The sequence below is a fragment of the Xenopus laevis genome, chromosome 6S, assembly GCF_017654675.1.
Source record: "Xenopus laevis strain J_2021 chromosome 6S, Xenopus_laevis_v10.1, whole genome shotgun sequence".
In the NCBI taxonomy this organism is placed as follows: domain Eukaryota; kingdom Metazoa; phylum Chordata; class Amphibia; order Anura; family Pipidae; genus Xenopus; species Xenopus laevis.
The window spans coordinates 32,334,064-32,406,152 of record NC_054382.1 but is presented as its reverse complement, the minus strand read 5'-3'; the positions used below and the strand labels follow the sequence as shown (position 1 = coordinate 32,406,152).

The following is a 72,089-nucleotide window of genomic DNA, read 5'->3' as shown; positions in this document are numbered from 1 at the left end:
TCCTAGGGAAATTTAGGGGGTTGTTTACTAAACCCCAATTAAGGGAAAACCACAAATTCTTCATAGAAAAAATAGAATAGAATAGAATTTTTCATGCTCTATTAAACCCTGATGCTGCTAAAAGTCAGAATAAAAAGTACTCCATCTCAAACCTACCGAAGTCATGTAGAAGTCAGTGGCAGATGTCCCTTTTACAACTGGAAGATATCATGATCTGTTCTGGGTTTCATGCAATAATCTAATTAATTCATGGTTTCAGGCGGTAATCCGAAAAAAATCTGAGTTTACGGTTGTCAAATTTTATGGAGTCTTTTCCTGCACCAGGCTTTTGCATGTAAATTTATTGATAAATATGGTAAAAATATGCACTCAGGCCCAGATTTGTGGAGAGGCCACCAAGGCCCGGGCCTAGGGTGGCAGGATTTTGGGGGGCGGCATGCTGCCCAACCACACCCACATTGGTTCAGAAACACTGGGGATGCACATGAGATACAATAGTTTTTCAAATTTCCTGTGTGCCAATCCCCATTGCTCTGGTGAATATGATGAATGGTGATGAAGGATGAAAATTTAAGCGAATAAAAGAAAGGGGACTGGGGCAACGAACAACAGCGGGCCCAGGGGCCTGCTATGTAAATCCGGCCCTGTATGCACTGGAGTTTGGTCAAAGTGGTTATAAGAAATAAGTGAGAAATTTTAGGATTTTATTAAATTAACCCCTTTGAGGCTCAATTACTAATTTTTAAGATCGAGAAAAAAAACAACTTTAGTGCCAAGAAAAAACTGCAACACAACTCTTTTCTCAAATGCTAGCTTTTTTAATAAAAAAAATGGCAGACTATTCTCACGCTTGTTTTTTTTCATTTAAAAGTCCCACTCCAGCGAAAATCACATTGATCCATTAATTTTCTTTTTTTTTGTAACTTGGATTTTTATTGGATAAATTCTCATTTACACCAATTGCACAAAAAAAAACATTGCATATTATGGGGGAATAGGCTGTCCCTTTCACAGTTTACAATTATGTTATTATCAAAATATTATGTTATCCATTTTTTGAATAAAAGCACATAACGTCTAATAAACAATGATTAAACAAAACCATCTGGTCTACCTTTATTTATTCTGTCAGTATGTTTATAAATTCGCCTTTGCCAATCTGGGGATTTTACTAGGGTGCTGGCCTAACCCTATCTCCATGTCTCTAGATGAGTCGTCACCTATTGCCCAATGCTAGGTCAGAAAGGCTACCTTATCATATTTATCAGTGTTTCACTAGTTTCTTCTTACAGGTCAGCCGGTTTCCCCAAAAGCTCATATGGGGCCCATATAGCCCGGAATTTGCGGGTCTTGTTTTGGATAAGGGCAATTGAACTCTCAAAGTGCAAATCTGAAATGAGCTTCCTGTGGAGTTCCGTGATAGAGGGAATAGTTGCTGATTTCCATTTAGCCGCTATTGCAGTACGGGCTGAAGTCAATATATGATTCACAAATTTTTGTGAAGTACTAGATATTTTCTATATGGTTTTTCCCAGTAAGTGGGTTACCAGATTTTTTTCTATATCTTTACAGATGACTTTAGTTACCAGTCTATGTGATGACCTTGTATTGGGGCATCCTCTCCAGCACTAGTCTGGAATAGTTGGATTGATTTTGTTTAGTTTTTTAGGGGTCATATACCATTGCATCATAAACTTATATACATTTTTCTTCTGTTTTACACAAGTCACTCCTGTTTTGGCATTCTGCCAGATAGCTCCTCAGTCCTCCAATTCTAAGTGACCATCTAATTCTTGTTCTCAATATGCCATGTATTTATGATTTGGGGGTTTGTTGGCTGGTAGAGAAATTAAAATCATATATATGTTTGACAAAAAAGCCTTTTGTGGCCAGCCGCCCCTCATAATATTCTCAAAGGGTGATAGAATTACATTACGCTTAAATGCAAGAAAGGGTAAATGTCGTACTTGGAGATATTCATGAAACCTTATTGGAATTTTAGGCATTTTAGCTTGTAGGTCTCTGAATCGGAGCATCTGGGAGGCATTGTTGGTAAGTACATCATGTATTTTAAACAGACCTTTCACATCCCAATTTCTGTAGAAAGAAACTTGTGTCCCTGGTTTAAACCTGGGGTTCTTGAGAAGTGGGGTCATTAGGGAGAAAGATGAGATTAAAGGATGAGATTAACTCCAGTTTATACTCTACTCGGTTCCAGATAGTGAGTATAGTAACATAGTAACATAGTAAGTAAGGTTGAAAAAAGACACATGTCCATCGAGTTCAACCTTTTTTTTTTTTTTTTTTTTTATTAACTACCTATCTGCCAGTTGATCCAGAGGAAGGCAAAAAAACTATGAGCTATTTCCCATAACCCTGTATTCCCTTACTTGCTAAAAAGCCATCCAACCCCTTCTTAAAGCTATCTAATGTATCAGCCAGTACAACTGATTCAGGGAGAGAATTCCACATCTTCACAGCTCTCACTGTAAAAAACCCCTTCCGAATATTTAGGCGGAACTTCTTTTCTTCTAATCGGAATGGGTGACCTCGTGTCAGCTGGAAAGACCTACTGGTAAATAAATCATTAGAGAGATTGTTATATGATCCCCTTATATATTTATACATAGTCATCATATCACCCCTTAAGCGCCTCTTCTCCAGCGTGAACATCCCCAATTTGGCCAGTCTTTCCTGATAGCTAAGATTTTCAATACCTTTTACCAGCTTAGTTGCCCTTCTCTGTACCCTCTCTAATACAATAATGTCCTGTTTGAGTGATGGAGACCAAAACTGTACGGCATTTTCTAGATGGGGCCTTACAAGTGCTCTATACAGTGGAAGAATGACCCCCTCCTCCCGTGACTCTATGCCCCTTTTAATACAGCTCAAGACCTTATTTGCCCTTGATGCTGCTGACTGGCATTGCTTGCTACAGCCAAGTTTATCATCTACAAGGACTCCAAGGTCCTTTTCCATAATGGATTTGCCTAGTGCAGTCCCATTAAGGGTATAAGTGGCTTGGATATTTTTACATCCCAGGTGCATGACTTTACATTTATCAACATTGAATCTCATTTGCCACTTAGCTGCCCAGATTGCCAGTTTGTCAAGATCCTGTTGCAAGGATGCCACATCCTGGATGGAATGAATTGGGCTGGATAATTTTGTGTCATCTGCAAACACTGATACATTACTTACAACACCCTCCCCTAAGTCATTAATGAACAAGTTAAATAAAAGTGGACCCAATACTGAGCCCTGGGGGACCCCACTAAGAACCTTACTCCAAGTAGAGAATGTCCCATTAACAACCACCCTCTGTACCCGATCCTGTAGCCAGTTTCCTATCCATGTGCAAACGACTTCATTAAGCCCAACAGACCTTAGTTTAGAAAGCAGTCGTTTGTGGGGCACAGTATCAAACGCTTTGGCAAAATCCAAATAGATCACATCTACTGCCCCCCCACTATCCAGAATCTTACTTACCACATCATAAAATGCAATCAAATTCGTCTGACATGACCTATCCTTCATAAAGCCATGCTGATTGTTGCTCATAATGCCATTCATTAGGACAAAATTTTGAATGTGATCCCTTAACAAGCCTTCAAATAATTTGCCCACCACAGATGTCAAGCTTACTGGCCTATAATTGCCAGGCTGAGATCGTAATCCCTTTTTAAATATTGGAATAACATCAGCTTTTCTCCAATCCATAGGCACCATACCAGATGACAGTGAATCTGAGAAAATCAGAAATAAGGGCTGGTCTAAAACTGAACTAAGCTCTCTTAGAACCCGGGGGTGTATGCCATCAGGCCCTGGAGCCTTGTTTACATTAATTTGTATTAAAGCTTTTTGAATCATATCCTGAGTCAGCCACTGACTAGATTGAGCTGAACCATTCGTGCAGTTATTAAGTGAGCCTGTGAACCCAGACTCCTCTATTGTATACACTGAAGAAAAGAACTGATTTAACACATTTGCCTTATCTGTATCTGCTACAACCATACTGGTACCATTATTTAATGGAGCAACACTCTCAACCTGCATCTTTTTACTATTAATATATTTAAAAAACTTTTTAGGGTTAGTTTTCACCTCCACCGCAATTAACTCTTCATTTCTTTTCTTAGCCTTCCGGATTGCTGATTTACAACATTTATTACAGTGTTTATATTCATTAAATGCAGCTTCTGTCCCTACAGATTTGTAGTTTTTAAATGCCTTTCTCTTCTTTCCCATTAACATCTTTACCTCTGTATTAAGCCACACAGGATGATTCTTAGAGCTTCTACGTTTAGTCCTTAAGGGAATAAATTGAGAACAGTAATGATTTAATATCATTTTAAAGGACAACCATTTCTGTTCTGTGTTTTTAGCTGAAAACCTAATGCCCCAATCAATGCTCTGTAGGGCAGCCCTCAAGGCACTAAAATTAGCTTTGGCAAAATTCATGGTTTTTGTTGCCCCAGTATATTTTTGTTTTTTGCACCAGACATTAAAGGATATAACATTATGGTCACTATTACCCAGGGGTTCAATGACTTGCACATTTGCTATAAGTTCTGGGTCATTTGAGATCACTAAATCAAGAATAGCATTTTTTCTGGTAGGCTCCTGAACAACCTGTGCTAAAAAATTGTCGTGCAATAAGTTTATAAACTTGTTCCCATTAACTGATCTAGCAGTACCGTTGCTCCAGTCAATATCTGGGCAATTAAAATCCCCCATTATCATTACTTTACCTAAACTAGCAGCCTTTTCTATTTGCATTAGGAGCTTTGTCTCTTCCTCCTCACTTACATTAGGGGGTCTATAGCATACTCCTACAATTAATTTGCTGGATTCTTTACAATTGGTGAAGAACTCCACCCATACGACTTCTGGCCCCTCATTTTCTAACACAACCTCCTCCTTTATATGAGCTTTTAAATACTGCCTAACATACAGACATACCCCTCCTCCTTTTCTATTGCCTCTGTCCCTCCGAAACAAAGTATAGCCACTGATATTTACTGCCCAGTCATGCGACTCATTCAGCCATGTTTCGGCCACACCAATCACATCATATTTTCCTTCCATCACCAGCAGCTCCAGCTCTCCCATTTTACCAGTCAGACTTCTTGCATTTGTAAACATACATTTAATACTGGTAGTTTCCAGTATGGTTTTAGGGGGAGTTAGGTGAGGGTCAGAGTTCCAAATAAGGGCTCCCATATGCATTGGGGCTATAAAGGAGTTTTCGATTTTTGCCCATAGTGGTAGGGTATCAAACTGAGACCAGGCTACCATTGATCGCAATGTGCTGCATTGTGATATTTATGTATTGACTGAGCTCCAAGGCCAAAAGTATAGTTTTGGAGAGCCTATGACTCTTGTTGCCCCAAATGAATTTATGAAAGGTTTGTTGAATATTTAACAATATTTTGGAAGGGACCAGTATCGGGAGGGTTTCAAACAGGTATAGGAATTTGGATAAAATGCCCATCTTCAGTGCCACTATACGGCCAAACCATGAAAGTGGATAGTCCGTAAATTTGTGTAATAACTGTTTTGTTGGATAAGTGGTTGAAAGTTCCGTTTGAACAGGATCCATTCATTTTCAATGAGGCTAAAAAACTCAAACGTTTGAATGACCCAGAAAAATAAATATATATAGTTCAAGCTGTTAAAGACAATTCCCTTTGACTCCTATTGAACCTTGTCAGTTTTTACGTGCTGTTTTTTTGGGTGACTTTTCGTGGTTTTATGCTTTAATAAATGGTGACTATTCAATGTTCCAAAGAATATACTCGAGGATATACATGCTCACTATTTTTAACTGCATTTTTTTCTCGAATCGTGAATAAAACTAAAATTCGACTTTTCATAAATCGCTCCTTTAAAGTCAACTTTTGTGAAATCAGCCCCTTAGTCACGGGCTTAGAGGCTTGGTCATGGACACGAAACATGCCAATTTGTTATCTGTCGCATACTGCAACATTGTTAACCAGAAATCCAATGTAAAGTTTAGATTAAAACAAATTCTACCAAACACTGCTGGTGCTAAAATATGTGCTGGGTAATAAATTACATGTAAACGTGCAAAATTGCCTCTACAAGTTAAGGGATGTAGGCATGCTATTGTGAGTTAACGGGAGCAATATCAATCACCTATAGGCACAACACAAAATAAGCCCTGTACTTACTGCCTTTATAAGGTAGGTGTTAGGTAGCACCTATCTATCTATCATAGAAACATTTAGCAAATTGATGAAAAATGCAAATACAGATTATTTTAAGCAGCAGAAAAACATGCTTCCACGATAAAACATTACTAGAATATGCTATATTTGGAAACAATAAGAAACATAAAAATGAATAGTTCAGTCTGTCTTCTCTGTATACATCAAAAATGGTGCTCAGTATAAGAGGATACTGCAACCTCCAGAACAATGGCTAGAAAAAAGATACCAGTGCACGAGGCATATAGTTTTTTTTTTAAAAAAAAGTTTTATTTGTTAATAGTGCATGGTTCCATAAACAATGTTCTACATTTGTTTTGCAATAATAAAATCAATTTGTACAGAAACCCATTGCTCTAGTGATTTTTTTCCTTTTCAATCCTGGGAAAACAGTTACAAGACGGGAACAGTGGCGTAACTACCGGGGGAGCAGGGGGTGCGATTGGGCCAGGGCCCGCACCCCTTCAGGGCCCCCCGGCAGCTCACGCGCCACTGACACTGGTGGAATTCGGAGCGGTTCCGGGTGTACGGAGGGGGGCCCAGCTGCACGTCCCGCGCCAGAGCCCGCCCCCTCTAGTTACGTTACTGGACGGGAAGATAGGTAAGAAAAGGTAGAGAAAAGAGAAGGAAGAGAAGATTTTTAAGAGGAAGAACTGGCACGTAAGGCATACATTCATTGCATCGAAATATAAATAAGTTCTTTAATGCAATTGCATCTGTAACGATAGCCAAAGATGTTGGATGTTTCCCCTTGGCTGTGCGACTTTAAGACCACGCACTTATGCCCTGATGTGTGTTACAAATGCCCATTTTTAATCCGACCCAGTCAGCCAATCAAGCAAGGGTTGAGATGCGTCCTGCTTACAAGGCATATAGTTGCAGGAAAGTCACTTGCTTTTTAATTATGCGGAAGTGCAACATTTCGGGCCACGCCCTTAAAAAGGGGCATGGCCCCGAAATGTTGCACTTCTTGCATTATTAAAAAGCTGGGTCTTCCCTGCAACTATAAGCTTCGTGTGCCGTTATCTTTTTTCTAGTGGTCTAAGAACATCCACACCATGCCTATGTGACACTCAATAATGATGCAGATACAATTTGTCTGAGATATTCCGGTGCAAACATTGTGCCTATTTTTGCAGTCCATTGTACCTAGTGATAGTAGCAAATTCAGCTGCATTAAAATACTGTAACAATGCTGAATTGTTGTGCATATATGGCAAATTGCAACAAAGTGGCTGCTCTTTTTTTTAGCTTACTTGATTTTTTCTTGTATTTTGAGGGAACTGGGAAATAGTTTCACTTAATTTGGTGACATCCTTTTGTTGTACTACATAAGTGTCAGACAGAAAGCATTTGCAAGTATCGCTTCACTAACTTTCACCGATGAATTAGGGCACAGTCATTGGATGACCAGTGTGTTGAGTCAGGATATTTTTTCCACTAATTAATTCTACGTAATCCAAATCTTGAATTACACAATTTTCCATTTCATGTTTAGAACTCTTACATTGCATTTGAATGAAACCTATAACTTCCTTTTTCTTAAAGTGATTCTTATAGGCATCTTTAGTGAAAGCAAATGTGACTTTAAGGGACCCATGGAATCTCCAAAGCAGTGATATAAGTAGAAGCTATTGGGCCCTACAACAAAATAATTTTTTGGCTCCATAAACATTGACATTTTTCATAAATATACACTGAAACTGCCCCATTCATAAATATATATTGCATTTAAGACTTAAGTTATGAGGGTAGACTGTCAAGGTTGGGGTTGTTTTCTCTGGAAAAAAGGCGCTTGCGAGGGGACATGATTACACTTTACAAGTAAATTAGAGGACATTATAGACAAATAGCAGGGGACCTTTTTACCCATAAAGTGGATCACCATACCAGAGGCCTCCCCTTTAGACTAGAAGAAAAGAACTTTCATTTGAAGCAACGTAGGGGATTCTTCACAGTCAGGACAGTGAGGTTGTGGAATGCACTGCCGGGTGATTTTGTGATGCTGATTCAGTTAATGCCTTTAAAGGAGAAGGAAAGCTACGGAGGCATTTTATTGCCAATAGATTAGCTGCAATAGTACAAGCTAGAATGCTATATTTATTCTGTAGAATGTTTTACCATACCTGAGTAAAAAGCTCTAGAAACTCTCTGTTTGTTTAGAATAGGAGCTGCAGTATTAATGTGGTGTGACATCACTTCCTGCCTGAGTCTCTCCCTGCTCTGGGCTCAGATTACAGTAGAGAAGGGAGGGGTGGGGGGAGAGGAGCAAACTGAGCATGCTCTTGCCCAGGGCAATGAGGTTTAAGCTGAAGGCAGGAAGTCTGATACAGAAGCCCATGAGTACACAATAGAAGGAAAGAAATGCAGTGTTTCTTTTGACAGGGGACTCAGAGCAACATTACTTTGGGGGTTTACTGGTATATTTAGATGGACCTTTCTGATAAGGCTTACTTAGTTTTAACCTTTCCTTCTCCTTTAAGAATGGCTTGGATGATTTTTTGGACAGACATAATATCAAAGGCTATTGTGATACTAAGCTCTATAGTTAGTATAGGTATGGGTATATAGAACTTAATTAAAAGTAGAGAGGGGTGTGTGTATGGATGCTGGGTTTTCATTTGGAGGGGTTGAACTTGATGGACTTTGTCTTTTTTCAACCAAATTTAACTATGTAACTATACTATGTAACTATTTGCCCCAGTGCCCTCTGAACCCCTTCTACAATCACATCTTCCTGTGTAGTTACACCATCTGCTCTAAAATAGCTTGTTTGTCTGCAGCCCCCCCCCCCCCAACTCTAGTTATGCCACTGCTCAGAGATCACCTGACAGGAATTAATATACCAGGAAGAAGTGTGGGAATAAAAGACGGGATTCTGTACATCAGATGTACAATGTGTTGTATCATGAACTGCACTCTTGGGGACAAATTCCCTTACCGCCGAAAATTTGACGTTTGACATTTGACAATGTGACGGCTTTGCAGCCTTCGCAACACTTCAAAAGGCGTAAATTCTCTAGGACAACGCTAATTCACTAAAGTGCGAAAGAGCCCACTGTATAGTTTATGTTCCATATGTTAGAAAATGTATGGGGGAACCCAGTTACCCCAAAAAAAATGTACAGACTCAAAAAAAAGGAAAAGACTCCAGCGTTTTTGGGACTTAGAAAAATTTAGCACTAAAAATTGAGGAAGTCCTATGCACTCCATTGCACTTCGCCTGGTCTGAGCTGGTGAAGGCAAGTCTGACGAATGAGGTAATGTTCAGTAAAATCTGCATCTTAGTGAATTTGCAGAGTTACGTCTGTTCGCCAGAGCGAAAATTCGCCTGGCGTTAGAGTGCGAAGCAACGTTAGCATCTATCCCCTTCACTGTGACGCCTGCGCCCGTTAGGAAATTGGCGAAGTTCCGAAATGACGTCACGCTCGGGAATTTTCGCTAGCGGTAAGCTGGCCTTAGACGCAAAGATCCGATCATACGAATCATCGTACAATCAGACTTTCCCATCTACCGACCTGCCACTAACCATTACGATCAAATAAAGTATAAAAGAACAGATCAGCCGATGTTCTGCCCCTGACAGCAATCGTGCGAAAGTTATGAGCTAGTCTCCCTCTGAAAATGGTACGATCGGCAATACATGCAGAGATATTATTGGCAGCCGACAGAAATGTTTTAACCTGTTCAATTGACCAAATGAACCAATCTCCGCCGGACGAAAAATGTCAAGACTCTCCACACATGTATACTGTGAATGTGTGAGATTGCTTAAATATTACTATGACAATTTTCTGTTTCGGAAGAGAGCCATTCGAAGGCATTTTGTGAATCTGTGAGATTGCTTAAATATTACTATGACAATTTTCTGTTTCGGAAGAGAGCCGTTCGTAAGCATTTTATGAATGTGTGAGATTGCTTAAATATTACTATGACAATTTTCTGTTTCGGAAGAGAGCCATTCGTAAGCTTTCCTGTGGAATTTTCTGTATCTGTGAAAAAGCAATAATTTTACATTTTGTAATCTTGGTTGTGTCTTCTTGCAGGCGCTAAATGCACAGAAAGTTGAATATGTTAAAAGACAATTTATGAATGAGTGCTGCCAATCCAAACTGCATTGAACATCCCTATAATCCCCATACTTGAACACACCACACATTGCAGTTATTGTTTTAAACTTTATAGTAATGCATAATGAGAATGTAATATTAACCATTCCTAGATGAAAACTGTGTTTTAGTTTGATGTAAAGCAATACAGGATCACATACTGGACCGCCATCATATTCAAATTAAAAATGCCTGATGTGCTTCATACATCCATACGTATTCATAGGCAATAAAACAATTCATAAGTCACCTCTCATTTATAATACTTGACAACAAATTACACAAAGAACAAAATTCAAGAGAGAGAAAGAGAGAGAGAGAGAGAGAGAGAGAGAGAGAGAGAGAGAGATAAACTTGCTGCCCAGTGGGGAAGGCAGTTGACAAACAATAACAAGTTGAGAGGCAGGCAAAAGGGCAGGGGTAGCCTCAGACAAAAGGAGTCAAAAGGCAGGAACATAGTCAAGCCAGGAAGCTTATTGATAATGGTACAGTATGCGTAACTAATACGTTTGCTGCACTAAGTGGATCCATGTCTGGATTCAGGTCAGATTAGAAAGGATATTTGCCCAAGGCTTCCAGTTTTACAAAGGGACCACAGGGCAGCCCATAGTCTTGGGCAAAGTACAATTATGTTATGGATGTCAAACTTGCAGTGCACCAGCTGTTGCTGAATAAACCTCAGCAAAATATTACCCTTCTCCTGTTTCCTTTATATACTGCACTACTGTAGATGAAGGGGCAATTAAAGCCTTACAGTTGATTGGGCTAGAAATGAAGTGCCAGCCAGGAGGTATATAAGCACTCAGACAGCACTACTTCCAAATTTGTTTCCAGAATCTCAATGTACCCATGAATTCTATGTCTATCACAGACAAGTACAGTTTGCTGATTGGCACTTTAACAGTAGCCCAAAGAGCACTGAGCATATTCAGAGCCACTGACCTGGTGAGGGACAACATCATATATGTAAAGGTAGCCAAGATAGTTAAGAGGATAGGAGAGGATAGTTAAGAGTAACATGATTCATTTAGCAACAGTGTATAGAGGATAGTTCCCTTTTACAATATCAACTGAATAGGTCTTTTGTTTGATATGGCTCCTCTTCTGTGTGCTGGAACTGTAGACTAGCTGTGACTGTACATGAAGCTTTATCAATTTTGAACCTTTATTTGCCTTTGAAAAAACACTAGTGAGGAATTTTCCAGTGGCAGATTTTACAGTTGTTGCACCACAGGTCCCATCAACTCATTAGTAATTTATAAGACCTTGGTCATTTTTTAACCTTAACAAACAAATTACTGTCAAAAGTATTTTTATTTAAGCTTAGTTTTTTTTTCTAGTATTCTATATACTAGTGTTACATTACACTGAATGAGCTGAAGATGCAGGGTGACAGATAGCAGTGCTGCCATCTATTGTTTTCAGTACAAATTACTCAGTAAGCATTTTTGCTTTAAATGACAAAAGTTCATTTGCATGACCCACACTACCACTGACCAGGATACAGAGCTTGTGGTTTTTGTAGTGAATTAATGTTTGTTGCTTTTATGCAGCAGTTTCGTTGCTCTGACACACACATGAATGACGTCAATTGGGAACAGCATTGTAAGAAAAGTAGGCAGGCTGACTTAATAGGGGATTCCATTAGCAGTTTAGTGAAAGCTGTCTGTGCCCTATTAAGAGCCTCTTGGGTCTAAGGGCTCTTACTCACTGGCGTTTTGACCTGCGCTCCCCTGCGTTCCGTTTTTTGGCGTTCAGCCGCAGGGGAGCGCAGGAATAGACGCAAGTCATTATGTCAAATGGGGCTGTACTCACTCAGGCGCGTGTAGGCGCCGAACGCAGGTTCGGACGCAACATGCTGCATTTTTCCTGCGTTCGGCGCCTACACGCGCCTGAGTGAGTACAGCCCCATTTGAAATAATGACTTGCATCTATTCCTGCGCTCCCCTGCGGCTGAACGCCAAAAAACGGAACGCAGGGGAGCGCAGGTCAAAACGCCAGTGAGTAAGAGCCCTAAACCTAAAATTTGCAATGCGTTAATTTGAAAATGAGAAGGGGCACTTACAATTGACTGTGTAGTTTCCAAAATGGAATGCAAAAAACACTGAAAACAATTCTTGTGATGCCCCTGGAAATAGTTTTACTTCTATATGGAATTTATCTGATGCAATTTGCGGGTCATGTGAACCGTAACATATATAGATAACGATTCATTCTCACATAATAATGTGCTGTTATGCCAAATCCAGATTCAATTTTGAAGCTTTAAATGAAATAACGCTTAAACTCCCCATGCACATATGGTTAATTTTAGGGATGCACCGAATCCAGGATTCGGCCAGGATTCGGCCTTTTTCAGCAGGATTCGGATTCGGCCAAATCCTTCTGCCCGGCCTAACCGAATCCGAATCCAAATTTGCATATGCAAATTAGGGGCGTCGAGGGAAATTGCGTGACTTTTTGTCCGAAAACAAGAAAGTAAAAAATGTTTCCCCTTCCCACCACAAATTTGCATATGCAAATTAGGATTCAGATTCGGTTCGGTATTCGGCCGAATCTTTCACAAAGGATTCGGGGGTTCGGCTGCATCCCTAGTTGATTTGCACATAGAGAATAATAATGTTGGGTCTTAAAGCACAATAAAAAATCAATAGTAACCCAAAGCAATGTTCCATATATATCCTTACCTAAAGCCCATGCACAATCAGCCTAGAAACAAGGCAGAAATTACATTACAGTAATAAAGATGGTGGCCTCTGAATAGACTGAACTTTAGGATGCAAGCGCAGCATTGACAGCTCAAGTTTCCTTCATCGGATTCTACTTATCTAAGTTAGTTGCAGGACACCAACCTATCAACAAGTTCAGTCCAACTACCCAACTAATTTCATTCCATACCGTGCTAAATATTAGTTATAGTTTTCACACTGTCACGTTTAAAAAGAAACAAAACCACAAAAAAAGTATCAGATATATGTGATTTTAGGCAGTAGTTGCATCAGTGCAGTTTGCTGCCTTGTGTCAAGGTAACTTTCATCTATTGCACACCTTGATATGCTTTATCTGTGAAATGTTGTACTTTGCAGATTTATTGAATTAACCCTTAAAGTGGCAGCAGAATTTCACATTTAAATTGCACGCAGTGGCAGATGTTTTTCGAACATTTTGTGCTCGCTCATTTTAGGGGCATTTCCTTAGGGGGGATTTTTAGTTTACCTAGGAAACTATACATTGTTTTCAGAAGAACCTGAGCTTTCTAAATTTGTCTGAGTTTTTGCGTATTTTCACTTCTGGAACAAGATTTAGAGCTCTAAATACCCAAAATAAATAAATAAATAAAAAAGTTGCTATTTGTCATCATATAGGTATTTATACAAAAACTTGCATAAAAAGCTGATTTGGAAAGCCTCAAGTGTCTCAAATGCCAATTCCAGATATGTATAGTTTTACAGAAATTTCTGATGTCTATAGATCAAAAACTCCCAGCAGTAAATTGCTGAATTTTAAAGAACTACAGTAGAAAATGCCATACTTTAGATTCCAAAGCCAAAAAAATCATGGAACATTAGGTTTAGCCCATGAAACCATATGTTTTTGAAAAGTACACATTTTGTCAAATCCAAAATGGGTAACCATGTCTTTCTACTCCAAAGTACCAAACATCAAAGCTTTTCTGAACGTTCACTTTGCTAAATTGTATCTCCCACACAGCATTAGGTACCAAAAACATCCTAAATATGAATGCTAGGGATCCACTGAAAATGTTGATCTCCCTTGTGCAAATAAACATGAAAAAAACTTTTAAAGGTGATGTGCAGTCATGTATTAAATCAAACCGTTAAGGGAATGAAAAGGCAATGACATTCTAATGTATTAAGGGCAATGACACTTAGAATTGGAATGCCATAGAAATATCAATACATCCACCTCCAAAAATAGATTATAGTGTTTTTTTAAGGCTAGATTGCCACAATGTTTGTAATTTGTTGATCTGAAATCCATCTTTCTTCAGAAAAAGCACACAGCCTCCCACAATTGGGATGGGGGATACTTTCAATCACAATTCAATGTGAGAACCTAAATGACCCACCTCCATATAAAGTTTGGGGCTTGGCAATTTGTTTTTCTTTTGATAGAAGAATTATGTTGAGACCTGATCCTTAAAGTTTTTGTGTTGTCTCACCCATATAGAATAGCCCACAAAGGCATCGGAGGGCATAAACACCATATTTGATGCAACATGTATTGCAATCACTTATTTCAGCAAACTGCCAGTGGCGTAACTAGCTGAGATGGGGCCCAGGTCCAGAATGTGCACCTGCCAGCCCTCCAAACTTGCAGCCACCCTACTGCCCTCCATATGTTTATCACACATATGTTTAATTGCACCCCAAGCATCCTTGGTAGTTACTCCACTGTACCTATCTACATTTGTATGCAGAGCACTAAATTACAATGCATAATTACAATTTCCATTATACACACACACATATATATATATACAGTATACACACATAAATATGTACTTGATGAAAGCTATTATGAACACTTAATGGCAGCAGGCCCTAGGTTTATGTCAAAAATAGAAAATGTGGTTTCTCTGGGGGTGTATTTCCCTGGAGGATATTCCATTGTAGTCAACAGCCGACGGAACAGGCAATTTCAGGCATTTCCTCATGAAACTCATCTGACATTAGCCAACACATTTTTGATTATCTGAGCATGTCATTGTTCACAATAACCAAAGGGCTTTAAACCCCTGCCTTAGTTAAAGGACCAGTAACATCAAAAAATGAATTTGTTTTAAAGTAATAAAAATATAATGCAGTGTTGCCCTGCACTAGTAAAATTGATGTGTTTGCTTCAGAAACACAACTATTATTTATATAAATAAGATGCTGTATTGCAATGGGAGCAGCCATTCAAAGAAGAAAAGGCTCAAGTTACACAGCAGATAGCAGATAAGCTCTGAAGCAAACACGCCAGTTTTACCAGTGCAGGGCAACATTACACGATATTTTCATTACTTTAAAACACTTTACTTTTTTGGTGTTACTGTTCCTTTTAAAGGGGCTGTTCACTTTAAAACTAACTTTTAGTATTATGTAGACAATGATATTCAGAGACAATTTGCAATTTGTTTTTTATCATCTGTGGTTTTTGAGTTATTTAGCTTTTTATGCAGCAGTTCTCCAGTTTGCAATTTCAGCAATCTGGTTGCTAGGATCCAAATTACCCTAGCAACCATGTATTGGATTGAATATGAGACTAGAATATGAATAGAAGAGGGACTGAATAAAAGGACGAGTAATAAAAAGTAGTAATAACAATAAATGTGTAGCCTTACAGACTATTTGTGACCCTCATTTGAAAGTTGAAAACAGTCAGAAGAAAAGGCAAATCATTTGTAAACAATAAAAAAGACAAAATGAAGACCAGTTGAAATGTTGCTTAGAATTAGTAATTCTATATCTTACTAAAAGTATCAAAAGTGAAGCACTCCTTTAAGTGGGCTGGTCACAAAGATACAACTCTTCTACCAACAGTGTGAAATGGATTTACTCCTTACCATTTACTCATTGTAATTTATCTAATATGTAAATAAAAATGTACAAGTTCTCTATACATAGTAGAAGTTTTCGTTCATTTCATTCAGTTAGACAGCACAAACCAATTCCTGTAGACCTACTTCCTTCTGGGGCATACCAAACGTGACATCAACAGTTACAATGATTCCTAAAATAGCCAGACTGACAGTAAGAATGAAATCACTTCTCTTCTTCTTAAGAAAGAAATTAAAGAACTGATCTCTATTAGATTGCATAGTTAAGCAAAGAAAAAGAAATTCCCCCGCATTACATGTAGAATGTGCACGTTGGCATACAGATGTTTAACTTTCTCATTTGTCTTTGTGTTTGTCAACAACCACTTTGACCCGTAGAAATGAATAAAGTGCAATCCATCCCCGAATTTCTGTTAACATCTCGCAACTTTTTCGGACCTAAACTCAAATTCTACCTCTTTAAACTCTAGAACAGCTGCTTAAACTCACACACTCACTGCTGCAATATACAGCAAAAAAGAGCAAATTCTTATACAATAGCCGTAATGTTGTGTCAGTAGGGGGTGATTGTGTGTGTCTAAATGGTTTATAGGAAGGTGAAACACATTATCTGGTTTTGGCTATTTATGTATTTATATCATTTTTTAAAAAAAATTCTGGCCAAGCCAGAAGGAAGTTTAGGCATGTAACATGGGCATTACTATAGAGGAAGTTGTGAGGTCCTAGTTAATCAGCAATTTCAACATATATTCAGTAACGTAACTGGAGAGGGGGAGGGCCCTGCTGCGGGACGTGCAGCCGGGCCCCCACCCCCCTCCGTACCATATTATCTGCCCCGAAATCGGCCGATGTGGCCGGAAATCGTCAGTGCGGGCCCTGGCCCAATTACACCCCCTGCTCCCCCGGTAGTTCCGCCACTGCATATATTGGTAAAACAAAGAAACGTTGGGGCCCTAATATTAATTTGCTGTAGAGTACAGCAGAATCTTGTTATGCCACTGAGTTGTAGTACCTATCAATGTAGTCATGGAAATATTATTGTAATAACATGCCATTAAAACTCCATTATTCTATAGCAATTGAATGTTTTCGAACAGATTATTGCTGTTTAGTAAATCATCAAGGACATCTTCCCTTAAATTGCAAAACAGAAAGCTCTTAAAAGCACAACAAAAGCTGGTGAAGTGTAAACAGATGACAATAACACAGTCAAAAGCCATAACCCCTTATCAAAAAGGAGTGATGCTATTCTTATATTCTTTATTACTAATTTAATCTACAATTTTTGGGATAATATATTAGAAAGCATCACTCAACTTTACAGAGCTGGGTTAATTTATTAGAAAGCATCATATGGCTGGTTTAGGAAAAAATAACAAGAACAGGGCACACCAGTCTAAAAAAATAGCAAATATTTCAATACATTACTAGAAAAAACCCAAAGCGTTCCAAACCCTAAGGATGGGGTCTTCCACCGGGGCACTTGCAAAGAGAAAAAATTTGCCTGCAAATAATTTTTTCCTATTTGAATCCCTCTGGGATTTTTTAATTGGTGTGTTAAAAAAATTCTGTTTACAATATATACAGGGCTGGCTTGTGACACTTAACACGCAAAAGACTGAATAAGCACTCTGGAAACCCACAAGAGGGCGCCCTTAATACATAAATCTACACCACACCAACTTCTGTACAGAGAATGCAAAGCGTGTTATACAGACACTACTTTATATAAACAAAATAAGATTAAAATGTACATTTTTAGTTGTGAATATGTGTGTGTATACAGAAAGAGACATGAAATGATGTAACCCATCAAATAAGGTATTCAAATCCCAGAGGAAAATTTATATAGCAATAAATAATATTTAGTGCTTTTATATAGGGCACAAAACTCCAAGGTGAATTAGGGAAATGTTTATACTGGTGACAGGAATGCTATAATTTACATACAAAAATGTGCATGCATAATTGTGTGTGATAGGGGGAGGCGGAGGTGGCACACACTACATGCTAATACCTGTGCTTATTAGCCAGATGAGAGGTTGAGAACCACAATGGAATGGGCCACATGTTAATTGTATGCATGAATACCTGCGTGTACATTCCCTTACATTTATACTGCCCTGTACTTGCAGCTGGATGCATTTTTGTGTATTCAGTGATATGAAGGTGGTTAAGGTAGGCCTACAAGTTTTCATGTAAAGGAAGTGCACCTATGAAAATGACTGTAGTGTTACATTACAATGTAAATAACTGTAAATGGAATTAAAGCCAGAAACTTGTTTCTTCTATAAACTACACTTACTCTAGGAAATGCAGGTATTGGACCTAGGGTTGACACCTGTTTTTGGATCTCAGCCGGTTTTTGGAAGGGCTGTCCGGTTTAAAATTGAAGTTAATGACATGGCGATCCGCCAATCACTGATTGCTACGTCATCTGCCCCACCCCTGACATCATCGCCCCTCCCTCAATGTCGCCAGCCCCTTCCCACTTACATCCGCCCTACCCCCAATGTCATCCGCCCCACCACCTGTCCGTTTTGCCTGGAGGGAAAAGGTAGCAACCCTAACTGGACCATAGAAACCATGTGATTTGATGGATAGGGTAACATTGGGATCTCCCCAGATCTCCATTTGGGAATTTCAACAGCTATCTGGTTGCTAGTGTTAAATTTAGCCCAGCAACCAGGAAGTGGTTTGCATGAGAGACTGGAAGAAAAGTAATAAAATGTAATAGAAACAAGTAGGTTATCGTGCAGGAATCTGTGACCCCTACAACTTGATAGAATTTATAACTGAAATCTGGAAACAGGCATATAAGGAAGGCAAATATTTGATAAACTTTTAAGAAAGTAATTAAAAATGAAGACACACTTGAAAGTTGTGAAAAATGTTATAGAATAAATAAAAAATACAATGTGTGCTAATAGCTGTCTCCTGCAACTGAAGCCAATGAAAATAATCAAACGCAAAGACATAATGACTAAGAATGAACCTAAATACTGTTGGAAAAAATGAGTATGCCATACTTTTCCATCTGAATAATTTGCCTCTTACAGGCACCTCTCTTGCTGTATGCTAAATTAAAGTGATTCTGCCCTTAGGCTAACCAGAGTATCTCAGCCATCCTAGTTGCGAACAGGCCCTGGTAATCCTCAGAGTAACCAAGTAGGAGCTACATTTTTCTCTTTAATTTGTATCTGGATTTTTGTGAAAATAAGCAATGGATGCAAGGTTTTACCTGTTAACCACAAATAGATAGAATATATAACATGTTTTGACCCTCCTTATCATCTGGGATTAATGAGGGAAGTGGCATGAATGAGGTAAGAGAACAGGGAGCAACATTTTATAGCTTCTCTTTCCCCAATCCCATGTATCACCCCTGGAGCTGGTTTATACCCCCACTACTGTCCCACAGCTCCCTTTTTTATCAGCATCCAAAATTTCCCCACAGTTCAAATATCCTCCTATAGTGCCCTGCATTTGTTGCAAACTTTAAATGGTCCAATATGCATGATTGCCATGGTATATATGTTTTATGTTACTTAACGTGCTGCTCTGTGCTTCACAGTTTGCCTGGAATTTCTCTACTTCTCCCTACAAAATCACACAGTTTTCTGACATCTCCTGATGTCATCCTTTCATTTTCCTAGCCCACTGGCCCTCACTTATATAGGCTAGAACATCCCCATCTTTTTTTTTCTTAATGTATAGATGACATGCTGAACACATGGGCATTCTGCACACCTAGGGGGTTATTTATTCAAAACTCGTTTTTTTTAGTGAAAAAGCTAAAATTTTTAGAGGTAAAAAACTCGGATTTTGCAAGATTTATTATGCCCTGAAGCTGCTAAAAGTCTGATTTCGAAAATACTCCATCAAAAACCTGTCGAATTCATGGAAAAGTAATGGCAGCAGTCCCTGTAACCATCTGATGATGTTTCTAACCTTCAAGAATTTTGGGTGTTTTGGGGTGTTTGACGCTGATTTCCGTTTAAAAACTTTTTGACAATTAAATAAAGTCGTACTATTCTAATTTTTCAAGTTTTTTTTATAATAAAGGAAAAAAAATTCTAAATTCTAGTTTTTTTAATCCGATTTTTTTTACCTTAATTAATAGTAAAAAATTCGTTTGTTTTTGAGAAATTATGAAAGAAAAACTAATTTTAGTAAATAACCCCCCTAGTGCCCCTTTCTAATGCTTCTCACCAATAAAAAAACAAGCTTTGGTTTTCAAGGTCAATGCATTTACTTAATACATGGACATTGGGGAATAGTACTTAGGGACAGGGCCAGAACTAGGGGTAGAAAAAAGATGCAAGTGCAGGGCCAGATTTGCATTAGCAAAATCCGGATTTGGGTCCTAGCGCTGCGGTCCGCGCCACAAATCTGGGCCTGTGCAAGTGTCTAGAGCGCAGTGGAGGGGGCATATACCTCTTCTGCTTGCCTACCCCTAAGCCTGGCCTGTCTGTATGTCAAATACCTATTGGCCCAGCACTGCATGGGGGCAATGATGACTGAGGGAAGGAAGGTGGTGGCTGAAATATTGTTGGGAGGGACAAGTTTTCCACTGAGACTAGCAAAAGTAAGAATGTCGTAAACTTCTATAAAAAATGTTGTACCCTCCAGTCCGTTGGGGCCCCACTAAATTAAGAAAAGCCCCAAACCAGTCAGTAAGAGCCTCGTTTTTCCTTATCCTTTAGTTATGTGTAAATGTAATTGCTATTGAAAGAAATCACTTATTGTGTAGGATTTCTTAAAGCTCTCAATATCCCAGTTAACTCTAGCAGCCAGACATTTTTTCTGTATCATCCTAGGCTGATGAATCAGCAAAACTAAACCACCATCATCACCATCTTTATTATCTCTGCTGCAGGATTAACCCAATTAGTCTGACCTCCTCCCCTCTCTATTACCTCCTTGTATTAGATAAAACAGAGTCCTCTATCATACAGTATATCATCAATATTTACCCCCACCCCACAGTTATACAGCTTACTGTCCATAGCAACCTTCAACAGGATTAGCTCCACACCTTCCTTTTCATATGGCTCCTGCAGCTGGATTTCTATCCAGTGCAATGGCTCCACTATTCCACCAGCCCCCACCAGTAGGATTAATTCCCACTCCAGTCCATGCAACAGTATTAATCCTTGTTTCTCATTCTTAAAACCACCCTACTCTAGTCTAGAGTTGTTCACTTCATACCAGTGGTATAGCCCTGTACTCAGTTATTACAAAGCTTACTTATAACATAGGGGTCATTTACATTTAATAACAGTGTGCAAATTGCTAGCCCATTGAATAGAGTGCTGAGTGCATTAACTATGCTCTCACACTCCTTAGTGCTTTAGCACTTTCGCCCCAGAGAAACATAAATGAACCATTCTGCCTTAATATGGCAGCACATTGCTAAAGTGCAGGGTCGTCTGGGAAAAGACTCAGTGGGCTCCTGCCTTAATTTGCCACCATCTTGATAATAAAAAATGTTGTGCCCACCAGTCTCCAATTTGCCCCACTAAATTAGGAAAATTAGGAAAAGCCCCAAACCAGTCAGTAACAGGGAGAGGGCCCACTGCTGCTTATTGTCACTGACTTGCAATTTTAGGCAGTAGCTGGTTGGTCCCGTCGCCTCTGCCCATAGCCGTGCCCTGAGTTCCAACTTCACATGACTTCATGAGCGACTTAACCCTGTGATGATAGTAGCTGGCCTACACTGTGCCTGCACAACTGCATGTAAATACTACGTTTCAGGCAGTGAGGCAGAAGGAAGCAGGCTTAATCCGTTCCCAGGCATGTGCACTTCTATAGGTGCAGCTGGGCTGGTTCTCTAAGTGTAAGGTCGCAGGCAGGATCATCAGTGAGCTGTGGGATTGTGTGTGAAAGCAGAATTGTAGTCTGTAGAGCTTGGTACTGGCACAATTCGAGGTGGCACATCAACTTGAGGACTTGACTGGCACTGGCTGAAGCCAAACTGAAGCCTTCATTTCTGAATCCCCTGCTGTAGCATCACAGAAAGTGGCACAATTACTACGGACTCTGGTCTACCTTTTGCTTTTAAAAAGAACCTCGGCTTTCTCCTATCCTAACTCTTACAACTGTTAACAAATGCTTAATTTTTGCTAAAGATAAGTTTTTATGTATAAATCAAAGGTAAACATGTTATTTAAAAATGCATAAAAGTCCATTGTGTCACTATTAGGAGGGTGTGGATAAGCAGACAAAAGTTGTCCAACATTGTTTGTACCTCTTAAGGGGTACTGTACCTTTAAGTTAACTTTTATTATGTTATAGAATGGCCAATTCTTAGCAGCTTTTCAATTGGAGAATTGAACAATGAGCTAAATATATAAAAACAAATGAAGACCAACTGCAGATTGTCTTAGAATAACACTGCATCTACATTATACTAAAAGGGATTCTGTCATGATTTTTAGGGTATAGTTTTTATTACACTGTTTACATTACAAATAATTCACTCTACCATAACATTGTATTCCTGGACCAACAGGTGTATTTTTTTAGCTGTAATATTAGGGGCCGATTCACAATGGGTCGAATATCGAGGGTAAATTAACCCTCGATATTCGACTGGGAATTAAAATCCTTCGACTTCGAATATCGAAGGATTTTAGCGCAAATAGTGCAATCGAACGATTCAAAGGATTTTAATCCAATGAGCGAAGGAATATCCTTCGATCAAAAAACTTAGGAAAGCCTATGGGGACCTTCCCCATAGGCTAACATTGAGTTTGGTAGCTTTTAGATGGCGAACTAGGGGGTTGAAGTTTTTTCTTAAAGAGACAGTACTTCGACTATCGAATGGTCGAATGGTCGAACGATTTTTAGTTTGAATAGTTCAATTCGAAGTTGTAGTCGAAAGTCGTAGTAGCCCATTCGATGGTCGAAGTAGCCCAAAAAACACTTCGAAATTCGAAATTTTTTTACTTCGAATCCTTCACTCGAAGTTAGTGAATTGGCCCCCTAGTGTGTAGGCAGCATCTCAGGTCATTTTGCCTGGTCATGTGCTTACAGAAACTGCTTTTATATAAGCTATTGTTTCTCCTACTCAATATATCTGAACTAGTTGCAGTGGGACTTGGATTTTTACTATTGAGTGCTATACTTATGACTACCAGGGAGCTGTTATCTTGTGTCAGGGAGCATCTGGTTACCTTCACATTGGTCTGCTGGGGGGAAGTGCAGCAGTAAAAAGTGACTGAACTTTATCAGTGACATGGGGAGACCTGTAGCCCAAAATCTTAACTAAAAAATATTTTGGTGACTGCTGACATTAAAAAAACAGATGGATGTACATTAGATGCTTCAGTTGCAGATTATCCTTTTGTTTCGTGCTGGAATCTTATTCTCATTGTCGTACCCCTTGTTTAACAAGCCACACATATTTTATGGCCCAGAACTTTCCCAGTCATCCAGTACCGATGGTGGTGGGGTGTTGCAATCCCTTGATATGAAGTTTCCTGGTGGGCACCAGGCACCCCAGTCCGACACTGCTAAAGAGTTTATGTTCTCCCTATGCTTGCATGGATTTTGTCTGGGTACTTCAGCATGCCTCCCAACATTTTGGAAGTAAAAAGAGGGACAAAAAATTTGTTTCCGCACGTAGCGCAGCAATTTTTGACCACACCCCTTTCTGTGGCCACACCCCCTAATTACCATGTTTGTTTTACAAAATTTGGCAGGTTATGAAAGTTTGAAAATATTTCTCCTTATCTAAACTGTGTTTTTATATCTCAAAATTGTTACAAAGTATCTTATTTGCACCTGTTAGCTGTTCTGTGCTCTCTGCTAAAAGCCAATTAAGTGAGAAACTTTGTTTCTTTTTCTGGCTGTTCAGTGTAGAGAAAAGAGGGACTTTCCAGTACAAATGAGGGACTGCGGGTTGAGCTGTCAAAAGAGGGACTGTCCCTCCAAAAAAGGGACAGTTGGGAGGTATGCTTCAGTTTCCTCCCACACTGATACAAGCAGGTTATTGCCCAGAGTGTGTGTGAATGTGATAGTTGTTAGAGCTATGTCAGACAAGACGTTTTCTTTGCTGGTGTATCTATGCCAGAGGAGAAAATGCTAGAAAAGAAAGTTTTGCCAATACCTGTGTTTGCTTTCAACGGGGTGCTCCCACTTTTATTCAAGGTGCTTCCAGACACTTTACAATTGATCAAACGTTTCGGGACCGCATGGCCCTTCCTCAGTGATGAGGAGAAAATGCTAACATAGTACCTTCCACCTTTGGGGATTTTGGTGTCGAAACGCAAAACTATGCATTTTTGCTCTGAAATTCACCCCTGATTTCAGGCCGACATAATGCTTTTTTTGGCCGCGCACAGTGATGTTGCTGCAGAGGGAAGCCCTTTTCTGACATTAGACTGTAAGCTCCACTGGGGCAGTGAGTGACTTGAATAATGTATAATCTCTGTGCTGTAGAATATGATGGTGCTATATAAATAAAGAATAAAAATAACAGTACATTCTGTTTGGGTTTCTTTTACATGCTCTGGACTCCTTCCTGTAAAGGTTAATTGGCTCCTGATGAAATCAAACCTAGTGTCTGTGTCTACCTTTGGCAGCTATGTAAGACTATAAACTCTTCTGGGCCATGGAGTTATGTGACTATTGAATATACAGGTATTCTGTAAAGTGCTACATAACACAACTTTTACACACCCTTCTTTTTGACTGACCCATATATTGCTTCTCCCTGCCCTTCTTTTAAGTGTTCTGTTCCTGCATGCAGGAGATAAGCTGTCTGCTACTGAATAGCAAGTAATTCCTCTGTGTGCTTGAAGAGGGACTGAAGCTTTAAAGGAGAGCACAGAGGGAAAGATGAAGACTTACTGGTGGAGGCTTACTAACTTAAGCAAATGTTTAATGCTGCTATCCAGCAGAAAGCAGTATTAGGCAGCAATGGTCAGAATGCCCCATGTGCCATTAGCTTTGAAGGTGAAGAGCACTTAAACAATAAGACAGTTATCCATATATAATAAAAGGCACAACGTTTGCCCAGGTGCAGTAACCCATAGCTTACAATAAGATGTTTCCTCCAAACTGTGCATCGCTCCAAGGGCACAACTGCAGAGGAAACAGGGGGAGGCCCACTAAGGCCCCAAATAATGAGCATTCTCAATATATCTTCTTAGAATCGGTATCAATGTTTTTGGGGCCTAAATTACATTTGCTGTGGGGCCCAGTAACATCTAGTTATGCCTCTACATCGCTCAGAACTCTGAAATGTACTTTTTTGGCAGAATAAAGGGCTGAACTGTGAACATTTAGTGAAACTGCTATATATCAACCAGTGCCTATTGGGTGCTTCCTTCTCTCCAACCTATGCCAATTTGGTCATGGGTTGGTGGGAAAGGATTTATGTTTTTGGTGAACACAACCCCTTTAAACATAAACTTAAGATTTTACAGGTACATCGACGATTGCATATGAGTATGGGATGGTGATGAAATATCTTTAACATCCTTTGTTGAATATTGCAACTATACAGTTAAGGGTATTCATTTTACCCATGAAACAAATCTTATTGAATTACCCTTTTTGGATGTGATTTTTAGAGTAGAGACAGGCAAAATTGTTATGGATTTATTCCGAAAGCCAATCACTGTTACACACCAATAGTGGGCACCCGGGTTCTTGTCTGAGGGGCATCCCAGTCGGGCAATTCATGTGCTTGAGAACAGAACAAGAACAGGCCATGTTGCTATGGGACCGCTTCATAGAAAGGGGATATAAAGTAGAGGATGTGTAACACCGGCATAAACGCTGGAGCGCGTCAACTTAGGCGCCGGCGCATAAACACCGGTGCATGTCAAAATGGACGCTCCCACCAAAACACTTAGGAGCTATGACCTCTAATTTGGGCGCCTGGCTTCCTATTGGTCCCTGATCTGTCTGTCTTCCTCAGCCTGCTCCTGATTGGTTCCTGTCCCCTTAAATACCTTCCTCTTCCTTCTCACATTGCCCAAGCTGGCTTCTGTTTCCACAGTTCCTGCTCAAGTCCCGTTTGCCTGCTTTCCTGTTTATTCGACCCATGGCCTGTTAATTCGACCTTGTACCTTCGCTGCCCGGACCGACCACTGCTTGAACTTGACAACGCTTTTGCCTTATCCCTTGGAACTTCGCTTCTCTGCTTCCTGAAACCGACCACTGCCTGTAATTGACTACGCCTTTGCCTGATCCCTGGATACTTCGCTTTTGGCTAACACCCTTGGCTCCTTTGCTGACTCCGCCGCAGAAAGTCCGGGGCCCCAAAGGGCGTCGGTGAAGACCGGAGCCGTAGAGGAGTTCCAGTTGCCATCTGTCCGCCTAGGACCAGCTGTCCTCCTCCGGGATCCCAGGTAACAGATCGTTACAGGATGTCACACTAGCATATAATAAAGCAGCAGACTTAGATCGATATAGATTATTACAATGCAAACCCAAACAGACAACGAGACAAACAAATACCCAATCTATTGTGTGCTTTTGTACCACCTATAGTCAAGATGCCCACTTAATTAAAAGAATTTTACGCAAGCATTGGGGGGATACTCCTCCAGGATCCGATCCTAAGTAAAGTATTGGACAAAACACCTTCATTTGTTTTTAGGAGGGGCAAGAACATAGTGGCCCATATTTCGAAAAGTCTATTCTCCCCTAATGCTAAGGAAACTGAACCTGTATGGTTAAAATTTAAGGGTATGTATAAATGCGGGAGAATCAGGTGTAAAACTTGTTTCAATGTTAAACCATCTAAAGCGTTTCTATGTTTTGTTACAGGTTTGTAATATAATATTAATCAATACTTTAATTGTACCTCTAAGGGGATCGTCTATTTGATCACATGTGACTGCAATGCCCAATATGTGGGTTAGACTGTTTACAGCACTGGAGTTCATTGACGGCCGCCTCTAGGCCGCGCGGTCCGACCAGGCGGCCGCGCGGTCCTAGCGCCCACCTCACCTCCCCTTCCCAGCGCGCCGGCGAAAAAACGCTGGCGCAGCTGCTGTAATTGAATGGGGACGCACACGTCCCCATAATGCGGCTGGGCGGCATGCCGCCCCTATTTTTTTGCCGCCCTAGGCCCGGGCCTATGCGGCCTTGCCGCAAATCCGGGCCTGACTGTTCATATGGCTAGTACACATGGAGCACATGTCCGCGGTAGATAGGAAAGATTTTCAGTCTGCGGTAGCAAAACATATAGTGGAGAAACATCAAGGAAATGCGCAAGTCCTTTTTCAGATTATAGATAAACCCCCGAGAGATATCAGAGGTGGTTATTATGAGAATACACTCTGTAGGTTGGAATCTTTCTGGATATATCAATTGAAAACTACTGAGAACTATGGGGGTTTAAATAGAGAGTGGGAGATTATATGCTTCTGTAATTAGTGTGTTCCATTTTTGACTATAATTATATTTTAATCAAGTGCAATTGATAATTTGCTTGATATTCTAATTAATATGAATTTTGGATTCTTTTGAGTGTAAAATATTATATATTGTCTATCTAACTCTAATTAATGTATTCTTCAGATATCTATACCCATTGAATGTATTTACTCTTTTTCTATTTATTGGCCTCAATTATCCACAGAGAACACTCATATATTGAAGGGGTATTTATTTATTTATAAAGTGACTGATTACTTCTCTTGATTAGAAGGATGGATACATAAATTTTAAGTTGTATTAAGGGTTAAATGTTTTTAATAGGTGGGGTATTCCACTATTTAGGGGTGGTTGGAGAGGCTGTGCCCTATGCTTCTGAGGAAGTGGCGTGAGGCCACGAAACGCGTCAAGCGTGGGGTTTGAGTCACTGCTGTCTATGTAACTAATTCATTAATAAAACTCTAAACTTTTAAAGACCCTGATACTGCCTGGTGCTCCGCAACCAGAAGTGCGTTCACGTGTCAGCACGGACAGTCCGGTCGGCCTTAGGCGAGATTTGGGTGAGTGCTCTCCTTTTGTTGTATCCTATTTGGCCCCCTTGCCATTAGAATCATTTCTATATGAAATTTTCAGTCATAATTGGGGGCATCTGTTTACTAGAGTTGGGAATTGGGAAATACAAAATGCAGGGATGCTGGCAAAGAAAATCAAGTCAGCTAATAATCAATCATGGGGTGTTAGTGATCCTAAAATGTTGGAAATGTTAGATTAGGTACTTGGTTACCTATTTTTAAAATATGTGTTGCAATGATTTGCTACATCCCTGTGTGGTGCATCTACACAGCACTGTGGTTTATAGAAATTCAAATTAGGTTCTTACACTTCAAGTACACAGAGAGAAACCCAAAGAGCCACCTACAGGCGCAAATAATAGTGACTATAGTATTTATAGCACTCCATGTGTGTCAAAAGTTAAAGGGTCGGTTCACCTTTAAATAAACTTTTAGTATGTTATAGAATGGCTTCTAAGCAACTTTTCAGTTGGTCTTCATTTTTTTCTTTTTTTATAGTTTTTTAGTTACCTGCCTTCTTCTTCCTACTCTTTCCCCTCTGGGGGGTCACTAATCCAATCTAAATAAATGCTCAGTAAGGCTACAAATGTATTTTTACTGCTACTTTTTATTACTCCTCTTTCTTTACAGTCCCTCTCCTATTCATATTCCAGTCTCTTATTCAAATTAATGCATGGTTACTAGGGTAATCTGGACCCTAGCAACCACATTGCAAACTGGAAAGCTGTTGAATTAAAAGCCAAATAACTACAAAACCACAAATAAAAACCAAGAGAAAATGATCTCTGAATCACTCTCTACATCATACTAAAAGTTAACTCAAAGGTGAACCACCCCTTTAAAGGGGAGGTTCACCATTGAGTAAACTTTTAGTATGTTATTGAATGGCTAATTCTAAGCAACTTTTCAGTTGGTCTTTATTTTTTTATAGTTTCCTCTTCTGATTCTTCACAGCTTTTCAATGGGGGTCACCGACCCCAAATACAAATGATTTGTAAGGCTACAAATGTATTGTTAATTGTTATTATTAATTTTTTATATTCAGTCTAAATATTCCAGTCTCTTGTTTAAATCAGTGCATGGTTGCTAGGGTAGTCTGCACCCTAGCAACCCAGATTGTTGAAAATGGGAAGGCTGCTGAATAAAAAGCTAAATAACTGAAAAACCACAAATAATAACAAATTGCAAATTGTCTGTGGACATCAGCCGCTACATCAAACTAAAAGTTAATTTCAAGGGAGAGAACTTGTTTAATATGGGTTAATTTCTGCCAAACATAAATGTGGGGGTGGCTCCTGATGTGAGTGTGTTTGGGGAGCAGGGATGGATGGAGGCAGCAGTAAGGATGAGGGAACATTTTGGTGACACATGATGATCCCATGAATGTATAGATGAAATCAGTGCAAGGCTTCTAGTAGCGTTTTCTAGTTCTAGTAACCGTAACCTTATCCGTAGGCAAGAGACAAGTGCCGGATCTCTTTCTCTAAACCGGTTTGCAGCGCTATCCCCGCCCCTCCCCCAGGAGTCAGGGGCGTGTCCGTGTGTCTGACAGACGTAGGTAAAGGCTCCAGCCGCATATACTGTTGTACATCCTGCTCACCCTACTGTTACTGCAACTGCCGCCTGTTCCCTGTATGTCCCGACTCACTACATACATGTAACATGTACCCGAGCGGCAGGGCGGCGGCGGCAGCAGCAGTATGACTGTGGGGCAGGTGAGGAGGAAGATGCAGCCTACGTCGGATTGTAGTGGCCCCATCAGCTTGTCCCCAGCAGCACCAGGGATTCCTTCTCTCAGCCGGACTCGCAGTGTTCGGGAGCAGCAGGCGCAGCTGAAGCACAAGCTCAGGGAACTGCCATCCCTACTGAAGAGCGGCCTGACCCTGCGGAGACGGAGTTCTGTGCTTGGCCCCTCACCCTCGTTATGTGAAGGCGACGACGCGGCTGTAGCTGGAAACACGAGCAGCCCGGTAAGTGGCACCTGGTACTAATGGAAGCGCCCGGCTGCCCCCCGTCACTCACTTCCAGTCTCCCAGCACCGCGTCAGTGGCTCTGCCCACGTGATCTGCACCTACACCTGTGCCCTATTAGCACCCAGTGTCACGTGCCTTTTACCCCAGTGTCACGTGCCTTTTACCCCAGTGTCACGTGCCATTGCCCCCTATGTTTTGCTATTTTCACAGTGATGTTGGAATGCTAATGTGGCACTGCCCTACTTTCTGCATTTCCAATACAGTGATATGAATGTTGCATTGCTTTCCCAGAGCTTCCCCCCAAGTCTGGACTGGGAGTCCAAATAGGTCCTGGCATTCCAAGTACACAGAGGCCCAAACAGCCCCCACTGATTTGGGGAGATTTAGTCACACAGCAATAAATCGTCTCTTCTTCGGGGCAACTAATCTCCCCCAACTGCCTCTCACCGGATAGAATCTAAGTCGCCTGTGGGATGGTACTCGGGGCACTTTGTTTTCTGAAGTCGCCTGACATTTCCTTGTGAGGAACTTTGGGCGACTTCGGAAAACGAATCACACCAATTGCCGGGAGGCAGTTTTAGTTGATTAGTCACCCCAAAGAAGAGGAGATTTGTGGCTGGGCGACTAATCTCCCCGAATCTGAGTGTGTGTCTCTGCCCTTATATGACAACTTACAGCAGCCCCTCTGGTATTTGCCATTCCGGGCCTGGCTTCCCTCATGCTTCCCAGGCAGTCGAGTGGGTGTTTAGGGTCATACCTGGGGTCTCCAATCGCCATCATTTATTCCTATAGAGTTGACATAGTCTGTGAGATGATCCTCATCAGTCTCTTACAACCTGAATTCCATGGCATATTCACAAGGGACACAATTCAGAATCCCAGAGCTGCAAGGTTGCAGATGTGATCACGTTGCCACCTTATTTATACTGCCTGAAGGACAAAATCTATTGACAGTAATGACTCATACCGTGAGAGCCCAGAGAGTTTGTGGTGTTAGTCTGTAGATTCAGCCTTGGGGAAACGTCAGAGATAAAAACTGCACTGTTTACACCCAGAGGGATTTGCAGCAGTCTACACATGGCCTATTTCTTTTTACAGTTAGGGAAACAGAGATACATTGAATTATAGGTAGGGATGCACTGAATCCAGGATTTGGTTCGGTATTCGGCCAGGATTCGCCATTTACAGCAGGATTCGGCCGAATCCTTGTGCCTGGCCGAACCGCATCCGAATCCTTAAAATCATGTGACTTTTCATCACAAAACAAGGAAGTAAAAGAATTTTTAGCCACGTGCGGGTGTCTTTTTCCATCCCCCTAACTGATTTGCATATGCAAATTAGGGTTCGGATTCGGTTCACTATTCGGCCGAATCTTTCACAAAGGATTCGGGGTTCGGCCGAATCAAAAAAAAAAGTGGATTCGGTGCATCTCTAATTATAGGCAATCCGATAATAATAATCTCATAATAATATTGTCATACTGAAAGCCATCTGCCTTTGACACCCTTGTGCTGCTTTGGAGTAGCGATGCACCGAATCCAGGTTTTCAGCAGGATTTGGATTCGGCCGAATCCATCTGGATTTGGTTCGGTATTTGCCTGAATCTTTCTCGAAGGATTCGGGGGTTCAGCCAAATCCAAAATATTGGATTCGGTGCATCCCTTCTTTGGAGATCCCAGAGGGGTTTCAATAGTTTTAACGTTATTTGTCATTATGTCTGCCCCTGGAGCCTTGACTGGAAAGGAGCTGAATGCTGCTAACATTATTTCAAGAGTCAGCACCAGCCAACAGACCAAAATAAATACTGTTTTCAGCTGTAACTACATTAGCTTTTAGTATGTTATAGAATTGTCAATTCTAAGCAACTTTTCAATTGGTCGTCAATTGAAAAATTAATTTTTTATTATTTGTGGGTTTTGAGTTATTTAGGTTTTTATTCAGCAGCTCTCCAGTTTGCAAATTAAGCAATCTGGTTGCTACAGTCTAATTTACCGTAAAACAACCATGCATTAATTTGAATAAAAGACTGGACTATTAATCGAAGATTGTCTAAATACAAAAGATGATTAATAAAAAGTAGCAAAACAATAAATATGTAGTCTTACAGAGCATAAGTATGTCAGATGGGGCCAGTGACCCCAATTTGGAAGCTGGAAAGAGTCAGAAGAGGAAAGCAAATAATTAGAAAACTATAAAAAAGAAAAAATGAAGACCAATTGAAAGTTGATTAGAATTAGCCATTCTATAACGTTCTAAAAGTTAACTTAAAGGTGAATCACCCCTTTGATATATTATCATCCAAACATGATTTCTAGGACGGGAAATAAGTTATCACCCCAAATTTTTTCCTGATACTCAAGCTGGGCTTTCAGGTGTATCTAGTAAAGTAAATAGGAATTCTCTCTGAATAACACCCTTACTGGCCTTAAGGTTGAGCTCTTCTTGCTTGATCTGCATATTTTATGTACACAAGTCATGGTTTATGGTTCTGTTTTCAAGTACAGTACATGATATTCCTGCTTCCTCTTTGCTTCCCTTTAGTTTTCCTGATGAATTGGGTGTCTTAGGGGTATATTTATCAAAGAGTGAAGTTAGAGATCACTACAGTCCACTTTTGTGAAATACCGCCTCTCTCCATTTATTTCTATGGGATTTCTAAAAGAATATTTATTAATGGGTGAAAGGGAAAGTTCATCTTTTGATAAATACGCCTTTAAAAATGCCACAGAAATGAATGGAGAGTGGTGGTATTTCACTCTAGTGGACTGTGGTGATCTCTAACTTCACTCTTTGATAAATATACCCCTTAGTATTTGTCTTGTGTACATTGCACTATGTATACAACATCTTCAGAAACCTGAACATAACACCCATAACAAATTTTAACGCATGTATACTATACATGTGCTGTAAAGGAAAACAAATGTACCGGCATGGGATCTCTTATCTGGAAACCCGTTATCCAGAAAGCTCTAAATTAAAGAAATGCTGTCCCATAGACTCCAAATTTTTAAAAATGATTTCCTTTTTCTCTGTAATAATGAAACAGTACCTTGTACTTGATCCAAACCAAGATATGATTAATCCTTATTGAAAGCAAAACCAGCAGATTTGGGCTTATTTAATGTTTACATGATTTTCTAGTAGACTTAAGGTATGAAGATCCAAATTACAGAAAGATCAGTTATCCAGAAAGCCCCAGGTCCTGATTATTAGGTCCCGTACCTGTACTAATTAGTGCATTTTAACTAAGGTGTTACTGGGGAATATAGTGTGCATTTTGCTGACCAATCGGGGGCCACTGCACTTAAATGACGAAGGGAGGGTTGTACCCCCCGAAACGTTGATACTTTGGTGGTATAATAAATGGGGTAATCTCCCCAACTGCATACAATTTTGCGCGTGCGGCTCTGTTTAAATACTTCACTGCAATTTCTTGACCTTAGCTGGTCCGACGGATAGCCTACACCACCAGTGCAGTGTAAAGTGGAGTGACGGGTGTGCGGTGAATATTATTACATTCCACTACCCTTAACCCCACATTTATTGGGGTCCCCTTAATATACTGTAAAGGAAGAGTGTAGAAATCTCAGTAGTTTATGACAGTGGAGACAATATAGCTGGGCTGTTCCAGAGGAAGCTTCTCTATAAGACATTATAATACTGTATAGACTGAAACTATTAAATAAAAATATGATGGTCTTTGTTTCTATGAGCTTACATAGAAATTTGACCCACAAAGTGTCCTGAAGGCTTTCCATATGTTTTGTGCAAAGTGACGGTGGTACAACTGCTATGATATGTGAGTCTGGATATATATTACAGGTTGGAAACCTTGATGCTAGAGACCCAATTACATACTTAATCTCGCTGTGTTAAGGTGGCTGGTGTAATACCGGTACCTTCATTTAGGAAGAGGATTGAGCCTTAGGCACTAGCAATAAAGAGGTAGTCCATCTGTTGCTATTTAAGAAAGACCTGACACTTTTTTTGCCTTGAGCAGAAATTTGAGCTGGCAATTCCTATAGTTATCCTAAAAGACCCAATGATTTCTATAGATATATATATATATATATAATATCCAAAACAGGGGGGTTTTGATATTATATATATATATATATATATAGATATATCAAACCTTAAACTGACATACATATTTTATTCTTTATTCAGATATGTTCAGCCTATATTTACTGGTTTACTGGCTGCCGTGTGTCTCTTGTAACCTACTGTAGTTACACCTCTGCTTTATGTTAGTCAATTTACAGCAGTTCAATGTGTGCATAAAAGGAAGTGCATTATATGTCGTAGTAAAGAGTTTGTTTTTAACAAAGTATACAAGTGGAATATCCCTACAAGCCAGTATAATTATATATGTACTTCCTCAATTTAATCTTGAACGTTTAAACCTTTGAACTTGTTCAAAGCAAATCAAACACTGGTTCAGCAATATTATTGCCTTCCTTATCGCTACTTTTCCTTTCATTTCCTTTGTGACTCTGCCTTCCTTCCATACTATGGCACTTTGTCAAGGAAGACAGGTGGCATTTCTATCTTTACAAGGAAAGCGGGCAATTCTAACATTCTAACCATCACAGCAGCAATTTCCTATTGCAGTCGGCCTCAATACAGAAAAATATTGTTTCATTTATCTTAGTACATGAAATAAAAAAAAGTAGGGACATATGTTTTGGGCTAAATACATCAGTGATAAAATAGATACTGTAGAGTGGATACAACTGCAGCCTACCGTTAAACACTATACCATAGTATATATGCAGTATGCATTGCCCTAACAAAAAGGGATTCAACGTGGTTTAGTGCTTCATTGGAAAGAAAAGCTCCACTTAACTTTAACACATCCCTTTGGCTTCTTACTGGATGTTTATGATGAATACTTAAAGGGATACTGTCATGGGAAAAAACATTTTTTCCAAAATGAATCAGTTAATAGTGCTGCTCCAGCAGAATTCTGCACTGAAATCCATTTCTCAAAAGAGCAAACTGATTTTTTTATATTCAATTTTGAAATCTGACATGGGGCTAGACATATTGTCAATTTCCCAGCTGCCCCAAGTCATGTGACTTATGCTTTGATAAACTTCAATCACTCTTTACTGCTGTACTGCAAGTTGGAGAGATATCACCCACCTCCCTTCCCCCCCAACCAGCAGCCAAACAAAAGAACAATGGGAAGGTAACCAGATAAAAGCTCCCTAACAAAAGAAAACAGCTGCCTGGTGTATCTAAGAACAACACTCAATAGTAAAAACCCATGTCCCACTGAGACACATTCAATTACATTGAGAAGGAAAAACCACAGCCTGCCAGAAAGCATTTCTCTCCTAAAGTGCAGGCACAAGTCACATGACCAGGGGCAGCTGGGAAATTGACAAAATGTCTAGCCCCATGTCAGATTTCAAAATTGAATATAAAAAAAATCGGTTTGCTATTTTGAGAAATGGATTTCAGTGCAGAATTCTGCTGGAGTGGCACTATTAACTGATGCATTTTGAAAAAAACATGTTTTCTGACAGGATCCCTTTAATAAATAGCGCTGCATAGGATTCTACATAATGACATGGCTGGCTGCAACATATAACCATTTTTAATCCCTTTATTTCCTGTTGTGTGCAATCCCTTGTATCATTCTGCTTCTCTAAGCATACTATTTGTGTCAGTAAGTTTAAGAAAGGATCGTTAAACCATGTTAAGAATTGTAGAATCCATGTATTGTTTAATATATTTATGACAGGACTTAAAATTGCTTTAAAAATGATGGGGCAATGTAATCTTTTGGTTGCCATTTTGCTCCCTTCTGGATGTACCTCATTGTTTCTGTAACTGTTTTGTGGCACTGACCTTGATAAACTGGTGTACAGAAGTAATACAACTAGTGGTTTGACTTGCTATTGCTAGTGGACTAACTGCTACATATATATATTATTTATGTCTTTGGAACTTTACTTTCATATACAGGTATGGGAACTTAGTTTGGATAAAATACAAGATACTGTTTTATTATTACAGAGAAAAACTAAATCAATTTTAAAAATCTGAATTATTTGATTATAATGGAGTGATGGGTTACTAGTCTCGTTACAAATTATGCACTGTTTATTACATTAGTCCAATACTGATAACATTTTTAACACGTATCTTTTACTTTTTATTATTAATTTTTCTTCCCATTGATTTGGGGGCCACAGCAGCCTGAAAAACAGAACTACCGTATATACTCGAGTATAAGCCGATCCGAGTATAAGCCGAGGTACCTAATTTTACCTACGAAAACTGGTAAAACTTATTGACTCTAGTATAAGCCTAGACACAACTACAGCCCTGTCTCCCAGCAGCGCACCTTCCGCCAAAGAGACTCCCCCAGCGATCGACCGGACTTCTTTGCAAAGTTGATGGTGACAGAGAATTGTGCAGAGAGTGCTGTGTGTCATAAAACCATCACTGATCTTTTGTATAACCAACAGATGGCGCTGTGTGATATTGCCATCACTGTTAATCCTTTATTCAACCAACAGATGGCGCTGTGTGATATTGCAGTTTATTCTTTGATACAACCAACAGATGGTGCTGTGTGATATTGCAGTTACTGTTATTCTTTGATATAACCAACAGATGGCGCTGTGTGATATTGCAGTCACTGTTATTCTTTGATATAACCAACAGATGGCGCTGTGTGATATTGCAGTCACTGTTATTCTTTGATACAACCAACAGATGGCGCTGTGTGATATTGCAGTCACTGTTATTCTTTGATACAACCAACAGATGGCGCTGTGTGATATTGCAGTCACTGTTATTCTTTGATACAACCAACAGATGGCGCTGTGTGATATTGCAGTCACTGTTATTCTTTGATACAACCAACAGATGGCGCTGTGTGATATTGCAGTCACTGTTATTCTTTGATACAACCAACAAGGCCAGATTGCGATCAGTTTGACAAATGGCTGGCGATACTGCAGTCACTGTTATTCTTTGATATAACCAACAGAGGGCGCACTGTTATTCTTTCATAAAACCAACAGAGGGCATTGTGGGATATTGCAGTCTCTCCCCAAGTGAACTGTTGGTATAGGAATGATTAAAAGTGACTGCAATCTCAGCTACTGCCCGCTGACCCGAGTATAAGCCGAGGTAGACTTTTTCAGCACATTTTGGATGCTGAAAAACTCGGCTTATACTCGAGTATATACGGTAACTATACAATTTGGTACACTCATCTAGGCTGCTGCCTGAATCAACAAAGAGGAATGTGTGTATAATTCAAATTCAAAAATTAATAGTAAATACAAAAGTGCAGAAAATAATATTGTATAGTCTCACTGCGTAAACCCCAGTCCAAGGGTTACCAAAACCCTTTATGAGGACATGCATAGCCTAACACGTTTCATGCCAATTGGGCACTTACTCATAGTTTAGTTAATGTTTAAACAATTTTTAGCAAAGTATTTGGTGATCCAAATTATAAACAGGCGCCTAATCCAGAAAACCCCAGGTCCCAAGCATTCTGAATAACAGGTCCTGTACACCCTGAGCTCTTGCTGTGCTCCTCTCATGAAGTGGAGCCTTGGTTTTTTCCACTCCTCTGTATGACATCTCATGTGATCTTGTGAAATGACTTATACAGATATGTACACAAATAATGTAAGATAGATATATACATAAAGCCACAGACATAGAGAGCCAAACACATAAGCCAGATACATTGTGACTCACAGCACAGCACTACTCTAGTCTTGACTAGATCTCACAAGTCAGCCTGATTTCCCATTTCCTGTACAGGCTCCTGTATATATTTACCCATAAATATCCCATAGTTTGTACTTGCAATTTTTATTAAGCAATTGAGTGACATGATTGTTGAACTTGATGAAATTATGCTGAAGGGGAGAATGTTGGCATTGAGGAAAAGGCACAGCTATAAGATAATGTTTACATGTACAAGTCTGAAATTGTAGGTAATTGTGTTATAATATTTCAGCATTTTTTTTTTTTTAAAAGGTTGATTTTTATTGAATTTTAACAACATAAAAAAACATTTGAAGAAAGTAAAGCTAGGTAGAAGGAAAGAAAAAGGGGGAAAGAAGAAAAGGAGGTACGGCTGAAAAAGTGACTATCACTGGTTAGTTGATGTGGCTGGCGACTCGAGCCAAGGGTTCCAAATAGTCTCAAATTTCTTCGGGCATCCGCGTGCTAAGTAGATGAGCTTGTACAGTTCCAGTTGCGAATTAATTAGTCCAATCCATCTATTCAGAGTCGGTGGCAAGGGGCCCATCCAGTGCAGTGCAACAACTTTTTTTGCGTAAAAGAAAAGCAACCTTATCAGGCATCTAGTGTGTACTCTAGGTATCACGGAGTCAAGGAGACCCAGAAGACAAGTAGCAGGGTTAAGTATCTGGGGAAGATCCAGTTCAGTAGCCATGAAGCTCACAATTGCCCTCCAATACCGAAATATCACTGGGCAATCCCACATTAAATGCATGAAATTAGCGACAGAGGCACCACATCGTGGACAGCTGGGTGAAGCAACTTTCCCCATCATAAACAGTTTCTGAGGGGTGAGGTACGTTTGATGTGTGATCTTAAACTGTATGAGCTTATCCCTTACACTCACTAAAGGAACATAAAGGTTGTCAATGATTTCTTCCCAATCATCTGGGTCAATACGAACCCCACTACTCTCCCACTTATACTTCACCCGGGGTCGGGGATCATATCTATTAGAAATTAAGTGCTTATATGCAGTGGATAGGAGCTTGACCTTGGCGGGTTGAGATATCACTTCCTCTATCCCTGTGTATTGTAGGTGCAGAGGATGGGTTGGGAACTGCGCGGAGCAAAGATGACTGATCTGGTTATATCGAAATTCGGACAGGTCAGGCAGAGAGAGGATCTGGCGAAGTTGAGGTAGTGTGGGAAGAGTGCCATCAGCATAAACTTGGGACAGCCGCTTAAGACCAAATTTAGACCACGTTCCCACTTCTGAGAATGTGACTAAGTGTAGATAGTTCTGTTACCCCATAAAGGTGAATCTGGAGATAGAGTAGTAGCAGCTTTAGTAATTTGCACAATTGCATCCCAGGCTCTCTTAGTGGCATCCATGACAGGCAGTAAAGGGCCAAGATCCCTTCGAGTTCTATATAAAGCATTGTGCAGACTTTCAACAGAAGTAAGATATAGTGCCTCTAGTATGGACGCCGGGTTATCAGCGTCAAACACTTTCCAACCAGCTGCATGCGAGGCCTGGGAGGCAAAATAGTATAGCTCATAATTGGGAGAGGAGAGACCCATCTGATCTTGTGGAGCATTGAGAGTAGCTCTGGAGAGCGTGGGCGTTTTGTTCCCCCAAATAAATTCAGATTGCGTTCGGTCTATATCATGTAAGGCTTGCTTGGGTATGTGGCAGGGGGTATTACTCAGTACATAAAGAAATTTAGGAAGATAAATCATCTTGCATATATTTATTCTGCCTATTAGCGTGAGAGGGAGTTTGGTCCAGTGCGCAAGTGTGTCCTTAAATTGACGGTGTAAGGAGTACAGGTTATGCTGCAAAAATAATGTCGGATCCTTATGCACCGTTATCCCTAGGTACTTAAAATGGTCTGCCACTTTTAGGTTACAGTCCGCAGCCACCTCTACTGGAAGCTGTCCGTCAAGGGGGAATAATATGGACTTGTCCCAATTAATTTGAAGGCCTGAGAACGTACCAAATTGTTTGACAATCCCAAGTACAGAGGCGAGTGATTGATGGGGGTCCGCTAAGTATAGGAGCGTATCATCTGCATAAAGTGAGACCTTCTCCTCAATTGTTTTGTAAATGAATCCCCGTACTCTTTGAGATTGCCTAATCGCTATGGCCATGGGTTCAATTGCCAACGCAAAGATGAGCGGGGAGAGAGGACACCCTTGACGAGTACCCCTTGTAAGGTGAAACGGAATGGAAGTAATGCCATTAACCCTGACGGAAGCCCTAGGTTCACTGTACATCAGCTTAAGCCACTTCGTAAAGGAAGGGCCAAAACCCATCCTAGTAACAACCTCCCACAAGTATGGCCATTCCACCGAGTCAAATGCTTTTGCCGTGTCTAATGAGACCACTATCCTAGAGCCCAGGTTTTCATGTTGTAATTGCAAATTAAGGAATAGTCTTCTCAGGTTAAAGCTGGTTGATTTAGAAGGCATAAAGCCAGTCTGATCAGGTTCCACCACCGTGGACACAACTTTAACAAGACGCTTAGCTAAAATTTTGGCAAGAATTTTAATTTCCATGTTGAGTAATGAGATTGGTCTATAGGAGGAACACAGTGTAGGATCCTTCCCTGGTTTGGGGATGACCACAATCGTCGCGTCTGAGAACGTTGTAGGCAGAGAGAAATTTTCAAAGGCATACAGCAGGGTCTCATGCAATTTGGGGACTATCTCGCGTATATGAATACGGTACCATTCTATAACAAATCCATCCGGGCCTGGGGATTTGCCGGAGGGAAAGGATAGAATGGCTTCAGCAATCTCAAGAGGAGAAATCGGGGAATCCATGTACTTTGCTTGTTGCGGTGAAATATTCGGAATGGGAATCCCATTAAGGTACTCATGAAGATCAGCATTAGAGTAGTGTGCAGTGGAAGTTATAGAGAGAGGAGTAAAATTTACTGAATTCCAAGGCTATTGCAGGGGGGGGGAGGTCAACATTTCCCCAGATGAGGAGAGTATCCTGGGGACAGCAGAAGTACCATTGGGAGGATTGGCTAGGAAAGCTAGAGGCTTGCCATTTTTATCACCATATGCAAACGTAGTGCTGGTGGCGTGTAGAAGTTGCTTTTTAGTCAGTTCTACCCTATGCAAATTGAGATGTCTAATAGCAGTAGCAAATTCCCCATGCGTCTGTGGCGTGGGATTGTCAACATAGGCCGCTTCAGAATGGGTAACTGCCGATTCTAGGCATTGCAGAGTTTCTTTTGAGGTGTTTCTAGCTCTGGCCACTGCAGCCATTAGGGTACCCCTGGAAACTGCCTTAAAAGCCTCCCAGGCAGTCGAGGGATCCGCAGAGCCATGATTCACACTCCAATATTGTGTAACTGAATCAGCGGATTCCCCGACCACACTAGGGACCTTCAGCCAGTATGGGCTCAACCTCCAAGTTCTATGCGTGGGGTCAGAGAGGAGGTCTAACGAAAGAAGCAAAGGGGCATGATCTGAGATTCCCCGCGGTAAATATCCAACCTCTCTAACTTTGGGGAGGAGATCCGGGGTAACTAGTGCCAAATCTATTCGTGACAATGACTGATAGGTAGTAGAATAACAGGAAAATTGCCTGCGCTCCGGGTACTTCCAGCGCCACACATCTACCAAATTGTACGCCCGGGCCCAATCTGCAAGTTTAGAGGTATGCACTGGAGGAGCGGACAGCCTATCCAACAGAGGGCTACAACAGTTGTTAAAGTCGCCCATAATACACACCGGGGCGGGAGGCAATTGGATCAGAGTCTGATATAGGTCATGAAGTACTGTTTCTGCGAAAGGGGGAGGAATATAGATATTAGCTATGAGGATAGGAAATCCAGCTATAGCACACGCCAAGATTTGAAATCTGCCTGCTCTGTCCGAACGCACCTCTATGAGGTCAAACGGGAAACCTTTCCTAACCAGGACTGAGGTGCCTCTAGCATATGTCGAATACGTAGTATGGTGAATATATGCAACCCACGGTTTCCGGAGAGCCAAGACCCGACTCCCAACTAAATGGGTCTCCTGGAGTAGGAGAATATGTGGGGTGTAAGATTTAACATAATTGAAGACTAATGCCCGCTTTACCTTATCATTAAGGCCCCGAACATTCCAAGACACTAACTTAACAGTAGCCATTTGTTGGTGAGTAAAAGGGACGGGTACTCACTCTATGATGCATAAGTTTCAGGCTTCCGGACACCCTGCGACCCATGAGTCCACCAAGTACATATATCGTTATCCAGCCAAGGAGGGAAAGAAAAGAGGAAAAGCAAGACTGAAATGAGGTAGAAAAGACATAGTTAAAACAACGTACACAAAAATAAAACCCCAACCCAACAGCCCCCCACCCTGCCCAACCCTCACAGTCTGGCGGGCTTAGTATCCCAAACATAATATCAACTGGGGAGTTTGGTTGCCCTTAACAGGCTCGATCCAAATCTTGTTGTGGCCAAAGAGCTTCCGTGGTGATCGGTCAACGGTTCAGTAAACTTGAACTGTAAACTGCAGAACAAAAGGTTATCACGTAATCCCAAGGAAAAATATCAAGTTGCATATATGTAGCAAGAGTTGTCTTGTACACAAGAAGGTCCAAGGCAGATGGTAGTGTCAAAATAAGGATAACGGCAGCACCTACATGAGTCCAGGTGACTTGTGAAGGGCACTGTGTCCGCCACTGATAAAGTCTCGGTACGATAATGTGCTAGACCACCCGGTACTGCCGAGACATACAGAGGTGTCAACAACTTGGCAACATGAGAGAAACACTTGTACTGACAGTTACATCTTGCAATAGGGATCACATTGAAGAGTAATAGTTATCAGCTTTTCCTCTTCCCTTAACAGTGAAAGGACATTGAAACCATGTACAGTAGGTCAAATGCCTGATGAAGAAGAGGGCCAGGAAAGAACAATTACGGCCTGGGATTTCTGCCAGACCGTGCCTCAATCCAATTCAACGCCTCTTCAGGAGTATTGAAAAAATGAGACTTGTTTGCGTCAATGACTTTGAGTTTAGCTGGGTATAGCATGGCATAAACCAACTTCAGGTCACGCAACTGCCGTTTTACACCGGTAAAGGTGCTGCGCTGTTTCTGCAGATAAGTAGAATAATCAGGATACAGTGATATATTGGCTCCTTCATGCACCAGCTGGCCTTTCGCTCTCGCAGCAGAGAGAGCCACATCCCTATCTCGAAAGTGAAGTAATCGTATAAGAAAGGGGCGCAGGGGGAGCACCCGGAGGTCTAGGACGTCCAGGGACGCGATGAGCCCGTTCCACTGTATAGTGTGCGGTGAAGGGTGCATCAGGCAGAAGCAGCTTGAGCCATCTTTCAGCGAAATCAGTAGGTGAATTGCCCTCTGCGCCCTCCGGGAGCCCCACTACCCGCACATTGTTACGGCGTTGACGGTTTTCATAGTCATCTAGGAGAGAAGCTTGCTGCTTTATTTGCTGCTGTAATTCAGTGAGTTGTGCTGGAATTGGTGTACACATATCTTCCAGAGCACTGACCCTGGCTTCCACAGCTGTCGTTCGTTCTCTCACAGCCTGCAAATCCACTTTGATCAGAGATAGGTCAATTTTAACCTCCTCTATGTGTGTAGTGAGCGTGGTTTGACAGGTCGCTATTGCGGCAAGAATTGGCGCAAATGCCGTCTCCGCAGCATCTTCGGGCGGTATTGAAGAAGGGGACGAGGGTGCAGCGCCATCATGGCCAGAACGCCGCACAAATTGGTCCATCTTCTGTGACGTGTCACCAGGCTTTTTCGGCGCTCTGCTACTACGCATAATAAGCGCTGGAAGGAATGTTCACCTCAAGAGGAAGTACAGTTCGTTAGCTGATTAGTATATTGTCAGGATCAATAGCACCACGGAGCTCTCAGAAGCAAATTCCGTTCAGCATGGAGACAGTAGAATAAACAGTTCTGTTACAGCAGTGCTGTGTGAAAGTGGTACATTCAATTCACAGAGGTAGAGGCCCACTACTTTGTAGTATATATAGTGCAACAGGGATCATAGAGATGACTCATAGCTATGGCGCTCTGTAATCCCAAGCCACGTCACACAGGCACCAGGAACAACAACACAGTATTGTAGCTGCACATACAGGGTACCTCAGTTGTGGGGCTGTGGTGGCACTGTAGGCTCTTCACCCACTTTGAGAGCAGTGCAGGATCTGGCAATGTGGAGAACCGTTCCACTATAAAGACCTGCGCCCTCAGTAATGGCTGCGCAGCATCGCAGAGTACATGCGTTCCAGCGTGGAACGCCTCATTGGCGCGATCCTTACAGGGACTGTCGGCCACAGGGAGCAGGCAAGGTATCGGTACGGCACACCGAAGGAGTTCAGGCCGTGGAGACAGGTCAGCTCCGTGTCGCAGCGCCCCGCACGGAGACCTGCAGTGCGGAGGAAGCAGCGCCGCAGCTCCAGGCCGCAGGTAAGCGCTAGTCCCCGGCTTCCGGCCGAAAAGTAGGCCCCAATTAGCAAGGCGGCTCTGTAGGTGTCGGAGAGCCGGATTTAAATCTAACTCGTATCGGGTAGCTCCCCAGGCAGTAACAGCAGAAGGAGACGGTAGTTGCAGCTTTTTTAAATAGCGAGATGGGGCCAGATTGATCGGAAAGGCTACAGAGCTCTGGTGGAACACGTCTGTGCCGAAATGCAGCTAGCCACGCCCCCCCCATATTTCAGCATTTTTATTTCTTACATGGTTTTATCTTTTTTAATGTAAGGTATTTTATCGGTTTAGTGCTTAGGCTAATGGCACCCAGGTCTCTGAATACACCAGTTGAGAAATGCCCTCAAAACTATTGGATACAGTAAAAATAAAGGCATTTATTGTTACAATAATAATATGCAGTGTCTTATGTAGCCAGTTCAATCACATGTGATCTGTCTGTTCTTATTGTCTTGTGCCTTAAAGGAGAACTAAACCCCCAATTGTGATAAGTCCCGATTGGCCCCCCTCCCTGTCTCCCTCTGCAGTCTTACCCCTGAATTCTTTCCCCTCTAGAAATAGCAACCGCACATGCAGAGTGAGCGCAGTGGAGCCATCATCTCCCCTTCGGCAATTTCTGACTCTTTTGGCGCATGCGCAGTTCTCATGAACCGGAAGATTGCTCCAACTGCGCATGCGCCAATATCCTGCTCACTTCATGAAGATTACCGAAGAGAAGAAGATGGCGCCCGTGAGCTCTGCTCACTCTGCATGTGCAGTCGCTATTTCTGGATGGGAAAGAATTCAGGGGCAACATTCGGTCTGTCGGCAGCTTTTATCGGCCCGTGTATGGCCACTTTTATTGCTGAGTCCTGTTTCAATAGCCCTATTCACGTCTGCATGTTCAGCTGAGCAGGATAACCTCTCACTCACATGCTTTGCCTTTAGGATTCTGACTGGCCATAGAACACATGTCAGTTTAAATAAATAAAGCAACTGGGCTGATAGCAACCCTTCAGTTAATACATATATCTGATCAGTTCCCCATAACAATGATTTATATAGCAATGGGTGACCTGTTGGCTGAATCTTTCTATTTGCAGTTTTTATGAGATTATGAGATTAGCTGTACAGGTTGCTGACCCCCCCACAGCAAAATGTTTCCAGCCCACCCATTAAACTTTTGGGAATCTAAGCGCACACATTGCACATTCCCGTGCTAAAGGCAAAGTGGAATATTGAATTTTTGATAGTTATGGCACTCCCACTGGCACTGCTGCAGTTTTTGATTTCTCTCTCATATCTCTCTCTGTCCATTGAAGAAGAAGGCTGGTTAAACTAAATAAAATAATAGCAGCCTGAGCACTCCTACACATTCTGCTACAGGATCCTGGCAGCTTAAAACACAGCGTGCTTTCTCCTGGCATGCCATCAGCCTCGGATTTGCACAGGGCAGGCCTGCCAGCAACATGCATCTCATTAAGCAGAAGCTCCACTAGACTGTTTGAAGGTGAATGTGACAGCACATGTGACAGTCCCTATTGAGGTGGGTCAATTCAAATTCACTTACCCAGAAGAAGGCAGGGCTTACCAAAAAACAGACTAAGGCATGCCTTTTTTAGGGCAATGGCAGACATTTTGATGCCCATGTGAAATTGTCTTGCGGGTGGCAAGACAACCAAAATATCTTTCAATTTAAAAGCATTGGGATCTCTATGTTCCTGCCAGTGTACATGTTTTCTAGATCAAAATTGCTCCCTGCTGCATTTCCAGAGGAGGATTCTATATTTGACAAAATATAAAAATTGTGAACTTGGGATTCAAAACAAATAACAATATTATCCAAATTCACCTGCTCTCTGGTTGCCAGACATTCTCTTATCTGTGGATAAATAAATTGATTTTAATATGGAAAGGACAGTAATTTTAATTTGGGAAAAATCTGCTAATTAGCCACAAAAGGAAGAAGAATCAAGCTATGCAGCATCTGTTAATTTTTTTGATCAAGTAAATATTTAGTACACGAGAAATGAAGCGTAACTTTAAAATGCGTGCTGTGCTTAGAGCCAGCAAGATGCCAAATGTCAAACAGTAGCTGAGAATATTACTGTTTCATTTAGCTTTGTCTTTTCATGACAAAATAGGCTTTTGCTTTTAAATTACAAATAATCTGTAAAAATGAATGCAAATTCTATGCTGTATATTTCTTTATTATACTTAAAGGGAAACTATCGCGAAAATAAAAATTTAATATTCGCTTCAGCATACTGAAATGAGAAGCTTTCTATATACAATCAATTTATCTTCACTAATCCTCTCTCAGCATCTGTTTCTCCTCATTCTGTCTTCATTCAGGAGTTGGGTGTCAGATGAATGATGCAATATATCTTATAAGGAGCTCTTTTTTTCTAGAAGATGGATTAGAGCTTACTCTATTAAAATCACCAGAAATCCTGTCTCTCTACATGCAGAATTTGTGCAAATGACAGTTATTTTGTTTGTACTGGAATCAGTTATTTGAGTGAGCTCTAATACATTCAGTGAAGTATGGTAAGCCACCCATGTGTCACAAATTTTCAGAAAGTGTAATTGGGCTAGAGATCTCACCTTTCATCCCTATCCAAGTTCAAAATTGAATGAGGTGTAAGGGAACAGTAATCAGCTACAGCAGGTGGCAGCAGAACCAAAAGCACCCCTGCACAAAATATAGATGCCTGCTGGGTTTCTAAATTAACACGCAAAAAAACAAAGATCATCTTCCTTTGCAGTGTCAAAAGAACCTCTTTAGACCTCATGCAGATTATTATGAGTCATGTCAGACAGCAATCAGAATGTCAACAGCTGTCAAATTTCACACAGCCATGCATTAAAATAGGAGACACTGATTCATGCGTAGCACGTGATTCAGCTACCAGTGTCATAAGGTTTTAGCTTCCGTCTGATTCAACCAGTCGCAACCCATGAAAATATATTGCATTTTACAATGAAAAATGTACAGTGTAAAACATGTTCTAGTGATTTTGTAGGACTGTCAAAATCGAGTTTAAAGGAAATGTCTCATAAAACCAGAGAGTAATTCTCTTTTAAATGGTCTGAGACATGCAGATAATTTGAGTTCACCTATTGGCTCATTATCAGCATTGGCGTAACTATAGAAGAAGCAGACCGCCGCAGTCACAGTGGGGCCTGGGAAACAGGCCTGGAATGTGGGGTCTTCTTCCTTTATAACTAATAAGAAAATCCCCTCCTCCCCAGCCGATTTCTTACCAGCGAGGAAAGAGATGCAACTCGGGGCGGGATTTGGATGGAATCGGGATATGGGAAGAGTCAGAGCAGGACATGGGCGGGAAGTGGGTGGGAAGTGGGCGGGAGAATGGGGATATGAGTGTGCTAGGACCCTCTGAAGGTTTTTTTGCAGAGGGCCCGGCACACTCTAGTTACGCCACTGTATGTAGCCTCTACAGGTATAATAGATAACGTAATTCCCTCAGTGAGATATACCGTACCTTACAGCCTGTTTATGCTTTGGAATATAGGACTCTGTCTGTTCTATTAAATGAATGATTGTGAAGGCTAAATAGGAATATGTCGTTGTTTGCATGTCCTTGATATGTGTTTTTTTACATAAAAAAAATCTGATTTTTAGTTATGTTTTAGCAACTTTTCTGATTGTATATTTTCTGGTACTAATGGACCTAATCGTGTGATTCTAGATCAGTTTTATCTGAAAAAGGGAAGTTAAGGTGATAAGAGAACTATGAGCAGAAAATAAAAATGGTTTTGTGAATAATCACGGAAAACTGAACAGCACTCTTTTGAATTAAAGGACATTGGTATTAGTTGTATCTCTTTGCATTGTCTTGAGGCTTGATGATTATGTCTTATTTTTGGCTATACAGACAGCTAGAATAGAAGCCAGATAGAATTAAATATATAAAGATAAACTATTTTTTCCAGTGCTTAGATCATTAATGCAATTTAGAAATTTGGAGCGTTTTACACATTTTGTGCAGCCAGTGATGTCCCTATCCCTTTGCAAGCCACACCAGTGAGACTGAAGGACTTATGGCTGGTAACGATATCAAAGGGTCCTTCACACTGCAGGGGCTGCTGTTGCTTCTATAATACACCACTTGGTGCAGCCTTTACACTGTGTTTTTATAGATTAATTTTAGACATTGCTGCTAACATGCATGTGCAATGTTTAATTAATCATTTTTCGATGATGCTTTGTTTCTTGACTTCCAAATAAACAAAGCACATTTTGTAAGTTGAGTTCAGATGAGAGCATTACTTAGTATTTATATGGCAAACTGTATACTTGTGTGTGTGTGTCCAGCACTCTGTGTAGAATGTTTACCTTACCAAATTGACAGAAGGGTAACTGGGAAATTCAAATATAGGCTTCATTTGCATTCTGCTTCATTGATTAAAAACCTGACAGCTGGCGAGCTCTTTTATTTGCCTTCCAAAGTCTTTGTTGGGCAGGTTGTGTAACCTGAGACTATTTGGCTTCTAAACCCACCTGCACAACTACCTCTTTTGTATGCCTGACCTTAAGGTAATTAATCAGCCGTCTGTTAGCTTTGCTCCATTGTGGTTTCCACCTTTTTTCCTCTAATAAGCAGAATGAAGGCACACCAGGCCTGATATCCTTTTCTGATTCTAATCTTTTGATTGTTTGTGTTGCTACTAGCATTTCCCATAGAACACCGCTAATGACATCCCAAGGGTCACTGTTTTACAGTTACACCTTTGGGAGGGGACTTATTTAGGGAACAAGTGAATGGCAGTTTGAGCCATGTGTTTCAAAGACTTCCCTTTAGGGCTAGTCCACACGGGGAGATAGCGACGCGTTTGCGGTCGCGGCGACAAAGCGCCGCGACCGGCGCAGGCGACAGTTTTGTATGGGCGCCTATGTAAAAACGCCTGTGCTAACCACACGAGGCGATGCGCTTTTCAACAGTCGCCTGAAAAAGCCTGGCGTCGCTATCTCCCCGTGTGGACTAGCCCTTAGGCTGTAATAAATGAGAAGCCTCAGGAGTTGCAAAAACATTCAATCCTTTATCTTTTCCCAAACTAGGAAAGAGTTCTAAGGTAGTTATAGTCACTGCAGGAAACTGTATCAAAGCTTGGTCCTGTGTGAATACATTTTTAATTACTGTCTAGAGGTTGACATTACAGTCAGAGGGTTCCACTGTCCATAATTTATAGAAATAAACACTTTTAATTAAATAATTCAGTAAACTATATTTCTAACCAGTGGTTGATGATTCAGTCGTGCTCCTAAGTGCTTGTGTGAGAGGCTCGTGCAATCTCTCTTCAATTGGACGAATTGTGTAGAACATAGTCGTTGAAATATGAAAATAATGAAGCTTGTGGAGTTATGTCTGGCTCCAAGTTGAGGTGCTCGATAATCACAAGGGTATCCAGAGAGTAGTTTTTCACCAAGCACTGAGATTGAGTTTGGATTGGTTTGGTTATGATACAGAGGAGAAGCCAATTAAAATAACTTGAGTATTCCTTGGATCCTTGGTCATATGCTGTTTTTATTTGTGCCTGTAAGTTATCCATCCACTTATGGGGCAGAGACTTCCTACAGTGTCTCTTACCACATGGCACTTAATCTCTTTATATTTACTGTATACTTATCATTTATCTTTTAAGCAGGTAAAATTGTGCAATGCTGCATATCCTAGTAGTGCAATAGATACATATTATGTAGATACAATTATACATACATATATTTGTGATATTAAGTCCTGGGGATGGCACAGTATCTTTTTAAAAGTGGCACTGTCCTTTTAAATTTAATACAATATAAATGTCATTCTGCCGTTAACTAGAACCACAGGGCATTCCTTATTTTAGACTGGATAGAGAAAATACCTGTATCTCTTATTGTTAAACATTTATTCAAGCTGTTGTCATGGAAACCTCATTATCCTGCTGGTATTCATAAGGGATATGTGGTGGGTAGTGAATTCAAATGCTTGGAGATAATGTAATTACTGTATATACCAGTGTCATCTCAGGTAACACTTATCTCTGATGTTTATCAGTGATCAGTTACCCAGAATGACCCATGGTGCAACCCAAAAGGACCTTGAATGGCAGCCCCTGTGGCTATGTAATAGCTCATTTATTTTAACTGAATCTAACACAAACAGTAGATCACATGTTAATAAATACAAAGCTCATTAAAAAATATACAAAAATAGGAAAAAACAATCTGGTTCCTTCAGACTAAGACTTCACCATAGATGTTGTGGCCTCCCTATTTCCTTTGCATATCCCACACAAGTGAGTGAGCACTGGTTTTTACCAGTAGTGTTTAATTATATATCAACTACGTGATGATATTTTTTCCAGAGCAAGCTTACAAAAGCCTTAAAGGGGATGTAAATCCAAAAAATAAAATTTTGTTGAAATAAATCACAATTCTAAGCACTAGTGATGGGCGAATTTATTTGCCAGGCATGGATTTGTGAATTTCTGCATTTCGCCACCTGTGAATTGTTTCGTGAAACTGCTGCGAAAATTTGCCGGTGGAAGAATTTGCTGTGACAAAAAAGTCGCTTGTGTAACAATTTTGCTTGTCAAAATAATTTTGACGCCCATTGACTTGAATTCATTTGGACAAAAAGGTTACATGTGTAAAAATTGTCGAGCTAATAAACATTGTCACTCGTCAAAATAATTTTGACGCCCATTGACTTTAATGCATTTGGACATAGAAGTTGCGCGTGTAAAAATTGTCGCGCATCAAAATAATATTGGCACCCATTGACTTCAATGCGTTCTGCTAATTTTTCGCTGTTTCGCTAATTTTCCGGCGAAACGAGACAGATTCACCCATCACTACTAAGCACCTTTCTAGTAATCATCAAACGTTTTAAAGTTTTGTATATATATAACTTCTATTCAAGGCAGAATCTGTCTGTCCCTTTCTATGCTCTGCCATAATAGTTCTGACTTTTGAAACAGTGTAGAATAAAGCCAGCTGAATAGCAGACCTCTAAAGAAGAATGCAAGGCTGACTTTTTCGCTTTAAGAAGGAAAGCTACTGAATCAGTTTAATAGCAATAGATTAGCCACAATAGTGTAAGATATAACACTATATTTATTCTGTAGAATGCTTTACCATACCCGAGTAAACAGCTCTAGACGCTCTCTCTGTTTGTTTAGGATAGCAGCTGCCATATTAGTTTGGTGTGACATAACTTCTTGCCTGAGTCTTTCCCTACTCACTTATAGCTCTGGGCTCAGATAACAGCAGGGAGGGGAGAGGGAAAGAGGAGCAAACTGAGCATGCTCAAGCACTAGCCCTGGAGGTTTAAGCTGAAAGAAGGAAGTCTGATACAGAAGCCCATGTATACACAATAGAAGGACAGAAATGCTATGTGTCTTTTGACAAAGGGCTATGAGCAACATTACTTTGAGGGTTTACTGGTGTATTTATATAGACCTTTCTGATAAAGCTTATTCATTTTAACCTTTCCTTCTCCAACATTGCCAAAAGCAACAGAAGGATACAGCTCCAAACTGCAAATAACTTTAAGACCACTATAAATGATTAATGTAAAGTTGCTTACTATTACATTTCTTTTATTCGGCTTTATTAGGCATTCTGATTTAGTCTGACTGTTGGACATGTGCAAATCTTGAAATCATGATGTATCAGTTTTTTTTCACAAGAAGGCAAATCTGGCTGAACAACATTTCCCCGGATGGCATGTTGAAACGAGCTATGGGAAGGCATCTTGGCGGTGAATTTCAGCCTTTCCATTGCTTGACAGAAGGCGCTGGGAGGCAAAGTGCAAGGAAGCATGAATCTTGTAATGTTTTGCCTGAGTAGACACTAAAGAGGTAGAAAAGGCAAGAACTAAATGAGTATTCATGTGCGTGTCTACCTTTCACTTTGATAGCTTATATTAAATTATTTACCGCTCCATTTAAAGGTTGGAATGAATTTTACCTTTTGAAGGGTGTCACGGAAAACATTATCAGAGTAGAACTCCCCTTTTCATTATCCAGTAGCCAATTTAGTTGAAATCTTGGTCTGCTTGGTGTCCTTAATGCCTCTTACTGCTGTGTCGTGGGACATGGCACATTTGGGCAAGTGGACTGAGTGGATTTATTCATAACAGATGGTGAAAAAAAGAAAAGAACGGGAAATATTAGGAGCTGTCCCAGTGGATTAATATAAGTTTGCTATGCCAGTGAGATACTTCTTCTAGACATGGCCACAGTCCGCTAGAGAAAAATACCACCACTCTTCATTCAATTTCTATGGGATTTTTAAAAGAGTATTTATCAATGAGTGAAAGTGAAAGTTCACTCTTTGATAAATATGCCTTTCAAAATCCCATAGAAATGAATGGGAGAGTGGTGGAGTGTACTGTGGTGATCTCTAACTTAACTCTTTGATAAATCTGCCCCTTAGAATCTGACCTGCTACGCACACTAGTCTTTGGCACTGTTCTGTTGCATCATTGTAATAACTTAGGTTGAAAAAAGACACACATCCATCAAGTTCAACCTTTTAAGTCTATAACCTACCTAACTGCTAGTTGATCCAGAGGAAGGCAAAAGCCCCTTCTGAAGCTCCAATTTGCATTGGCGGGGGGTCCTTTCTCACTACAAGATTGCAATTGGAACCATGGAAAAAAAGCAGTTGGTGGCACAATCTGGTGGAAAATGAGTACTGCAAATAATATTCTTTTAGAATGTTTTACATGAAAAAACTAGCATACTCTTTTTTTAAAATATGCTCTTCGTCATTTATTTCCTGGGAAAAGAAACACACATCACATTGATTTTTTCCCAAGATTCTGTACAGCCCCTTTAATAAAGTATTAAGAACACTTTTGCTTATGTACTTGATTCCAGTTTATGTACTGAGAGCAGTTTTGAAGCTGAAATGTTTGTGAAGGTCTTTCAAGGTTGCCTCTTATTGATTAGTTGCTGGTCCAGATGATTGCAAAGCAACTCTTATAGATTGTTTAGAAATTGTCTTTTATGTTGCATTTATTGGGGAAGCCCTAAATAGCAAATCTATACAGTTTATAGATATACATTCAGTGGAAATGGGCAGGGATTTACAATTCATTAGTCTTGCGTCTGAAAGAAATTTATTGAAGCCTAGTTTAAAATTCTTGTTTGAAGTCAGGCATTTAAAAGGGAAGGCGTGGGAAGATTTTGTTTGCTAAGTATGTACCGCACCTGTAATTTGTTAAATATATTTTTTAAAAATCACCTGCAGCATATAATGGCCCAAAAAAATTAAATATACATGATAATCCTTTTCAGAATTGTCAACAGTCCTCAGCACAACATGGGTGTGCCTTGATTTCTCAAATGGTTAATTGGGGTCAGAAAATCTTCTACTGTAAATCTGAGGTTAATATTTCTGTACCAGAGATGGAAACTTTTGTTTTAAGCTCAATATACCTGTGTCTACAGTCATTGCAAGGGTTCTTCACAATGACAAATGAGCACTGTGAGTGCAGAGTGTCTACTGCCATGTGATAATGGCCTAATGGTATGTGGTAAAGGAACATTTTATTTTACACTGTAAAGTGCTCCTCAGATCTATTTAGGGCACTTAACAATAAGGCGTAGTGTAAAACCATGGAGCAAAAGTGCTGTTGTGTTTTTCATTATGTACACTGATAGGAAGGAATGAGTTTTGCACACAATATGCTTATGAGGTAATGTGACGCATTACTAAATATTACTAAGGGGCAGATTTACTAAGGGTCAAATTTCGAAGTACAAAAAACTTCGAAATTCGACCATCGAATTACAAAACTTCGAATTCGAATATCGAATTCGAAGTCTTTTCAACAAATTTGGCAATCCTGCGGTCAAATAAAAATCTTTCGATCGAACGATTAAATCCTTCGAATCGAACGATTTTAGCGATTGATCGAAGGATTTTTATTTGACCTCTAAAGACTTAGAAAATGGTTGTAGAAGGTCCCCATAGGCTAACATAGCACTTCGGCAGGTTTAATTTGGCGAAGTATTGAAGTCAAAGTTTTTTTTAAAGAGACAGTACTTCGATTATAGAATGGTCGAATATTCGAATCGAATGACATCGAATGCCAAACCGCTCCATTTTGGTTTAAATATATATTCAATATTTTTCCATGGAGGTACAGCAAATCCAAGGTTAATATGATATTTCAGGAAAAATCTTTCTTCTTGTCTTTCTACCATCCAGGCCAAAGATGTAAACAGACAACTTTTTTTTACAAGAGAACTTTAACACAATATTTTATATAAATTAAGGTTACCAAATTTTGCAATTTTATTTAGACCATTTCTACTTTATGAGCTTTCCCCAATGCCCATAACCACTTAAAGTGGTTGTTCACCTTTCAAACACTTTTTTCAATTCAGTTATTTTTAGATTGTTCCCCAGAAATAAAGACTTTTTTTTCAATTACTTTCTATTATTTATTTTTTACTAGGGATGCACCGAATACAGGATTCGGTTCGGGATTGGGCCTTTTTCAGCAGGATTTGGATTCCGCCAAATCCTTCTGCCCGGCCGAACCAAACTTGAATTCTAATTTGCATATGCAAATTAGGGGTGGGAGGGAAATTGTGTGACTCGGTTCGGTATTCGGCCGAATCTTTCATGAAGGATTCGGGGGTTTGGCCGAATCCAAAATAGTGGATTCGGTGCATCCCTATTTTTTACTGTTTTTCCAAAATCTAAGCTTAAAGTTAAATGTTCGTGTCTCTGGTGTTTGAGTCTGTCAGCTCAGTAATTCAGGTGCAGACTCTGAACTGTTACAATTTTGCAACATTGAGTTGATACATTTCTCAGCAGCATCTCTGGAGTATCAGCAACTATTGTATCAATAATGAAACCCAGAGATTCTGCTCAGCAGAGATAACAAATGTATTAACTAAATGTATCAATTTTAGGGATGCACCGAATTCAGGATTCGTCCGAATCCTTCTCCCCGGCCAAACCAAATCCTAATTTACATATGCAAATTAGGGGTGGGGAGGGAAATCGTGTGACTTTTTGTCACAAAACAAGGAAGTAAAAAAAAATTCCCCTTCCCACCCCTAATTTGCATATGCAAATTAGGGTTTGGATTCGGTTCGGTATTCGGCCGAATCTTTCCCAAAGGATTCGGGGGTTCGGCTAAATCCAAAATAGTTGATTTGCATCCCTAATCAATTTACAGTTTTGGAGGGTCAGCGACCCCCCTCCCAGGGCTGCTTCAGAAGGTGAAAAATTACACTTTACAGTTCAATATTAGAAAAAAGGTGACACATAGAAAAAAGAAAGTCATTGCAAAAAGTCATTATTTCTGGTGATCTGTCTGAAAACAACTAGTTGTTTGAAGGTGAACCACCCCTTTAAGGTCACAAAGCAGTCTTTAGCACAGTTTTATTGCATCCCTATGGGAGTAAGTAGCTGGTGGCTATATCTAGTAGAAAAATAGGTACTGCAATTCATATTCTTTTAGAATATTTTGTGCAGTAAATTTTTTAATGAAACAACTCCTATAAACAGCAAAACACTACAACATATAATACTTTTGACCACACCCTTGGCCACACCCATTCACCCAGCCACAAAATTCCATTTAATAAAAGAAAGCATAAAATAAATTTTAGTTGTTATACTGTTGCTGCTGTCACATTGTTACTGTCAGTACAAAAGCAGCTGCTCTACAGCAGAATGATGGGGGGGGGGGGTGAGCCAAAAATCCAGGATATTCTTAAAACAATAGCTGTAGATCGTTATTGTTTAATTATGGGAACACTTTTTCCCCAGAGCCCAAGGTCCTGAAACTAAGCCTGTCTCCCTAAAATGGAGACTGATGAAGACCCCTTCTGTGAGGGCCAAGGGTTGTCTTTTGCACTCACAGTTGGTGGCCCATAAGTCATGACATGCTACAAGAACTAATTGCTGATAGAATACTTGGTCTTTTTAGATTGCCCTGGAATGGGGTCGTTTTTGATACTCAGACACTCATCCTAGGCAACCTGCTTTTAAAAATGTCTTTTAAAATCATACAGTTCAGCTCACCTGCAAATATATCAAAAGCCTATATGGAACCCTAGAAATTTGATGATCTCTCTCTCTCTTTCAATAACCATGGCTATCAAAATAGCTGGAGCTAAAGGCAAACACTAATTATAGTGTCATATTTTCAAGGGCTTGTTCACCTTCTAAACTTTTTTCAGTTTTTCACCAGAAATAAATATTCTCTCATTTGCTTTCCATTCTTTTTTTTTCAGCAGTTTTTCTAAAATTGAAGTTTAGGGGGTTATATTAAGCTCTGAATTTTTCTGGTCAGAATTTGAAAAGGGAAAATACCATTTTTTCAGAGAAAAAAAAATAGATTTTTTTTTTGGGGATTTATTAAAGTCTGATGGTGTCAGAATAAAAAAGTACTCCAACTCAAACCTGCTGAGTTCATGTAGAAATCAATGGCAGATGTCCAGTTGAAATCCCGATCTGCGATGGGTTTCGTTCAATAATCCGAAGATTTTGTGGTTTTCGGTTGTCAAATCCGAAAAAGCATCAAGGTTGTGAACATCAAATCTGAAAAAGTTGCAGTTTTCGGTGACAAATCCGAAAAATTTGTACAATTCATATTTTTTCACAATATTTTATCGAGTTTTTCATGCACGAGAAATTCTCAGAAAAAAAATTATTGATTAAATAGGGGGGAAAAATCTTTGAGGATTTGGTAGTTTTCAGAAAATTGTGAGAACCTTTTCAGATTTTGATAAATAACGCAGCTCAGTAATCCAGGCGAGGATTCTGAGCTGTTACAATTAGCTACATTAGATGATACATTTCTCAGCCACATCTGGGGAATATTAGCAATTATTGTAACAATTATAACAGCTGCATTTAACTCAGTAACTGCTCAGCAGGGACAAAGATAAGAAATTAAACTTCAATATTAGAAAATGGTTACAAAAACAAAATATAAAGTGATTTTAAAAAGTCTTTACCTGATCTGAAATCAACTGAACTGAAAAAAAGTGTTGGAAGGTGAACAACCCCTTTTTAAACTGGCACAAGCTCTTTACTTTTGGACATTTGTGAGAAGGTGAACATCCACTTAATATGTATTCAGTAATCTCTCAGTAAAGTCTGAATATGTAATAGCAGGAAAGTGCATTAGCAACCATCAGGTGTAATTGTTAGCCCTCAGAGTGACACTTGTATGTATTTGTAAGTAATTATTTAAATACAATTCCTTTTTTCCTTAACAGATTCTTCCTGAAAGAATTCCAAGCCTGTATGTGGATAATTCAGCCACCAAGGTATGTTATACCATATTGTACCTTTGTGTTAAAAATGTTGCAGTATACATAACAGTATGTGTGCATAACAGGGGACATATTTGTATGTGCTTTCACAACAGAAAGGAATTTAATAAAGATGCATGTGTCCAAAATACCCAACCAAATATGCACACACAGACAATAATAACAGTATAAAAAGGTGCATTATTTCTGTAGAGAGATGTAGCAATGACTGATTATTTTGATAAACAATAGATATCAATAGATTGTTTGTAGCTACTAAAGACTTTGGGTTCAGATAGAAATAAGATTTTCTTGCTGATTAGAAAATAATCAATTTATTTTTTTACAAGAACAGCAAATGTACTTTCATTGCAGATTTTAGGGTATTGGCATGAGGGTAGATTTGTCGCCTGTGGTAAATCTGGATTTCTGCGGATGACAAATCTCCATGTATTTCCCTTCACTTACCTTTGGATCATCACAATTCAAACACATTACTTGTGGCCAGATGACTTAATTGCAGGAACTGCCCTTCTTTCACATTTTCCCATGATTCTATATATGTTTCCATGATCACATTTCCATGAAAATATATAAAGAGGCACATTTACTAAAGGGCAAATTATCAGTTTCGCCAGGCCAATTTTTGTTTAGTCGAACGATCATTAATCTGCAAATTAATTAATTTACCATTTTCATCACATGGTCAGATTCAGGGAGATTAGTTGCTCGGCGACAAATCTCCACTTCTTTGGGGCGACTAATCTCCCCTAACTGTCTTCCCACCGGCTAGAATGAAGAACGCCCACGGGATGGCACTCAGAGGGCTTTGTTTTCCGAAGTCACCTGAAGTTGCCTCACGAGGAAACTACACAGCAGCTTGTTTATATATATAGTAGAGTTGCTGAAGCAAATAAACCAATTTTACAACTGAAAGCCAACAGTGCATTATATTTTAATAATTTTTTTCAATTTATTTTCTTTTTTCTTTTATTTTTCTTTAAAATTTTTATTGGTTTTCATAGTAACAAATAATAAAAGCAATAAAGTACAACATGTATTCAGCTGCAAGTTTGTAAATTCATTTTCTATGACATAACAGAAGTTCAAGATAAAAGGTGACAGAAAGATAGCTGCATATTGATCTCCAATGGGTATATTTACATGGACGTTTTTGTCACGATCTGACACGCTACGTCAAAACGCCTGTGTCAAGTCGAATGCGTCAGAAATAGTGTGAGAGATAGAAATGTCGGATGAAGTTGCAGCGTTGATCCAACGCGACATGACTGTCGGATGCAGATGCAGCATGCAGACGAAAACGTCCATGTAGTCCTACCCTAATTCTGTCTTCTGTCAGCTGTGCCTTGATATGGCTAAGGAGAGTAGGGAGAGGGGAAAGTAACAGCTTGGATATTTTAATTAATTTAATACACTTTATTTGTTGAAGTTATTTTTCCTTTAAGATGAAGCTACATCTTAAAAATTACTATGTCAGTGACATTATATCCTTTATTCAAAAAAAGAAAAACACTGGAGTTTTTTCATGTATTAATGAAGGATTGTTTAAAAGTTGTAACTGTTCAATATATGGTTTTTTTTTACACTTTTTTATCAATTTGAAGGTCATGCCACATTTGTTTTAGGGTGGGCTTATGTCTAGGGCAGTAGAGCATCTCTATTGTCTTGATTTTGCTTCCTTGGACATTGTTAACTATAAGCGGCCACTTCCAGCCATTTCACCAACTTCACTGATAAACACATACATATGACGTTTAAGTACTCGCCATATTTAAATTGACATAAGCGTAAGTATGTTAATGAAGATTCACTAGGAAGAAAGTAATGCTAGAGAAAATTTGCTACGAAACTTCCTCACTGATGAATTTTTGCTGGTGAAAGTATGCCAGCATTCATTTGCCAAGTTGAATTTTCAAATTCTGATGAATAGCATAGTCGTAGGAAATTAACGTCTGACGTAGTTGCGCAAAGTGTGGCGAAGCTTACCAAAGTGAAAATTCAAACTTAAGTAAATTTGCCCCAAAGGTTTAACTTTTAGCAGAAATGGTTAGTGAATCTTATTAAACACAATGCTACAATCATAAGAGCCACACCAATTTGTATTTTTACTCCAGTTTTTGTTCTGTTTCTTTCTCTTCAGCTTTATGGTGAAAGTGTATCTTGTGCAGGAAGAGCTCTGAGAAATGCAGTGAGAAGCCAAACACCTGAACTGATTAGAGATCGCATGTATCTGACGTGTATTTGCAGGTAAATTGAACAATATTTAAATCCTGTAAGTCAGTCTGTGTGTTTGTGTTTAGAAACGGTAACATTAAAATTCCAATTTGGTATTTATTGATAGATAAACATTAAGCACTTTAATTGTTTTCTCTTTGCAGAAAAAGTTGTGTGGGGTCTGAACTGGTGGATTGGTTGCTGCAGCATTGCCCCTTTGTGCAGTGTCGATATACTGCAGCTAGTATCTGGCAGATATTATTGAAACTTGGGATCCTACTATCAGGTTAGTTTTGCAATATTATGACCATTCAAAATGTTTTGTGCATTAAGCTTAATGATATCCATGGTAAGCATTTTGTAGAGAAGACTTATCTCCTTAATGTAGCAGTGACAAAGTTGCTTCCTGTTGCAGACAGATGGAATCAACAGAAGTATGATACACTTGCACAGACAGTTCTTATGTTATAATATGGGTGGGTTAATGCTTCTGGTGATAATTGTTAAGGTGTTTCATATATGGAAATTCCAATTGGAGACAGTGTTTTCCACTGCTAAGGTTACACATGTTGGGGCAAAAATGCTGTCTAATCTCCTAGTGTGATATTTGTCTGTGATTTTGTTTTGCTGTATACAATGCTAAAATTTAATCTTAACAATTCTGAATTGTGTGCTTTGATTGCAATTCAGTGCATGAAATAGATTGCATGTCAGCATGCAATGGAACATACCCTTTCGTGCCTGACTTACACATGCAGAGTATGTTATCATTCTTTCAAAATCCTTTATTTAGTCTCTAAAAGAACATGCCACTACCTTTTGTTTGTATAAAAATATGTATCTCTATTATTCATCAGACCATGACACTAACAGCAATTACAGTATTTAATCATTCTTCAGGGAAATGCTTCTTATCACATTCTTAGAGGCCACAGTAGACAATAAAACCTTTACATACTTCTGGAAAAAAAAAAACAATTTGTTAAGCCCGCAACTCGCAACCTGCATCCGGACCCGCAACCCGCATACTTACCTGCTTGGACCAGCTACCCAACCCGATCCATAAGTACCTTATCCGCAACCCGATCCGCGACCCGTTGACCATCAAGAAACAGGAAGTGCTGTCTTTGTAAACCAGAAGTGACATCATTGGATGTAGGCGTGATCAGAAAAAAAGAACTAATACTCGCTATTGAGAAGACCCGCGTCTTTACCCGCTCCTGAAACTTTTATCTGCAACCCGCAGTGTTCTGCAGGTTTTTGTGGGTAACCCGTGGGTACACTGATCATATGCAGATTGTATTTGCAGCTATACCCCTCTCTATTAACAGCTCTTCAGAATTTCTGTGGTACAGTCACCTTGACTACATTGGAAAGGGCATTTAGCAAAAAGTGACCTGTATCTAGTAAAGAAGGACTATACCCCCAAAATGAATACTTAAGCAACAGATAGTTAGTATTTTTGTTTGGTCCATTGCATTTTACCAATCTCAACTTCTGTAAGTAAGAGGTTGATTTCTGTTCTAAGTTTTTCAATTTCCCTTTTAAAGTTATTATTATTTGGGTTTGTTTTGAATTGGTCCTCATTTTGTTGCAACAGAGACATGAGATTTTGTATTTTTTCGTTCCTAGTCTTTTTAATTCGGGATCGCAATTGCATCAATATCCTTCGAAAATAAGCTTTGTGGGCTGCCCACAATGTGGTATTACTAATATCTGGGGAATTGTTGGTTGAGAAATATGATGCAATCTGATTATCTATATGTTCTCTATGAAGTGGGTTTAAAAGCAGAGTATCATCCATGCGCCACCTGTAAGTAGTGGGTTTATTAATGATGCTAGACAGTGTAAGGGTGACTATGGGGTGATCAGACCAAGAGCAGGAGCGTATCTCAGATCGTATAATGTTTGGGGAAATTTGTTTGTTGATTAAAAACATCAATTCTTGAGTGGGAGTTGTGGGGCAGTAAAAGGTAAAATCCCTTTTGAAGGGGTGTAATTCTCTCCATGCATTAACTAGAGAGTATTGCCCTAAGAAGTTTGCAAAGTAATGGGACCCTTCTTTGGCCATACCAGGGGGTTGCTGCTTTGCTTGTCCACATACTGTGGGATTTTTATCAAATGTAATGGTGAACTCCATTGCTAAATACAATTCTAAACATCCCATAGGAATGAATAGAAAGGGAGTGTGGCTCATTTATAAACACTGGGCAAATTTGCACCTGGGCAGTAACCCATAGTAACCAATCAGTGAATGGCTTTTTACAGGCAGCTGCAGGTTGAACAACGAAAGCAAACATTTTATTTGGTTTCTATAGGTTACTGCCCAGGTGCAGATTTGCCCAGTGTTTATAAATGAGCTCCAGTGAGTTTTTCTGTGGCGAGTTCTAATCTCACATTTTGTTTTCGGGGTAACAAATTCAGGCCATTAGCTCATGCCTTTCTTTTCATTAGCCCTTAGGTGATTCTCCATATTTTATTTCAATTGCAGTACTTTAGTTTTCCAGGGAATGAGTTTTCACCCTTCAGTTTATGACCTTAATTGAAATGCACTTCCTTTTGATTGTGAGCATACTGGTGTCAATTTATTATTGTTAAGGTAAGGTAAATGGTGGATTCTGAGAGGAAAACTTATGTTCTCTTCACAGTTCTTTTGGACACTGATGTTACCCAGCCTTGTTATTATACAGGGGGAAAACGAATAATACCAATGATTTGATATAAATGCAGGTTGACCGACGCACCAGAAGCACCACAATTTCTAGAAAGCTAAGAATTACGGGAAAATCATCTCTCATAGACTAAGTTTTAATCAAATAATTCAAAAATGTTAAAACATATTTCCTTTTTCTCTGTAATAATAAAACAATACCTTGCACTTGATCCCAACTAAGATATAATTAATCCTTATTGGCGAGGAAACAATCCTAATGAGTTTATTAAACGTTTAAATGATTTTTAGCAGAATTGAGATCCAAATTACAGGCAAGACCCTTATTCAGAAAGCCCTAACTCCCAAGCATTCTTGATCACAGGCTCTATACCTGTATAATTAAATCCATATGAAAATGATAGCTGCCATTGTTTTCAAAAGCCATTCCGCATAGTGTTCTATTAATTAGCCATAGAAAGATTGCAATTGTCCTGATTTGGTCTGTGGAGAATACCTTTGTCATGGTAAATGTTTTTGGCAGTAAGCCAGAGAGTAAAAAAATTATGCTTTATGTCAATGTTGTTAATATGGAAAAAAAGACAAGAAAGATATAGGAAGACTGGTATTTTTCCCCAGAAAATATGGCAGGTTCCTTCTTCTATAGTTACTGCAGAAAGAGAGAGTGGTGGAGTTTTATGCATTGTGCTCACACTAAAAGAATAAAAAATTGAAGACTTCACTACAAAACATGAAGGGCTAGACTCATTTCTCCCAGTCTTTCGGTGGAATATGCAGAAGGTTTGTGAAAGAGGCTGTTTGATAAGTCTTCTCTTGTACTGGAGAAACCACAACTCATGGTTAATACTTTTGTTTCTACTGCAGTGGACAAACAACTATGTTTCCAAGACGCATATGTGTTCTACCAATTTTCTTCTGAAGAATGTGGAAATGCTGCCTGTGAATTTGGCAGAGAAAAAGGATGGCTCATGGGTGTCAGACTTTTAAAGCAACTTGTCCCTCTCGTCCCTCTTACATCAAACATGTGTGATGTGTAAGTATTCTTATGGCTGGATTTATAGCAATAGCAATCATTTCTTAAATAACTGAGATTTTGTGGCAGAAGTGGGGTGCTGCAAGCATGTTCTTTTGTTGTAACTAGGGTTGCCACCTGGCCGGTATTTTACCGGCCTGGCCGGTAAAAATGATGTTTGATTCCAATGTTATTAATAGGGAAAAAAGATAAATATACAAGGCCGTTTTTGTTTTCTTCCAGAAAAGGTGGCAACCCTAGTTGTAACTAATATCCTTACACTTCGAATAGATATATGCATTATGCAGCCCATTTATTCAAAATGTCACCATACACCTTGGATTGACAATTAACTATACTTTCAAAGTGTATATTCCATGTATATTTTCTATATGATCACCAAGGTAAATTAAACACTTCAAGTTCCGCTAGCGTTTTCATCAGCAGGAGCATTTCATAGCGAACTTTTGCTAGCGTTTATTTCTGCCTAGCAAAACGTTGTTAGTACTCTTACGCTTAGGACAATTTGAATAGGGTGGGTACATATAGGTCATATATATGTCTTTATTAGCGATGTCGATTGTTTGTAGGGATGCACCGAATCCAGGATCGGGATTTGGCCAGGATTCGGCCTTTTTTAGCAGGATTCGGATTTGGCCGAATACTTCTGCCCTGCCGAACCGAATCCGAAACCTAATTTACATATGCAAATTAGGGGTGGGGAGGGAAATTGTGTGACTTTTTGTCACAAAACAAGGAACTAAACATTTTTCCCCTTCCCACCCCTAATCTGCATATGCAAATTAGGGATCGGATTTGGTTTGGTATTCGGCCGAATCTTTCACAAAGGATTTGGGGGTTCGTCCGAATCTAAAATAGTGGATTCGGTGCATCCCTAATTTTTTGCCTGGGAGAAAATTCGCCTGGCTATAGGACTTGAAACTGCAATAGCGACGGTCTCTTTCGTTAGTGAATTGTCCTCTATGCTTGTTATTCAGCAGCTAGCAGGACCTGATAGGGAAATGAAGACTTTGCTTGTGTGACTGTAGGGCTGTGATTGGCTGTCCCCCTCCTACTGTGCTTCTGGCAGGGACTGTTAGGACACACCCACTCCTCATTTGAAACAGGGACCAGTGAACATCTATAGGAAGCTCCAATAAAGGGGCTATTTTTAAAGACAATGTTAATTTTTAGCACCATGTAAAAGCAACACCATATATTACTCATAATTGCCTACAAAATCAGGGTTTTTCCATTTATCCTATATGTTTCCTTTAATTCACCTCTTAATGGACAAAGCATGATCATCTACTAATTTTCATTATGTGCCCTGCCTTGTCCTGTACAAGAAAGTATATGTTTAAAAAAAAGAATATGCACTGCAAGGGCTATGGCACATGGTGCAAGTCTGGGCATGTGTTATCCAGCTGTTTAGTAGCTTTATGGGCAGGCCACCAACTGAGTGGAATCACTCCCTATTGATAACAATTGCCTGGACACCTTTGCACTCACTGGTCAATAGCTCTGAATTGTGCCATAGCCTTAACCAGTAGCGTAACTAGATATTATTGGGCCCCACCGTATATTATTTTTCAGGCCCCCAAAATGTTTAGCGGTTGACTTGTTTTACCAATATTTATTGAAACAGTATATAAATAAGGGCCTCATGGGGCCCCTATACTTCCTGGGCCCCCCTTCCTGTAGTTACGTCCTTGGCCTTACCCAGGAACAGTATTAAACTAGTGACTGAGAAACTTGCCTTGCAATGAATAATATTGTTTTTTTTTTTAATTTCTCTCTGCAGGTCAGCTGAGAAGCTAGATCATTCAAATGAAGCAAATAACAAAATCCTGCAAATTCAAGCACTTGCCCGTCTCACTTCTGCGGTAATTTTTTCCCCTTAACTATCCACTGATTCATAGCTATAAATAAATAAATAAATAAAGCTTAACTAAAGAAGTAGCTAGAAATGTTGTACATTATGTTTTGGGCTTCTGTACCAGCCCAAGGCAACCACAGCCCTTTAGCAGTAAAGATCTGTGTCTTCAAAGATACCCAGTGTCTCCCCATTTATTTTCTGATGATTCACTGCACATGCTCTGTGCTGCTGTCACTTACTGAACTTAGCGACAGACACAACATACAGTACACATAGAATATAACTGTCGCAATATAAGGCTGATTCGTAATTAATACAGACATGGCAGCACTGAAACCAGTGCAATTAGCATTGAAATTTAATAATCAGCCTTGTAGCATCAGTTTATATTACAGGCCAAACTAATTTTCTGTTTGTTAATTTGCGACGACCCCTAAGCTTAGCTTCTCAACAGCTGCTCAGAGCCCACTGAGCATGTGAGTGTCACAGACACTTTCCAAAATGGTGACCCCCTGTGAAAAGTTTGAAATCCTGGATCATTGCTGCTATGCAGAAGCTGAAACTTTAGACTGATGCAATAAGTTAGGTATATAAAATATGGCATTTTTAGCCCTATTCATTTTTAGGGTTTAGTTCTCCTTTAAAGCATTAGGAGTTTCTTTTAAGTAATTCAAGTATCAATTAAGGGTAGAACTCCATGGGCGATTTCGGCTCCATCCGGCGTGCTGCGCAAAAACGACGGAAATAAGGTAAGTAATAGCATTGTTGGATGGTGTTGCAACTTTGATCCGACCAGTGTCGGACTGGGGTGCCCGGGGCCCACCAGGAAACCTCATCTCAAGGGCCCACCCTCCTGTACAAAATCGGCCGCAAATATAAAAATTAACATTTTAATTTTAAAAAAAAACTGGAATGGCTGTGACAATATTAAATTAAAATATTAGTCATAAATACAAAAGCATATCAGAATCCTTTTAATTAAGTGCACATGCAATACAAACAAGGTAACCCTTTTATCACACTTTATTGCTGTACTGCAAGTTGGAGTGATTTAACCCCCCTCCCTTTCCCCCCAGCAGCCTAACAATAGAGCAATGGGAAGGTAACCAGATAACAGCTCCCTAACACAAGATAACAGCTGCCTGGTAGATCTTAGAACAACACTCAATAGTAAAATCCAGGTCCCACTGAGACACATTCAGTTACATTGAGTAGGAGAAACAACAGCCTGCCAAAAAGCAGTTCCATCCTTTAGTGCTGGCTCTTTCTGAAAGCACATGACCAGGCAAAATGACCTGAGATGCACCTACACATCAATATTACAACTAAATACACTTGCTGGTTCAGGAATGAAAGTAAATTACCTGCAGTGTAAATAATGTAATTTAGAAATAAAAACTACACCATAAAAAGCATGACAGAAGAATAGTATGACCCAGAGAGTGATATTCTAAGACAATTTGCAATTGGTCTTCATTTTTTATTTGTGGTTTTTGTAATTACTTAGCATTTTTGGCATTTCAGCCATTGGTTTGAGTCAGAAGAAGAAGGCATGCAATTTGAAAACTATGCAAAATAGACCAATTGAAACCTTGCTAAGAATTGTCCATTCTATAACATAGAAAATGGTGCACTATCCCCTAAGAGGTTAAAAAAAACTGCAACTTTTTGTCTGCTGATCCCCACCCTAGTAACAGTGTGACAAAAAATAATTATACACATTTTTTAATAACTTATTTTTATTTTTTTATATTTTGACCAGCAGGGGGTCACAATTTGAGGCTTCAGTATAGCCAGTATGGCCTCAAGTTAGTTATATGATGATGTGCCACCTGGGAGACAAGAGAGGGAGTTTTGCCACCACCAAGCTCTGCTTTTGAAGACATGGCACTCTTTATTCATTTGGCTTAAAACTTACAGCCTACTCAATATGCGATACTCTTAACTGTCATGGATTCTACAGCCAGATATTTTACTTAGTCTTAATTTGTAACCGACCGTATGATGTTACTACTAGAATTCTGGCCTTGTATTTCAATATTTTCAATTAAAGGGGTGCTTCAATTAAAGGGGTGCTTCACCCCTTTTATTTTGTTATAGAATGGCTAATTCTAAGCATCTTTTCAATTGGTTTTCATTATTTATTTTTTTATAGTTTTATAGTGATTTGCCTTTTTCTTCTGACTCTTTGCAGCTTTCAAATGGGGGCCACCGACTCCCTACTGAAAAAAAATACTCTGTAAAAAAAATTGCTGGCATGTGTGGGTCTCTCTTTACCTAATATATAAATATATATTTATATATTTTATATATATATATATATATATATATATATATATATATATATATATATATATATATATATATATATATATATATAGTTAACCCACAGAGGCGAAACTCACCTAGCACGGCGCCTATCCTGAAATCAATGCAGGGAGCAGGGGAACAGAACAGCCGAGCGATGACTGTCAGAGCAGCAGCTGCCCCCCCAACCCCCCAGGGTGATTAAGGTCGTCAGCACAACTTATACTTGCCAAGCCCAGGCACAAGCAGGTAGCGAAAATGAATGCAGCCAGCCAGGAGGATCCACCCTACCGCACCAGTCTCTGACGCGTCACGCGCGCATGTCTCTCTTCCCCCACGAGAAGGATGCCAGCCAGGTCAGTGACGTCATCAGGCGCATCGCACTCGCACACTGAAACATGCGCAGCAGTGCAGCGCACAACCACCCTGCACAGAGCAAAGCACAGTCAGGCTGCAGGCAGCAGCTTTGACAGGCAGTTCAGTAGCCAGCCCAAGAGTCCAGGTGATAGTGCAGCGCTGCGGGGCCCATTGCAAAAGCGGAGCTCTGGCAAAAAATAGATGGGAATGTGGTCGTAGGGGCCCACAAGGACTGGGGCCCACCGGGATTTTTCCCGGTGTCCCGGTGGGCCAGTCCGACCCTGGATCTGACGCAACACAACTGTTGGATGCAGATGCTGCATCTGCATCCGACAGTCGTGTGGCGTCGGATCAACGCTGCGACTTCATCCGACATTTCCATCTCTTACCTTATTTCCGTTGCATCCGGCGTGACGACTGGATTTTGGCGCAGCCCGTCGGATTGCGCCGAACTCGCCCGTAGAGTTCTACCCTTAAAAAACTTAAACTGATTAATAGCAGAGGATCAAGTCAAAAAAAAAAATCTTTTAAAGTGAGTAATAACATACATGGCATGACAATGTTTATATTCAAATTATTTTTATTTAGGTTAATGGCAAAATGTATGTGTATATAAAACTCCTTTTGTATGATTTTGTATTTATACATATGATAGACAGCAGCCATGTTGGCTGCCAAGAGAAAATTGGACATCAGAGTCTAGTAGGTGGTGATGTTTTGTTGCTGTGTATTACTACTCTCTTTCAACTTTCATTGAGGTTTTTTCCAGATGTTGCTTGTCATTTCCTAAACATGTGTCCACCTGTATTTATGTAAGCGAGTGATTTCAGTCTGTGGTTCTGCTCTTGTTGCTTAATGAGAGTTGAGTATCTGGAAAGCCACAGGCTGGAGACTGCTGTTCTAAGCAAATCCGCCCTCACAAGAATCTTGATGTGGTTCTTGCTGCTGTCACGAATGGATTTACTAGTAAAATGAGAAGTGACGTTTGCTTCTCCTGAATATTTATTCATTATCAGAAAGAAATATAAGACCACAAGAATAGCTTTTAGGTAATTAGTATCCTCACTTGCAGATAATCTAGCTTTCTGCTTTTACAAAATGTTACTAATTTAAAGAGACGTTTCCTTGTGGCTTGTCTAGTGTTTTTTTCTAGATCTGTAATTGTTTGCGCATAAAACATTTTTCACCCATTAGACACTAACTGGGTCCTCAGATCCAAGTATTAAATTACTGTGAAGGGCTACATAACTGGCTCTATACAGGGAAACCTCAATTATAAGTACCCTGATTTTACATTTTCCCGCACTTTACATTTTTTATTTGTGATCCCACCAATTTATAAAGCATTTCAATAGGTGCATTTCCCTGATTTTAAGTAAAGTTTTCCCGGATTTTACATCAAAATTTGATGTACCCAAAAACTGCTTTTTTCCTCTATGAATGTTATCATTTGTGAAATAAAGAGGTTTAAAATAGTAACCAGATGTATATTTTGCCATGGTTCTGCCTGTACATGGTCAGTTCCAATTAGTCTGCCCCTTATTCAGTCCTGCACCAATCACTTATTGCTTTAGGTTGTGTATGTGACTGACAGAGAGTCTGGCACATGCCCCCAACACAGTGAATATTGTATCTCAAAGTAAGACAGACTCCTGTGCTTATATCCTTTCAGTACTTAAAGAAAAAGTTACTTTAACACATTTCGCTGATTTTACATTTGCCCGGATTTTACATCATTTTTTCCTGGTCCCCTGAAAACGTAAAATGTGGGTTCTACGGTATAAATAAATGATGATGTTACTGGTACCTGCTAAATCATCTCATTTTAGTCCAGTGAATGCCACCTGTCATTGACTATGTGCATATGGCTGTTGTGTTATAAAGATGGTCACTAAATATGGTTAAACTGCTTGTTTGGTCCCAGTGTTTGACTAAATGGAACCTGATCTGATTGGACCCGTTATCCAGAATCTTGTATCTCCATACTTCTGCTTCTTAAATAAATTAATTTAAACATTAAATAAACCCAATAAGATTGTTTTGCTTTCAATAAGGATTCATTATATATTTAATTCAAATATTGCAGATCAAAATATAGGCGACTGTTTTATTATTACAGAGAAAAAGGAAATTATTTTTAAAAATGTTATTTCATTCATGCAGTCTGGATAACATGACCCATACCTGTAATATTAATGCTATTTTGTGCTAGTGCAGTAATCCATGAAGATCAACCAGCAATTAGTTTTAATCAGTGTAGTGTATTTAGAGAAACAATTGGTACGGTAGCTTAATTAGTTCTTGTGGATTGCTGCACTGGCATATTTTCGTACTTCTGTTATGAAACAAGGGCTGTAATCTGATTTTAGCTGCAGGAAGATAGAATACCAGGCTTTCCAGTATCAGTCTTGCATACTAGCTTGCTTGAAATGAAACATTACAGGAAAAACAATAATTTTATTACTGTATTTTATATTTTCTTATTTAAATAAGAATTAATTAATGCCATTGCATATATTATATATAGTTATTTATGTTCTGTTACTGTATCATCCCCTGTCTGTTAATGAATGTATTGTTTGAATGTACAGTGCCAATTATACAGGTAGCACAAAGTTAAAATATACATACTATAACAAAAAGTATAAATTCTTTAACAGTATATACTGCACAGTATAAATTCCTTTAGTCGTATGTGCCACTGCCCCCTTGTGGTGTCTGCCAGACATTGTGGTCTTGTTAGTTGCAGGTTTGCTTTATTAAACGGGAACTCTGGCTTCCAAACCAAGATTTGGTAAAGAGGCCCACATAACACAGAAACTCATAATATATCCATCACAGTTACCTGTTTATTCAAAAAGTATGAATAAATGTTTAACAGGTCTTCTCTTTCTGTATTTGAAATCCTGGCAGGGACGGATGGACTAAACACTGATGTTACAAATTGTAACAACTTCTCCACAGCTTACAGACAGCATGCAGGGACTACATAACCCACAATGCATTGCACTGTGATGTTCCGTTCCTTATTGAAATCACGTGTGTAGGGAATTGTGGGGTTTGGAGGACAGCTGGCTGTTGCTACAAAGTGACAGTAATCAGCCAGCTCAGCAAAGTAGTCAGACAGATCAGCAGGAGGCTAGGCTTAGGGAACTGTCCCAAACCATTAAAAATCATGAAAAGTCTGCACATTTTTTAATTGATGTATATTGCAAAATTGCTTGAAATTATTTTTACTTTTCAAAAAGCTTAAGTTATGTTTGTGTGGCGTTCCCATTTAATTATAAAGCCAAACAAATACAATATACACATTCTGAAAAGCAAAGATCAGCTGTCTCCTAGTGGATTATTTCTCCACTTTCAGGGTCTATAAACAGTGATGTGCTTTATAATATTTATGTACACTAAATTTACTGTGGAGGGCTGTCTTGTCAAAACTCTTGTCCTAGTTTTATTCCTTTAACTGCTAATTGCCCCTTAGAATTTCTGCACAGTTTTACCCTACATGCAATATAGAAATTGGTATTTCAGGTCAGGTGTGTTTTTGAGGATTTGCTCCTAAATACAGATGCAGGAAGTCAGGTATGTTACTGAGGATCTGCTCCAAGATAAAGATGACAGTAGTAGTTGTTTCTAATACCAATTGAAGGTGCATTTTTTCTTACAGTGCATCCTGTATTATGTTCAGTATCAGGGCCGGAACTAAGGGTAAACAGTCAAGGCAGCTGCATCGGGTACATCTGTTGGGGGGGGGGGGCAATTCAGGGAAAATAAAACAGTAGTGGGAGGACTGATATATTAAGTGGTGGGGTCTGGAGTTTGCAAACATTAGGTGAGGCTGTTGTGGAGAGCGAGTGGATGGCAGGTGACTGAGTGGAGTGGGGAGAAGACTGGGTTACAACATGTACTTGCTATGGATGCCTATACCTCTTGGCCTGCCTTTGGTCATGTAAATACAAGCATCTAGGTAAAAAATGAAATGTGCTCTCAGTCAGCTGTCCTTCATATTTTACTATGGGGAAATAAATAGACATAAATCCTACTTATGAATAACGTACATGTTCCCTTGAAAGAGATGCTTAGTTAAAACTGCATTCTGAACAATTGATGTTATACATATTTAACGTTTTGAAACGTACAGTAAATTCACGTTGATAAAATATTTTAACCTTTAGGAACAATGATAGGAATAAAACGATTTACTTTCCAAAAACAATAAAGGGCAAGTTTGGATGCAAGCGCCATTTTTTTTACACACAATGCAGTGTTTTCCCAACATCTGTAAGGTGGTGAGGCACCTGAAGC

General features: G+C 39.8%; 1 protein-coding gene across 1 annotated transcript; it reads left to right on the top strand.

Annotated features, from left to right (window-relative positions):
• The first annotated feature begins 29,399 nt into the window (after nucleotides 1-29,399).
• On the top strand, nucleotides 29,400-65,192 carry rapgef5.S (Rap guanine nucleotide exchange factor 5 S homeolog). Its single transcript, NM_001096829.1, is given in 6 exon segments — nucleotides 29,400-29,841; nucleotides 57,288-57,338; nucleotides 59,485-59,591; nucleotides 59,723-59,844; nucleotides 63,094-63,262; nucleotides 65,046-65,192. Coding segments are annotated over 6 exon segments (819 nt in total). The 5' UTR covers nucleotides 29,400-29,571; the 3' UTR covers nucleotides 65,146-65,192.
• The last annotated feature ends 6,897 nt before the right edge of the window (nucleotides 65,193-72,089 follow it).